This window comes from Mauremys mutica, chromosome 9 (genome assembly GCF_020497125.1).
Source record: "Mauremys mutica isolate MM-2020 ecotype Southern chromosome 9, ASM2049712v1, whole genome shotgun sequence".
NCBI lineage: Eukaryota > Metazoa > Chordata > Testudines > Geoemydidae > Mauremys > Mauremys mutica.
Genome location: NC_059080.1, coordinates 87,463,343 through 87,535,431, shown reverse-complemented (window position 1 = coordinate 87,535,431; position 72,089 = coordinate 87,463,343). Strand labels below are relative to the sequence as shown.

The 72,089-nt window shown below is 40.7% G+C and overlaps 1 long non-coding RNA gene across 1 annotated transcript; it reads left to right on the top strand.

The window, feature by feature from the left end:
• Positions 1-40,478: 40,478 nt before the first annotated feature.
• Positions 40,479-60,116, top strand: LOC123377172. The gene is made up of 3 exons (XR_006582117.1): positions 40,479-40,639; positions 43,265-43,391; positions 59,983-60,116. It is a non-coding gene; the product is annotated as an uncharacterized LOC123377172 (long non-coding RNA).
• Positions 60,117-72,089: the final 11,973 nt, after the last annotated feature.

Here is a 72,089-nt window from a genome sequence, read left to right as displayed (position 1 = left end):
AGAGGCTGGCGCAGATTAGGCGGCGAAAGAAAAAGACTAGGGACGACATGTTCTCGGAACTGATGGCTTGCTACAGAGCCGAGGCGGCCGAGCAGAGACAGTGGAGGGAGACCCTATGTCAGCACCAGTGCTCACACAGCGAACGGGAGGACAGGTGGCGGCAGGAAGACCAGCAGGTGACTCAAACGCTGCTTGGGCTAATGAGGGAGCAAACAGACACGCTCCGGCGCCTTGTAGATGTTCTGCAGGACCGCAGGCAGGAGCAGAGAGCCCCCCTGAACTGTATCTGCAACCGCCTTCCCCCGCCACAAAGTCCTGTCCCCCCCCTCACCCAAAATCACAAGAAGGAGGGGCGCTAGGGGCCGTGAAAACTGTCACTCCACCCCAGCAGAGCGCTCATGTACCAAACAGCTCTCATTCCCTAAAGTATGAGAATTGCTTCCCTTCCTGGATCACCCAGTCCCAAATCCAAGTTTCATCCCCCCACTGTGTAGTTGAGTATTAAGAGTAGTTTGTTGTTATTCACTGTTTCCGTCACATTTTCCTTGTCAGAAGACTTTGTGTGAAGGGGGGGGAGGGGTTTTTTAATTGCATAGGACAGCCTACATTACCAAGGTACAGACTTGGGGGCAGGATCAACAGCAGGACACACACAGACTGCAGTCACTAGGCACCAGGGTCAGTCTGTGAGGTGTATGCTGCCCCGGGTCAGTCTGTTAGGTGTATGCTGCCCCAGGGTCCTAGCGCCTGCCATCCAAAAATGGCAAGGCAGGCTGCCCTTACCATGCCCTTCCACCCTAGCCACGAGCCTCTCCGATGCCCTGAGCCCCAGCAAGAGCCCTCATCCACGGACACATACTCACACTTCCCACACACCCCTCACCCCTTCCTACGCCCCAACCCCCAGCCCAGAGCCTGCATCCAAACTCCGTCCCAAAGACGGCACCCCTCACCCCTTCCTGCAAACCCCCCCCTTCCTGCACACCCACCTGCAACCGTCCTCCCCCCAGAGACCGCTGTAGGAGCAGGAGCCTGTCATTCCTCTAGTGTAGAAGCGGTCTGTACATCAGTGCACACCGTACCCACCACAGTCCGCGTCCATGTTTCAACCCTTGAACAGGAATTCATAATAAAAGAAAACTTTGTTAATAATCAGTGTTCCATTAAATTTATTTTAAAACGTGTGTTGGAAGGGGGGAAACCTGGAGAACGGGGTATGTAACCGCAGATCGAAGTCAACAGTCACTGAAACAGGCTCAGGTTCAGCTTCTCTGTAAATCAACTGGAGAGTCATAGGTTACCCTGCTCTCCGAGGAACCTAACTTTCAAAGCCTCCCGGATGCACAGCGCTTCCCGCTGGGATCTTCTATCGGCACGGCTGTCTGGCTGAGCGTAATCAGCAGCCAGGCGATTTGCCTCAACCTCCCATCCCACCATAAAGGTCTCCCCCTTGCTCTCACAGAGATTGTGGAGCACACAGCAAGCAGCAATAACAACGGGGATATTTTTTTTGCTGAGGTCCGAGCGAGTCAGTAAGCTCCGCCATCTCCCCTTGAGACGTCCGAAAGCACACTCCACCACCATTCTGCACTTGATCAGCCGGTAGTTGAAGAGTTCCTTCTCACTGTCCAAGGCGCCTGTATAGGGCTTCATGAGCCAGGGCATTAGCGGGTAGGCTGGGTCCCCGAGGATCACTGTAGGCATCTGCACATCCCCAACCGTTATTTTGTGGTCCAGGAAGAAAGTTCCTGCCTGGAGGCGTCTAAACAGACCAGAGTTCCTGAACACACGCGCGTCATGAACCTTGCCCGCCCACCCAACGAAGATGTTGGTAAAACGTCCCCTATGGTCCACCAGTGCTTGCAGCACCATAGAAAAGTAGCCCTTTCGGTTAATGTACTCGCTGGCCTGGTGGGCCGGTCCCAGGATAGGGATGTGAGTCCCATCTATAGCCCCACCGCAGTTTGGGAATCCCATCACGCCGAAGCCATCTATGACGACCTGGACGTTTCCCAGGGTCACTACCTTTGAGAGCAGTTGCTCAATGATTGCGTGGGCTACTTGAATCACAGCAAGCCCTACGGTAGATTTGCCCACGCCAAAGTGGTTCGCTACTGACCGGTAGCTGTCTGGCATTGCAAGTTTCCAGAGGGCTATGGCCACTCACTTCTGCACAGTCAGGGCTGCTCGCATCCGGGTGTCCTGGCACTTCAGGGCAGGGGACAGCAAGTCACAGAGTTCAAGGAAAGTGCCCTTACGCATCCTGAAGTTTCGCAGCCACTGTGATTCATCCCAGACCTGCAGCACTATGCGGTCCCACCAGTCCGTGCTTGTTTCCCGGGCCCAGAATCGCCGTTCCACACCATGAACTTGACCCATTGCCACCATGATCTCCACTGCGCGGCGTACCCTGCTTTGTGAGAGGTCTGCGCCAGTCTGTGACTTCCTGTCCTCACCGCGCTGACGGAGCCTCCTCGCCCGATTTCTCAGCAGCTGACTGTGGAAGAGGTGGACGATAAGGTGCGAGGAGTTGACAACGGCCATAGGTGCAGCGATGATCGCAGCGGGCTCCATGCTCGCAGTGCTGTGGCGTCCGAGCTGTAACCGACCAGAGAAGGGCGCGAACAGATTTCCCGCTGGCGCTTTCAAGGAGAGAGGGCGGGAGTGACGGTTGAATGATGACAGTTACCCAAAACCACCCTCGACACATTTCTCCCCCCAGCAGGCATTGGGGGCTCTACCCAGCATTCCAATGGGCAGCGGGGACTGCGGGAACTGTGGGATAGCTTCCCACAGTGCACCGCTTCCAAAGTCGACGCTGGCCCCGTTACTGTGGACTCAGACAGTCGAATTAGTGTATTTAGTGTGGATACACAAATTCGACTTCATAAGGTCGAATCCACAAATTCGAATTAAGTAGATTCGAAATAGTCTTGTAGTGTAGACGTACCCTATGATTTTACTCAATGCAATCTTAATAGGATGACATTTTAATATCTCAATAGTGCCTTATTAATGCTACATTTACAAGATCCATCTGGACTGTGTTTAATATTGAAACTTTATAAATCTTCTAAGTCTCCTTGTGGCATTACTGGTCATGAATAGGTATCAAAATACATAGTTACTCCAGGTTGATGTCTTTCCACTTTTATCATAACAACTAACCATCTAGATATCACCAGGTGCAATTGTTTGTTAATGTGAGATGTTTCCCACAAATAGGAAAAAAGACTTCTATTACTTCTATCACCAATGGATCTAGTTTTCTGTTGCATAACTTCTCTGTTCATTTATCACTGATGGGTCAATGCCCCTGTGACAGAGAGACCTCCTTGGGCAAAGGGTCCCCTATTCTTTGCAAACAACTCTCACCTCAGACCTAAAAACTCATTACACCAAATGCATGTCTTACAGGTAACATGTAATGTATCTACAGGAAGCTCGTAACTTGTCAAGATTCATAATCATTCCAAGATGTATATACTGATAATATTTAAAGAATAATATATTTATATTGACAGTATGCTTTTTGGAATTGGAGTAAAAATTAGTCACCAGGGGATAATGTGTCTCGGTGATGGCCCATTTGGCCAGTGATGCAATGCAAAGATCCATTGTTTAACCTTGAGCAATACTAAGACTTCCAATGGAAAACCACCAGAGGCAACTGCAAACAACTGAAACCACTTGAAGGTTAAAAAAAAGGAACTTTATAAGAAGACAGGAATTTGCCCTATCTGTGAATAGAAACAAAAGGCTGTTTTCAGTATAATACAGAGGAGGGAGAAGCAGCCTATATCCATTCACTGAGGGAAACCACTGGTGAAGCAGAGGTGTTTCATGAACGTTTGGCTCCTCCTGTTTTTTCTGATACCAGCCAGTTCTGCAATGGACTGAATTTAGGGGGGTGTAAACCTACTTTTTGAGACAGGAAAGGTAACTATTAATAAATTTAGCCCTAAGTTCACATTTTATGATTTTGTTGTATACTATAATCATTTGTTTCCATCACTTTCTGGTTCAATCTCAGCCTTTCTTATATCAATCTATTTTTCTTTCATTACAAGTGCTCACAACTGCTGTGTGGTTTACAGGAATGGTGCTTTATGATAAAACTGAGGTACATTTCTCCTTTGGGTTCAGAGTATTTGGAATTTCTGGGAGTAGCCAGTGTTAGGGGCTGGATATCCCAGGGGAATTCTTCAAAGAGACTGGGGTACACCTATTGTTAGCCTGCAATGCAGAGACAGGGCTGGCATAGCCTAGAGGAGAATGCTTGAGTGGCTGAAAGGCTGGTGGTGCTGACGAGCTGACATCCAGCCAGGCACAGCCAAAACTCCTACAATGCATATATGGGGGTAACAAGGTGGCTCACAGTTTTGAGTGCCTCAAGCACCCATGGAATTAGGAGGCAGTCCAATCTCATTAGTGGGGGCTCCAGGACTAAACCCTGCCCTTCCACTGTGGCCACCAGATTTTTCTGCCTCTGGCTTTGGTGGAAGTATGCACTTGAGTTTCTCCTGACCATTTCATTTCATAACTTTATTTGTTGTTGTTCTTGTTGTGTAACAGAGATTTATAATCTGTTCTCCTCTTCTCCTAGATTGGATATTTGTCAGCATGGTTAATGATGTCCCAATTGTATAGGGACAGTCCTGATATTCAGAGCTTTATCTTATAAAGATTCCTATTACTATCTGTATTGATATTTCACATTTGCTATCTGATCACCCTAAGCAGGGTGGTTTCAACCACTTGGATCCATCGCTGCAGTGTACTTCCCCCCTCAGAAATGACAGCGCTGTCCCACAAGGCATGGGCTAAATCTAAGCGTGAGGCAGCATTTCCAGGCCCTACAGAGGAGGAATTATGCCCGGCATTTTCAGAGCCAGTAACCCTTTCTCTGCCAGGGCAAGGGGCCCAGAATTAAAGTGGTATGTTGGGTCTCCTGCCCTCTCTTCCAATGCCAAAAATGCCTGATTAGGATCTTCTGAGCATTTCAGGGAGAAAGTCTAAGGACGAAGAAGACTCCATCTGGCCACTGAAGGGAGTATGGCCCATAACAGACCCAGACTGGAGTGGGGGGAACCAAACCCTGAAAGGCTGCCCCTAGGTGTTGAAATGGTTCTAAGGTTCCTGGGGAAAAGAATCAGGCTCCAACACAGCTCACCGTCCTCCCACTGTGAATCAGGGGACTCCCGTGATACTCAGGGGTAAGTCTTGTAAACCTTAGAGACTCTAAGTCCCAAAAAGGCAAAAGCAAATATCTTCTTTACAAGGCAGCAATTATTATTGTTCACAACAACTTGACAATGGCTGGTCTTCTGGAGTGCTGAGACCACTGCTGTTCAAATTGTCTTATGGTTTCCTTGTGTCTCCCTGTCTCTCTCCAGCTGTTGTGTCTCCTATTATACACAAATTGGAAGCTGCTGAGGACAGAGAATGTCTTTCTGTTCCGTGTTTGTACAGAACCTAGCTCACTGGAGTCCTGGTCCGTGAATGGGGCTCCTAGGTCGTAAGATAATATAAATAATAAAGGGGTGAATATCAAGAGTTAACCTCCTTTTCTTTTGCCTCTCCCCTTCCTCCCCCCCCCACAGTACTGTTTTGCTGGGGCTTTTCTCCTACACAAAAGCTCTGCATCTTCTCCCACCTCACAGCACGTCTGGGCATGGAGAGAAGCCAGTTCTACAAGTGCAGCCCTGCCTCCATTTGCAGTATAATGGAAATTGTGTCTGTGTGGCTTTGAGCCCATGGCTCCTTGTTCTATCAGGGAAAGGGGCTCGTATTTCAGGCAGCAGCAGAATGGGAATTGTGCCTTCTGATCATCAGCCACAAACTCTGCTCGGTCAGGGAAAAGGGCTCAGCATGCTCCACAGGCTGGCTACATGTTAAAGCATAAGGCACACGTCACCCCCTTCCCCCAACTAGAAAAAACATCAACCAAAAAAATCTGAAGGATTTTCCAGGACAGAATGCCAGTGACTTGCACGGTATTCATTAATATTAATAACATATTTTCCCATTCAAGCAATAATATAGAGGTTTTGAATTAAAGCCAACTGCTAACTAAAATGTTATAGAAAAACAAAAGAAATCTCACATGTTTTGGGAGCCTCAGGTTGGTGCAGCAGTAGCTCCACCAGTAAAAGACAGTCAGACCTTCAGAAGGTGATTTCCTTCCTAAAGACCACATAGAACAGAGTGAATAGCAACTTCAAAGTCTCAGCTACAGCCATTCAGACCCAAGGTTTTCTCAAAAACGCAGGAAAGTCCATGTGGTGGCAAACAAGTAGCTCGTTGTCTATGGGTATGATACTTGCTTGGAGTGATATATCTCAGATTCTCTTATCTCCTGGTCAGGTCCTTGATGTGATTTGTGATGAGCAACAGCTTCTAACTTGGTGACTACCAGGAATCCATGTTACACCCCATGAACAGCAATCAATTGTCCTAAACAGATACCTAGGGCATCCACGTTTACAGGTAAGAAGCAGTGGAAATATTAGAGAAATTGGTATCAGAGAGGCCTCAACCCTCACTATCAAAGCCAGCATAGCAATCCATTGGTTACTATTAACAACAAATTCCTTTGTTCTAACTCTTCGCACTCTTCTGCATTCCTGTGGCTCTAAAAATTTATTTCAAGTATATGGAGTACACACGGCAGTTGTACCCTGTTCATCTCATTCCATCTAAAATGCAAGGTGTTGGAGTTTAAAATCCTGCACCAGTTGGCATGCAAGGCATCTGGGAAGCCATTCACAAAAGTCCTTAGGGACACTGGGAAAAATGTGTCTGAGACTTATCTGAGGATAATTTGCAAAAGTGAGTTTGCAATCCTCTGCAAAAAACAAAAATAGTCCTTGGTAGAAACGTGTTAATGCGTTGGTTCCTGCATAATCCGTTAGTTTACAAAGCTCTTGCTTTATATGTGGAAGAACGTCTATTCCTGCCTATTATTCCACAATAGTAATAATTAAAACTCTCCTTATCCTTTCCCCCCCCTACTTCTGTGATGCACTGCTCACTACTTCCCATGACTAATGAATGAGGAGAGAAGCTGTGCAATAGAATGAGAAATTTCTTGCCTGATGATTTGCTTTCTGTTAGCAGCTTCTCTCCTTATTCAACCCACCCTGGTTGTCTGGCAAATTACCAGAATACAAATTGAAATTTTTCTCAAAAGGGAGACTTGGCTATATAATTGTTGTAAGGTTAATTAATATATTACATCAAGTGGTTGTCTTAATGCTACTAATCAGTTGCTGGAGAGTTTCTACAGCTTTGGAAGACCTCTTCTGGTGGCCTGAGCTCAGGGGGCTTAGTCCAGGAGCCTTCAGCAACAACATTGGACTACTTCCAAACACTGTAGGTAGGAGGCACTGATCTATTAGTGATGGAAGCTGCTAAAAGAAAGAAAAATTACCAGGTAAGAGTTTTCTCATTCCTCTAGCTCAAGCCTTTTTTAAGCTGAAGAACCAGGCTTCTAGTCCTGACTCTCCATGTGCATGGGAGAAGGGAAGGGTTGGGGACGTGTATATCTTGTGTGCAAGCACATAGATTAATTACACAGTTACCTTCCTAATTGACAGATCTATATTGGGAAGTGCTACTAGCCTTGGGAACGCAGTATATTTAGGCAAAGCAATAAGACCTTTGACTTGGCAAACATAAAACTTTACACAGCATAAGGCTGTGGCCAGAAAGGTTTCTACAGGGTATGTAATACTGTTAGATGTAGTTGTTCTGTAAAGTCTGTATATTACAAATAACATTTAAAAAGAGAACCCTTATACTGGACTAGCTTATGTTTTCAAGTGGAAACCATACAAAGCTGAGATTTTGGCTGAATTTTGCATTGAGTCTTTCGAGACACAATCCTAAAAGAACTGGAATGGCAAAAAATGTTTTCACTCAAACCTTCTGAACCACAGGCCAGATCCTCAGCTGATATAAATTGGTATAGCATCAGCTAAGCTAAGAGACATTTATGCCAGCTGAAGATCCTGAATGTCACACGGCTCGCATCTAAAGGAAAGGATTCAGTTCTAAACAGTTCTGCCATTTCATAAGAAGTTGTTTGCATGTCTTTTTGATTCCTGAGCCCAGAGTTGAGATAGTCAAGATGAAACTACCAGTAATGATAAATGGGCCGCGTTTTAACCTGCATCAAAAAAGTGTGAGAAACTAGCAAAACTGGCAAAAATGTGGCAAACACTCTTAATGTACCTTACTCCTGATTTGGAACACTCCTGTGCTTGCAGTCTTTAGCATCCTGTTCTTGCTTAGGGACTGAACATAACTAAACCCACCAGATATAACTCCCCTCCCCTCATCCTTCTTTCCAGACTTTGGGGAAGTTAAGGCCCAGAACCAGATTTGAACTCTACTTTTGAGCAGAGATAGCAAATTGAGTCCAACTGCAATAATGATACTTCCTCCCAATAACCCTGTCTGGTAGATTGGTGTCATCTCCATTTTACAGATGAATACATAGAGGCACAGGAAGGTTAAAGCCAACATGTTCTGAAGTGTCCACTAATTTGGAGTGTCTCAGGTTTTGGATGCCCCATTTGAGAGGCATTATCTAAAATTTGGCATCCAAAAATTGAAGTGACAGTCCACTTTTAAAATTTTTAAAAAGTCCTATGTCACTCACTCAAGACCTCATAAGAAGCTTTTGGCAAACCTGAAACCCAAATCTCTTCCCTCCTTGCTCTTCCATGCCCTGGTGAGTCTTGAGCAGAGTGGATTATGCAGTGGTTTTGTGCTGGTGGAAATAACAAGGACTACACAGAGACCATCAAATACAGTGCCACATGCCATTGAAAGATGACTGAACTCTGGGCATCCAGCGGATGTCAGAACACCGGCCTACTGCACTAATTATCCCACAACGCTAATGTGCATTTGCATTTGCAAAAGTTACACAGCTCACGTGGTGTTTATATCATTATTGTTTTATGTAGCACCCAAAGCATACTAGGCATTCTACAGACAAGGTCACTGCCCTGAAAAGCTTCTAAGCAAATGTAATGTTTATAGCTAAACAAAAGCTACAGGCTCCAGCTATCCTTCATTTAGAGGAATACTGGGAGAGAAGTAAGTTAAGAGTTTTATCACTTGCAAATAACTCTTGCATAGACAGCTGTACCCTCAGCATGTTGTCGAAATAAAATCTTGTCTCAGAAGCCAAAGCAACCCAGGAGGCTAATCAACTTAAAACACATGACACAAGTTATAGGCAACTCAAAAGCTCTAACAGTGTTAACTAGTCTGCCAAGGCATAGGCTATTGCTGCCAGAATAATGCAGTATTTCCCTCTGCTTGGCATTAGGGGTCCATCATTTCTTTCTGCTGTGCATAATGGAAAAGGATAGAAGAATTAAAGCTTGGAAAACTTTGTAATAGTACATCTAGTGAGGAAGGATCGCATAGGGCCAGATGTTCTTCTGTCATGGAAAAATCTATGGGAGGAGAAAAAACTCTCCTGGAAACCTTGTGAACTTCTTCTAATGGAAATTCCTCTGCATTCTTCTCTCTCTATGGAGAGGGTGGGATCTGCAAAACCTAAGGATCCCCAAGATCTATGAGGAGCATTAATAGTAACTGTAAGGATGTGCATGCTGGGAGTCTCCTACCTCCAGTGTCATTGGCATTGGCTTTCTGTGCCACCTCCGTGTGCTCCTTCTTTTCCACAAAAGCTAGTGGAAATGGAAGTTAAATTAATGATGGCTCTGTTAATGGTACACAACATGTTAAAATCTCCTCAACCTGTTTAATATGGATGTTGAATAAGAACTAAGAATGGGACTAAGCCTTGTGAGATTCCATATGAGCTGTTTTTTAGAGCAGAACCACCTTTCTGGAATCTGTCTCAAAGGAAGGACACCACAGGGATGCATGCATGTAATGGAGAGCAGATAACTGGGCCAAATTCTGTCTCCTGCAGATGATGCTTTTTTGCATCCTTTATTGATGGAACTTCATGTTCACAAGTTATCTGCAGGCCTTTATTGTGATGTTAAATCTGTCACATATCACAACTATAAATTGTATAGTTTGGTGCTCACTTCCCTGATTTGCAAATGTGGGTGTCCATACATGCTAGGTCCACAAAATTTGCAGGTGCTTTAACAGACGCTTGCTGAAAAATTGGACCTAAATTTCTTGGCAAAATCAACAGACTCGCTTTTAATTCCAGATACTGTCTTCTTGTTCCTTTCTTAATTAAAAAAAAATGGTCTGAACAACATGACCTATTTTATTGGAAAATATATATGTTCTTCCCTTATTTTGGGTCAAATTCTGTAGTCTTTTTTTATCATGCAAAAATGCCATTGAAGTCCTTCCTCCTCCACCCTCCTGCTTTTGAATTTCACAAATAAATGCCAAAGCAGTGAAATATTCATGTAGGAATAACAATGAAATATCTCATGTACACAAGGATCTGTGGTACATGGCACTTTAAAGACCTACACACACAGCATTTTAAGGAATATAGCTGCAAAGAACTAACCAACTGATTTATAAAAATAAACAGAAAAATGTTCTGAATTTGTATGACTTTTTTTCACTTAAAAAACATCAACCAAATATGGCAAACATCCCATTAGTAGGTGAATTTTTAATAAAAATAACAGAGGGGTAGCCGTGTTAGTCTGGATCTGTAAAAAGCCACAAAGAGTCCTGTGGCACCTTATAGACTAACAGAAATATTGGAGCATAAGCTTTCATGAATGAAATATTGTGGTTGTTTCTATTTTTAATTGTAAATGCTTCATTACTTATCGAAAGTGATATATTTTAACTCCATAACAAATCAACATTTGAAAATAACATATTTGATTTTTAAATGTCCTTCATCCAGCGGCTCCCATTTAGACACCTAAACAAAGTGGCCAAATTTTTAAAACTGTTCAGCACCCAGTAGCTCCTCTGGAAAATATGGGCCCAGTTGTGGTGATGCGCACTTTTGAAAATCTGCTTCAAAGTGTTTTTGTCGACCGTCCCTCTTTTCTCTCTCTACCAATAGAGACAGCAAAGATGCCACCTACTGGGAAGCAAAGCAAAGAATATTTCAATCAAGTCCTATATAGAAGGCCCCAGCTGACTCACTTCTCTCCAGATTTTCTTTGTATCCTGCTCTGGGAAGAATGGAGCCTGTGTGTCTGGCCTAGCTGCTTGTTTCTAATTTCTCCTCTTCCATCCCTCCTTAGCTCAGAATTGAAGAAAAGGAAGAGAAAAGAACAGAGGGAGAGATTGGGCAGCAGAGGTGCTTGCTGCTAGTGAGTCTTCTGTTTTCAGAATAGAATCAGGGCTTGTCTACACAGTGGGGTAATGCTTGCTACGGGGTGTGCTTTTTAAAGCATGCTAGCGGGTTTTGCATTAATTGGTCCGTGTAGACCCTGCTGGTGGGACTAAAGGTTCCCTAGTGCATAAAATGTGTATGCCAGCAGGGTCGACAATATATTTACAACATATTTAGTGTGCTTTAGAAATCACACCCCAAAGCATTACCCCACCGTGTAGACAAGTCCTTGGAGTGTGTGTCTGCAACGTTTGGAAGCACTCCCATCTCTCAGGACTCTGAGGCTGGATTACTCAGCACTCATCTTCCTTTGCTCAGAGGAAGATCTTGCTTTGCTGGAGATTCCCTGCCAGTAGTTGCCTTAACCTTTGTTCCTCTAGCAGGCTCTTCAGCCCTTGCTCTGTTCTCCATCATGCATCCCTGTCAGGCAGTCTGTTCCCAGAGGCTCTGCTAGCACCTCCCAAATTCTTTGCAGAGACCGTGATTCAAGTAACTGGTTGCCATTAGTTTGACACATTTTTTGTGTGTGCACAACGAAGGAGAACCAAAAATTGCTAGCACATCACAGAGACATTAAATTCCTTCATCACAAAGTGCCAGCCTATACAAGAATGGTACATTTTTAATAATCAAAAATTGAGCAAAATAATCAATAGCTAACCAACCATCAGCATCTCTGGAAGAACAGTATATTTACATCCCTCAATGCAACATATGCGCATCCTTTCAGAGTATGTTCTCATTGAATGTATATATACAGTGGCAGAACGTGTTGTCTAATGATTAAAGCAAATTATCTTCCAGCAGGATCCTGGAATTTAAAGCCATTGACTCACTGCGTGACCTTGGTCAAATCACTTGACTGTCTCGAGCATCAGTCAACCCAGCTGGGAAAATGGGTAAAGAGCCAGAACTGATAAAAAACAGATGCTGCATCCGAACTGAATTTTTCTGGGAAAATTACATTTCAATATGTTGGGCCTAATGTAGTTTGTACAGCTAATTTGACCTTTGTAGTAACACAGGTCTGCCCTTCTTAGCAGATAAGGTGACCATTTATATGTGACGGTGAAAGTGAATAAATTGCTGAAAAAATAATTCTGTTTCTAAAGTATTTGTTGCTATTCAGGAAAGAGATCTACCTTGTAGATAGCTCAGGAAAAATCTACTTAATATTAATGGTCAGCAGTGGTAAGCAAACAAAGAAAAAACTTGCCTGTATTATAGCAAGGATAGAGAGTAATATTGAAAATATCACAATGCCAATATATAAATGAATGAGTGCTGTGTTCAGGTTGGGTCACTGTCTCAAAACTGCCATAGCATAAATGTAAAAGATGCTGAGAAAGACACCAACAATAATAATAAGGCATGGAAAGACCTCCACATGGGGGACAGATTTAGAAAATGAGAATTATTTAGGATAGAGAGAAGACAAATAAGAGATGGAAACTGCTGGATTCTCTTTTGTCTTCCTATTTAGCATTGTTTATTGGCACCCTTCCTGGTTATATCTTAGGGCAAGATTTTAAAAGCTATTTAGGTGCCTAAAGATGCCAAGCTCCCATGGGAATTAGGCACTTTAGAAAATATCACTAGGCACCTATTTATATTTTTAGATGCCTAGAAACCTTTGTTACTATCAGGCCCCTGAGTGCCTGATAGTATCTAAGGATCTTTCCCATTAAAGCAGAATTGATGAAAATATCAGTGCTGATTACACGCTTCTTTGAATTCCTGATAGCTACTATTTTAGCTATGCTGCAAGATTTTGTATGAAATCTAGCTATTGACCTAAAACTCTGTAAATAGGATAAAGATAAAGTTCTTGACTTCTATCTACTCGCGATGAAAATCAGCTTGTGACATTGCACTCTCTAGGATTTTATGAAAGTATGCTGAGTATGAATATAATATAACTGGAATATGCTTCATGCAAAAGGTCTCTTGTAAGGTTTCATTACAAAGCTTATAATCTACTGAGTGTGGTCATCCTATCTGTATAAATGTATCACTCTTGTATCTGAAACTAGAAATATATAACTCTGAGGGCCTATTGTAATTATGCAAAGTGTGGGCCATTAATGGTGGTTTGGAATCTTGATGGCTCCCATCAACCAGGACAATTGTCTGTAGATGGTTCTGTTTTACTTGTGACATATACGTGGGTGCTGGCAAGTGGGTAATGAAGTCTTACAGTGACATGTGACTATGTCACCTGAACTGGAATCCATCCTTAACCTGGTGCTTTTCCATTGAGAAGGGGGGTAAGGGGTGGGAACCCAGAGAGACAAAGGATTCCCGCCTTATGCAAAAAATATATAAGTGGATGGAACAGAGAAAAGAGGATGAGCCATCATGAGAAATCCCCTAGCTACCACCTGAGCAGGAACAAGGACTGTACCAGGGGAAAGGATTGTGCCCAGACTAGGAAGGCATCCAGTCTGTGAAAGACACTTATTGAAACATCTCTGAGGGTGAGATTTCATCTGTATTCAATTTTATTACTGTATTAGACTGAGATTTGCGTGTTTTATTTTATTTTACTTGGTAATTCACTTTTTTCTGTCTGTTACTACTTAGAACCACTTAAATCCTACTTTCTGTATTTAATACAATCACTTTTTACATATTAATTAACCTAGAGTATGCATTAATACCTTGGGGGGGGTAGCTGTATATATCTCTCTATCAACGTTATAGAGGGCCAACAATTTATGAGTTTACCCTGTATAAGCTTTATACAGGGTAAAACGGATTTATTTGGGGTTTGGACCCCATTGGGGGTTGGGCATCCGAGTGTTAAAGACAGGAACACTTCTGTTAGTTGCTTTCAGCTAAGTTTGCAGCTTTGGAGCACATGCTTCAGACCCTGGGTCTGTCTTGGAGCAGACTGGCATGTCTGGCTCAACAAGACAGGGTGCTGGAGTCCCAGGCTGGCAGGGAAAGCAGGGGCAGAATTAGTCTTGGCACATCAGTTGGCAGTTCCCAAGGGGTTTCTGTGATCCAACCCATCACACAGCTGAAGGAGTGATCATAATTAATGTACTTAATTCCATTAAAATGGGTAAGTTTCCCCTACTATCTACAACTGCTTCACCATGTACTGAATTACAGCTATGTTCAGTCTAAAGGTATGCTAGATGATTAACTTATGAATGTGCATATTGTTGAGATATGAAATGTTTATTAGAGTTTTCAATATGCTTTGCACATAGCAGAGAATGACATTTAAGTCTGTCTGTGAAGATGCCTGTCTATGAAGATCAAGTATATAATGCTCATTATAAAATCTCTCATCTGTTGTATAGCTAAGAAATCTGAAAGTTGGCAGAGTTAGAAGGAAAAACAAACATTTGGATGCTTTTGATCAAAGATGCTTATGGAGGATTATTACATAGCAAAGTATCAAGTAGGTAATGAGCATATGAAATACCAAGTTTGAGAGACAGCAAAACTGTCATTATTAGAAGCTGGAAAATTCTTTGGACATTTTTACTTTATAGTTTAGGGGTCTCCCCCACCCATGAAATTGGACACTTTTGCACAGCATTTTAGCGCTGTGTGAATGAGGGCTTTTTAACACTCTAAAAAACTGATGTGATATAACCCAGATTAATTTAAAATTAAGAAAATTAGCTATAGAGAAATGTTATTTTGATTCTGGGGAGAGATATGATTAAATTATCATGGCTCCTAATGTTGGCAGTTTCTGAAAACAAGCATCATTCAAGGCTTGAGGAATATTGATTGCTCATAGGACCATATTTTCATTTATCTCCTAACCTGGTGCTCTCACTAAATTTGCATGTGCAGCTCCCATATTTCCATCACAAATTGGATACTTAGGTATCTACAATAAAATGGAAGCCTGATTTTTAAAAAATGGCACCCAAAGTAATGCACTTTGTCCTCTCGGGGTAAATACATAAATAGCTCAAACTCTCCCTAGAGATCACTTAAGTCCCATGTAATGCTCCCTCGCTCTCCTGGTCGGAGGGAGGCCACTCAGGCTATCCCATGACCATATGGAAGCTGAATTATTTCTCCCCCAGCTAGTGTCCATTGCTTCCTAACATTGTATACGAGCAACTGAATTCCTTCCTGTAATTAATTTGTTGGAAAAGGCAAATGAGAAGATTGAAAAGTGGCTTACTGTCGACATGGCCTCCCCAGGCTGTATTGCATTTGACAATGTGATGCATACAATAAAAATGAGGATTTTATTTATCTTTCAGAAATTTGCCTTTCTGTGATTTTATAAGCAAACACAGAGAGAGAACCTGCTGCTCCCAGTGTACGGAAAGCATTTAATCATTCATCAGAGTGGATTCATTGTTTATGTGAAAGGCCTATGTAGAGAATGGCTGCTTTGGACTGTCTCAGGATCTCATGCTCAATGTGAGAACGATGGAACTATCTCAGGCTTCACACGGTTCTGGTTTACTCTGAATCTTGTCTTTGGTGATATGTGAATGAAGATTACTCTTTTCATGGAATGACCATTGTCTCTTTCAATCTGAGGTCATCACTCACCCGTTCCTTTCAGGTGGAGGACCTATTTCATTAGGTCTGACATGGGGACAGGGATGATCTGATTGATTATCTTCTCCTGGTGATGAGTGAAGGCCAAGTGCCAAAGCTGAATTCCTTTAGATGTGTCAGTAGTCTTTGGTAGTGCTAATCATGAGGTTTTATTGACATGCTGATATATGGGCTCTTCTTGTGTAGGGATCACATATTTCTGTCCCTCTGTTTAATGGATGTGTGAATCCATTAGAAGCTGGCAGATAATTTGGGCTGTGATGCCCTTAGTATGCAGGTGTCAAACAGCTCTGTTTCCCATTTCCATCAGATTCAGGTTGTTCAGTGACTTCGTTCAGGTTGTTCACACTCAGTTCCTGGCGGAAGTAGGGACTTGGATAACAGAAAGCTGGCTGAAACTTGGTCCAGATAAAAGAGGTAATGGCAGTGGATTGGGGGATGATCTTTAAGGTATTATAGAGATTTCTTCTCTCCTCACCCACCCCATTGATGAGGATTGCTCAGTCTTTGTTCAAGAAGATTGTAATGAAGGGATTTTTATTGGTCTCCATATGCTCTCAGGTGGCATCAGTGGCCATACAAGCATTCTGTCTCTGTGTCTGGGCTAAGCACTTTTGATGTTTTTGTTCAGACTCAGACCTCGCTGCATGCATGTGATCTTATGGCTTCTAGAGTAGACTATTGCAATATATTGTATGTGGGGCTGCCTTTGAAGACTATGCAGAAGGTACCCTTGCTCACAGTGCATGAGCCATAAGGTATATATTGCACTAATTCTTTGTGAATTTCACTTGATGCCTATTTGCTTCCAGATGCAATCCAAAGGGTTGATTTTGGAGTATTGAGGGTGGGATTTTCAAAAGCACCTCAGGGAGTTTGGAGAACCAATCCCATTGAGGGTCAGTGTCTGGGTTCAGTTACCTATGAACACATACTGATCCCGATATTCCAATATGATAGTTGAGAAGAGCTGAGGTGCTTAAGTGATTTATTAGTTTTAAATGCATGGGTCTGATGACAGGGTATTCTCAGAGCAGAACCCTCAGCTCTGGAACTCAGTTCCCCATTGTTTTGACAGAGCTGAGTTTGCTGCTAATATGACTGGGATTCTTATTTAATGCTTATATTATGGTCAGGCCAAGAGGTTAGTCTGTGACAGACTAACAGGATCCTGTAATATACTGAACAAACTATATTGAATTAAGATAAGCTGTACTCAATTAAGTTAAACCTTACTGAATTAGGGTTGTACCTTTGGGGTACCTTGTATTCAAAATTCAATTGTGTATGTGTTACTGTGGAATGTAATGTACCTTTTCTAGTAGAGAGGAGCAATGCTAATGACCTTTCTCAGTTATCAGCCTTAGAAGCTCTTCATGGGGAGATAGGCATATACTATTTCAAACTGGACTCTCCAGAGACCCAAAGACAAAGAGAAGACTTCTGGATGAAAATCCCAAGTGTAGACTAACTCAGGGCCTTCTTCCTGATCTGGCAAATGGACAGGACCCCTGGTCCAGGAAGAGTCCCAATCCTTAGGGTAGGGATTGGCAACCTTTGGCCCTCAGCCCACCAACGTAAGCCCCTGGTGGGCCAGGCCAGTTTGTTTACCTGCTGTGTCCACAGGTTCAGCAGATTGCAGCTCCCACTGGCTGCGGTTCACCCCTCCAGGCCAATGGGGGCTGCGGGAAGTGGCGTGGGCCGAGGGATGTGCTGGCCGACACTTCCTGCTTACCCTACTGAACCATTGGGGGAAATACAGGTGCAGTTGCCCTGAACTGGGAAAACTACCTTTATTTAGACTTCCTCTGGAAGCTGGTTTGGGGGGGGAAGATTGTATCTTTTTCCCCCAAACTAAGTTATGTATTTTATTTGAAAATTAAATGTTCTATATTGAGCCTTGAGACACTTAATTTTTTTTAAAGCATATAAGTAAAACAAATTATAATTTTCATGTACAAGCTCCTGTAGGACATAGGAATTGCAGTTCCAACCTGCCCCTCTGGGTCAAACAGAAGGTGGGGACCAGATGAAATTCCATTCTCACATAAAAAATAAAGAGGACCCAGAGTGGAGGGAGAAGTTGAAATGTGAGTTCCTGATTCTGATCATAGTTGCATCACTGTAGATCAGCAGCAAATCCACTGAAGTCGATGCAGTTGCCCCAATGAAAATGTCCTACTTCATGTTTTCATATAAAAGGACTTAAAAAAACACCACCACCAAACCCAAAGGGAGTGAAAGATTCTTCCTCAGGACTTGAAGCAGACTGAGCACTGATGGTGATGTACTGTAACTTATTGCTTACCTTGTAATGCAGCAGGAAGCAAGAATTTGCCATAAGCAAAACCCCAGGTGAGATCAATTTATGAGGAGCAGCTAGAACACTTGGTAGGAGGTCTGGAAACAAGTGTCTTTCCTCTCGTTCTGTGTCGCCTCTCGTTTTATCACTGCTGCATAATATTACTTTAAAATACTAAAAAATCATGGAAGTTGCTTCTGCTGGACACAGGAGAGGATTAGGAGAGGAGCCCCTTGTGGAAACCTAATAACTTATTGTTCACCACCATGAAGTGTACAGAACAAAATTAAAGCAGTGAGGAAGGACAGCAGAAACTAAAGTTGCAATAACTTTTATGAGGGAAGAACTATACAGTAGCAGCCAGGGGCCAAATGGTGTCTTTTGATCTTCTAACATCACATACCCCTTTGTAGATACAGAAGTAAATTAAAAATACTTCTGTAGTGACAAAGAGACCAAATGCTGACTGACATGTGATTGTCACGTAGGTTGGCACCCCCTGCCAACAGTGTTTAAAACCCTCAATAAGTGCACACTAAGAAAGCATTTGTTTCCAAAAGCAAGTGCAAAGGTAACCAGAACAATGAAGCCAACTGGCAGCTGTCACTTTCAGTGTTCTGAGCTATGGGGATGTCACAAAAAAACAAGTTTCTGTGAACTTTTTTTTTAATGTTTTGCTTTCAACATCTAAGTGAATCACTAAAACGAACTGTGCAGAACAACAAACTAGAAGATGCCTAGGGCAGCATACAGTTTTTTAATATTTTAGCTTCCATCTCCCTAGTGTCTGTAATGATTTGGAAAAGGAATCTTTCCCTTCTAAACTCTGAATGTTTTATACGCTTACTAATATCAGAAATACCTCTGCTTTCCCAACACTGCTGCTATAGGTGCTGATATTTAGCTTTCTCCTACACTAGCTCCCCCTCTGTGGTATTGCTTAGGGGGTTGCAAGAGATGATTACTTAAGTCAGGGACCAATTTAACTCAGGTAAGATATGACGGGCTTTGGAAGAATGAGATAATGAACTTGCCTATATTGATTGCTATGTACCGCATGTGTGTAGTGGGAGGCAGTGCAAATTCCCACTTGCTTTTTCCTGTTTCTTTGATATGAGAGTCTGGGCCTGATCTACAAGGTGCTGAGCACCTCTTCGGTGCTGATGGTACTCAACCCCCACTGATATCCTAGGGATCTCCCAGCACTTCCCAGGATCTGGCTCTTACTAATAAGGGGCTCTTTCATCTCGGCTCCCCTTGTCATTGTTTGTTCCTTGTTCTCCATTGCATGTTGTGGGGTTATTGTGCCTTTGTACATGTACAGGACCCATTGTACCATTTCTTTTTTATTGTTGCCCCCTTTTTTCTTTACAAATGTAAGAGAAAAACCATGCATGAGTTTGCATACACAGACAACTGCTATGAATAACAACCAGGCAGACACTCTGGTTTAGGATGACAACTATCCGGTAACACTTCCATAATATTATGTATATAGACCCTCACAAAGGCACTCAGCTAACAGACAAGGAGAGAAGATATAACTCCAGCCTAATCTAAGGGACCAATCCTGCAAGGTACTAAGCATTCTTAGCTCCCACTGAAATTAAAGGGAGCTGAGGGTGCTTTGTCACTGGCAAGGTCAGACTGTGGGATTACTTATGAAGTTCTAATGGTGCGTATGGTGCACTGAAGATATAAAAATAAGACAAGAACAGGTCTGAGCAGCTTGCTGTCAAGTTTATACTAATATCACATGTTTGTGCAGTGAGTTGTGTGCTGAATATACCCATGGTGGTGAATGGGGGGGCTTTGAGATAGCAACCCCCCACTCGGGCTGTGGAGCTGCTTAAAGTGGAATACTTCCAACCACAAGGAGAAACAGCCCTTCACAACCCAAATGCACCTCTACTGGGGGGAGATCTGGGGAGCGGTAGATTCTCTGTTCCCACACCTCCTCTAGCATATCCCTACAATGCTGCACCCCCTCCCCTTCTCTCCCCCCAGTCTTCCTCCCCCACCATTGGTTTAGCTATGAGGAAGATCTCCAAAGTTGTAGAGGGTAGGGTTGGATTTACTCCTTAACTGCTTTCCTCACTCCTCCCTGTATTCACATTCCTCTGACCTTTCCCACTTAGTGCAGCTGAGAACCTGCTTCTAAACTGGTTAGAGAAGCTGTGGCAGCCCATGCAAATAATGCCTCAGCTACTGCCTCAGGAGGACTGTCTCCCTCCATGAATGAGGAAATATGGCTCAGTGGTTAGTGTGCTAGCCTGGGACTCAGGAGAGCAGGATTCAAGTCTGTGCTCCCCCCCAGCCTGAAACTTTCTGTGTCTCAATTTCCCATCTGTAAAATGGGGATAACACCTCCAGACCTCACAGGGATGTTTTGAGAATGAACACGTTAATGACTGTGAGTTGCTCAGATACTACAATAAGGAGGGCCATACAGGAGAGGCTTGTATGAACTTCTCTCCCATTCAGGCTATCTGAGTGGCTAGGTCTGTCACAGCTCCAGGGTGGAGGGTCTTGTAAGTGAGGGCAGGAAAATATTTAAGGGCTCTGTGTGAAAGGGCTTTTACAAGAGGTACAACTAAGGGCGTTATTTATTTAGACTGTCTGGTCAAGAGACAAACAGAGCTGAGATTCCTATATGTATTACAAATTAGGCACTCTAGTTAAATATACATTTCTTTGTTTTAAGGTTTTAGTAAGTAAAAGACAGAATCTTGTATTGTGTCTATGTTAAGGAGATTAGAGGAACATTGACGGCCTGAAGCCCCAATGTGAATTGTTTTAGTTATAAGATTTAGCAAGGCTTGATTTACAATGTATTCTGCTGAATATAAAACACTGTCTGTAAACCTTTAAAGGTTTCTGTAAGAGATTGTGCATGAGGAATGCATGCATCAGGAAAAAATAAAGTGTGAAAGCCATCACAAATGTGCAGATGGTCAAGAAAAAAAACTTAAAAAGACCAGAAGACAATCAAAAAATATCCATTGTATCCAATGCTAAACATGTTAGCAGCATTGACAACCTCACAGGTGAGGCAGGCACCCCCAAAGGTGAAACAACAAATAAAAAATAACAATGGGAAGCCTGACAATAACCATCAAATGATAACACCACTTAAGGCCTAATAATTACAAAATGACATTGCAAAATGCAAGGACTCAAATGGAAATTTACAACTATAAAGCTGGGGTGTTATGCCATGGAACTCTGGGTTCAGTCCTGCAAAGCCTCGGAGCATCATATCGCAACCAACAAGAGCCCAGCTTCTCATTCTTGCTTAATCTAACTGGCCATTAGATTGACTCGAGCTACAACAGACTGGTAACTATAAACATCAACTGGCAGGACGTGTGTGTGTGTGTGTGTGTGTGTGACTAAAAAGCATATGCTAACTGTTGTATTTTCAATAAATACAGTGTTTTTGCCTTCTCCTATAAAAGATCCCATGTGCTTTGTATAAGCATAACACCAGAGTTACTAAAATACTCTAGCAAAGCCCTTCCTCCCCACCAAATAGGTATATGAGAGGAGTAAATCCCAAGAGATAAGTGCCTTCACTTCACTCAGGGGTTTTCACTGAAGTCTTTGAAGCAGGATTCCTCTTCAATGATGTGAAGTCTTTGATGTACTGATATTTAACTTCCCATTAATTTAGAAGTAGGTGAAGGTGTGGTGTCCAGTGGAGATAGCAGACAAAAGAAAAGGGATGTGTTTCAAGGGGTATTGACTGAGCAGGTTTCTAGGTTCCTGGAGCATAAGGCCTGGAAAAAAAATCTAGTTTTAACATTCCTCAAATTGTTTATTTAAAAATAAATGAAAATGAGAACATAGCTTCAGATATTTATGCCTTTAAACACATTTACCCCTCTGAGTCCAGGAATGTGACTATTAAGGTGAATTTAAGAGAGTTTTGACCTGGGTCAGATAAGGTATTACTTCCTAAGATATTTCATTTTTATTTGTTTGGAAGAATGGGGTTAGGGTAAAAACAAGGAGCACTTCCCCCCCCCCAAAAGGGTAAAAACAAGAATTCATTTTCACAGAAGCTCACACAATGCACCAGCACTACAATAATACAGAGTCAATGAGGAGCTTCTGGAAGATGTGCCTTTTGTGAATTCAACAGCAGCACAAGAAAAAAATGCTGATCCTTTAAAAACTATAATGTTTAGTGCCTCTGAAATAGTGTTAAAGTAGATTCAGCAATTATAATAACTAACTTTGCTTGGAAATTTGCTATTAGCAAGATTTTCAGACATGGTAACTGTGAAAAATCTTATAAATTAGGCCCCAGGGGATCTGTGGAGTATTTAAAAGTTTCCTTATTAGAGACATTTAAAACAACACATGTTGCATATGTACAGTAGCATGGTTTGGCAACATTTAAGAATGACTTCAAATGCAGTCTCTTTCCCCTGTGAGCCCCATCTTTAACTTTTTTTTTCTGTAGGTGTCACTATAACATAGAAGATTGAAAATGTAGAATACTCAACCCTCATGCAAATGGGAAACAAGCGGTGATCTGATTTACTTGGCCATGGTTGTCATATCAACAATAAGGTTTCCAAGCAACAAAGAGAATAAATTATTTTATAGATTTATTTATGTATCCTTTCTAAAAGGTGGACCTATATATAAGAGATTTTTTCCATTATGATTATGTAGCAATTAAAAAAAGGCTTCCCAAGTCATATGCTCTGTGTTCATACTAACAGTTCAAAATGAATCTTGTTAATATAATTGAAGCTGATTCAATTAATAAAGATTTGCCACTTACTCAAAAGTGTTGACATTTTATATTGCAACAATTTACATATTTCTACTTAGCTGATTGCTGAGAGAGAAATAAATTATTAGTGTATATTAATTTGGTGGGACAGGCTTTCAGAACCATACATGGTGGATTATACATGCAACTCCGTTTGCATGTGCCACTTAAAATATTCCCCGTGTTACTCAGCATGCTCACTAGAAGCACTCAGGGTGAAATTCACAGCAGTGCAGAGGAGCTATAGAAGTCCTACACAGCCCCAGTGCAATGTGTGGGACAGTACTGAGAGGACAAGATGAGCTGTTTCACACTTGCACTAAAACGGTCCAAATTGAACTCTTTAGCATTAAGCAGTTACTCAACCTGCTAGAAGTCTGTCAAACAGGTTAGGTGCCTAACTTCTGTGACTTTCCATGGGAGTTAGGTGCCTCATGGGATTTACATAGGCACCTAAACAGATTAGGCAACTATCTCCATCTTTAGACACCTAAATACTTTATAGATCTGGCCCCAGGTGTCTAAATGTGCATTTAGAAACACAAAGTTATGCACTCAACTTTGAAATTTGCCCCTCCCCACCTTGGGTAGTTAGCCTCCTAAGCAAGAGACATGTTAAAGAACATTGTGTGTAATTTCACATAAGCTCTTTCTCATTTTCACTCTATTCACATTACTATCTAATGTGCAGCACACCTCCTAATAAAATCCTCCCTTTACCTCCTTGGAGAATACAGCACTTGAAGTTAATTAAATAGAGAAACTATGCAAAGATCAAAAGAAAATAGAACACCCTTGATTATCTGACTCTCTTTGGGAGCTCTTCTCACGTAGGCATTTGGGCACTGATTAGCAAACTGGGGAAAGCGATGTAAGGAGCCAAGAGGCTGTGCATGTGCCACAAAATCTGAGGAAAGACAGAAAGCTATATCTGTTTTCTAATGAGGTGTTCACAGAGAAATCAACAGGAAATTTAATCCTAGAGGAAAATGGATTCACTAAGCCATTGGTCTGGGCATGATCTGTATGGGCTTGATATATAGCAGGTCACATACCTAATGCAGCAGCTGGGAGATGAAATTGGTGCTCGGGTCTATAAGAAGTTAAGAGGGTAAACCTATTAGTCAATGTATCTTTGGTATGGCTTGCACTGTCGAAAGTGGGATAGCTTCAGGATACCATGTGGCATAGTCTGTCATTACTCTACTCTGGTGAATGTATGTCCTTGAGGACTTCTCTCTAATGACCCAAGAGATCTTTTCCAATCCTTTAAAAAGGTCCCATGTCTTGGGGCAGTTCTTTAGGAGTCACTATGTGGCATACTGAATAAGAGGCACAGAAGCCTTCTTACACTGAGCAATCTTCCTAGGGTTTTATCCATTTCTATGGTGGACATTGGAAGGTATGGTATAGGCAGGCTGTATAATTTGCTTCCAAGTCACTTTAGGGAGTAACACTTGATAAATGACATCATTATTCTTATCTCATCTTAATCTCAAAATGAGGAAACCATATGGCCAGTCTTTCATTATTTGAGCATCCAGATGTTGGCACCCTATAAGTCTCATCCAATGGGATCAGATTGCTGGTCTCATGGATCCTTAGTGTGATTTTACTGAGCCTTCATTTGCTTGAGTTCTGGGATTCTCTTATTTTTACTTGCCCCTGGGGCATATCCGGGAGTAGTCCATGCTTTCCTGCCTTTTGTCTCTGGTTTAGGCACTTATGGGTCTTGAAGACCTTTCAAAGTGTTTGGAATGTACTGTGGGGACAATTTCCATGGTTCCTCACAGTACCTACCCTCAACCTCTCTTGGTGTCTTCATGGAAGAGTTGTTTCTGCCTGGAGAAGGGGTCATAAATACTTCCACTGTCTTCCAACAATAATATGCCATAGTAATCCTCATGCTGGGTGAGACGTGTAGGTGTCAAAACTGGAGGCAAAGTACTAAGATTCTTTGCCCATGAAACATTACCTGGAGGCACCTTCTGATAATTTCAGGGAACCTATATATGTTTCTAAATTAATTCAGCTCAGCATCCACTTTTATGGGAGCTGTGCAATCTCTCTCATGTAAAGTGAAGCTTCTAAAATATGTATTTGATGGATAGGAACATTTTTGAAAGACTAATAATTGGCATTAATATTTACAGAAATTGTTCAACTGCTTATTCTGTACCCAAACTGAGCCATCTCTGAATGACTCTATAACAAATAGGATATGAAAAAGACATGTTTTTGAGAGTCTGCTCTATTTAGCCAAAAGTAACAGATCTGTTAATTGTTGGGTAGGACTACTTCATCTCTATTTGTCCCAATAAGATGCTAAATAATGGCTGGGGTAAATTCATTCATCATGAATATAAGAACAGAGTCTGCTTGTTCACTAGCTAAGATAAACTATTAGACCTCAGGCTTCAGGACATAAACAGGTCATTAGACAGACTGAGTATTCACACAATACTCAAATGCTGTATGTTTTATGGGGGTGTTGCACTTTTTTTCTCTGTAGCATCTGGCATTGGTCACTACTGGAGACAAGCTTACAGGATCTCTAGAAATCTGCAAGTTCTCTCCATCATCTCCTTGCCCCCTCCAAAAAAAATGAAAGAGAGGAGAGAGGACCAGAGATGGCATTTTATAGAATACAATTCAAATGGCAGAAAGGATACTAAGAAGCCCTTTAATATATTTATTTAATGGGACAGTAGAATATGGTAGATTTGAATGAAGGATTTTGGAATATAAGACATAGGGTATTAATATAATATACCAAGGAGGGAAGAAACTAGAAAATAGGAGAGAGAGGGGATGAATAATTTATAAGAAAACACTTTTTTTACTCATTAAAATGGCCTGACAGTCACAGAAACTACATATTTTTCTTGTTCAAGATGAAACTAGAACACATGCAAATTAACTATTTTTAAACTAATCAAATGTAACTTTTGTTCCCCGTTAAACCTTTGGGAAGAGAAAAGTGTTACACAGTTAGATGGTGCAGGTTAAAAAGTTCTCTTTATAGTCCCCTACACTGATATTTAAATTTCCATGAACAGATCATTATCAGTAGCTAAAACTGAAGTTATAAAAGAAAGTGACCTTACTCTTTTCAATCTCAAGTGATAGATAAGTAAGTAATAATCAGGAAAGTAGTAACTGGGACACAAGAGCTTTCTTCCACTTCTGAAAGAAGATGAGAGCACAAACCTGCACATGCACATCAGGGAGGCATTAAAAAGAGAGGACTGATTCTGTCATATTCTCACCCTTTCTTTGGAAGACCCTCTGTAGGCGGTCTACGGGATTCAAGTTCCATGGATCTGCAAGCATATATCAGGCTAGCTGCTCTACATAGCACTGTTCCCTCAAAACCCATGGGCCAACCTGGCACTCTTTCATGCCTCTCCCCATCCCCAACAAGAGTTTAGTTCCCGGCAGCAGCAGCTGGTTGGTGAGTCCCTTTCATAATGTTTTCTGCAGCAGGAAACATTGCAGAGGTACAGCACTTTTGCACAGATGGCTCTTGCCTCCACTGGTGTTCCAGTCATCTGTGCAGATCTCAGGGGTCCGCAAGTCTTGGGACTTAAAACCCATATCATTTCCAAGGGGTGTTTGCTAGGACTCATTGAAAATTTTCTGTTGAATCTTTTTTTGACGGAAAATTGGGTTTTTGATTAAATAATAATTTTTTACAGAAACGGTCTGCTTTTACTAACAACTTTCAAATTTTCACCAGAAAACTAAAATTCTGAAAACCCAAATTTTTCATCTGAAAACAATTTTTTTCCCATTTCTGGCAGTTTTCAGCCATAATTATTTCGGTGTTTGGTTTGAGGATTTTTGACAAAAAGTCAAAATTTTCCATCAGGTTCCTGTGGTTCAAACATATAGAACTGCAGCTCTGAATTTAATGTGGGGTGGGAAAATAAATAATACTCGAAGGTAAGAAATTCTGGAAATGCAGCGCTAATATTCAATCTCTGAGAAAAGGCACCAGGACTGCCTTTTCTCTGCCCTGGGATAATCAGAAATTAATATAACGTTGTCCATCCTAGCAAAAGAGTGTCATTCTACCAGTGACCACTAATTAGAGAGCTCAAGAGCCCCAGCTGGAACAATTTGGGTGAACTAGTATGAATGCCATACACAAATTTCATATATTTATATCATTAAATTATAATTTTTCCATGAACCGAACAAATGGTTGTATGGTAAGTAACAAATGGTAAAACTGATATTCTGTGATGCATCTTTTCAATATTCCACATGCCAAGCTAGGAAGATGATAGGCTTCTTACTGGATTGACACCAAAATAGTGACCTCTAAAGGACAGTGTTTAAGTAGTTAGAGGAACCTTGCTTGAGAAGAATTTCCCCTAGGTTTCTTAGTTTGTAGATTCTTTTAATTTTTTTAATACTAACATTTTTGAAAGGTAACATGTAATCAAACCACTGATATGTGTCTGCACCTTAACTTCATCTTAACAAAGTTCTTTCTTATGCTGGAATAGAGAATATATTGATCAGATAACACATGACTAGTAATCAGCTTTATGTCTGACCTCCTGCAGAACACAGACCATAGAACTTTTCCCAGTAATTCCTGCGCTGAGCCCTAGCTTGTGGTGGAACAAATGTGTATAGCTAAAAAAGACATTCCTTCTCCATATACAGACTCCAAGTGATTAAGAATTTACCACATCTCTTGGCAAGCTGCTTCCTTTGTTAATTATTTTCAGTGATAAAAATTGGATCCTGTTTCCAGTATGAATTTTTCTAAATTCAACTTCAAGCCATTGAACTTGCCATGCCCTCGCATGCTAGATTAAAAAGCCTTCTGAAATCAGATATCTTCTCCCAGTGGAGGGACTTGTAGACAGGCTATAAGTGCCCAAGGTGAGGAGCAGTCTTGAAAAAGCATATAGTCTAAATAGACAATTTAATAGAAATGTCTGGAAAAAGATACATGAGGTAAATGCCAACAAATGTTGAAGTATGGTATCAATTTTGTTGAGACTTTTCCATAGCTTTAGATCCCAATTCTATAATCAGATCCATGCAGGGGACTCTTATGGACAAAATTCCTTTGAAATTAATGGGACTGTGCTTCAGTGCAAGGGTCTGCTCACATGGTTGCAGTGTCAGACTCATACAGATGTAATTGCCCTTCTGATGTCTTTCTTGATTGTTACTGTTTGGAAGATACACAATAAGATTCCTACTCCTTTGGGTTCCTGCCCAACCTATTAAAGTCCATAGGAGGCCTTCTATTGACATCAGTGGGCTTGGAAGGCCTACAATGAGCTCTGTTGTGACTCAGAGATGCAGGGAATGGGTGTGAGACCCAGCCCAAGTTGCAATGTCAAAACAATGTCTACACAGCTATTTTTGTGCACTAGCACAAGCCCCACTAGCAGAAATCTGGGCTGCAAGGCTCACTCCTGGATGCAGTGTAGGCATACCCATTGGGGCTCTGCGAGGGGGCAGGGATCTACCTGTACAGAACAGGTTGCAGGATTGGGGCCTCAAAGAATGAGATAAGCTAGATCTATTATTAACCTCTTCTAGGGCTTCTCATTTGTTGATGCCTGTAGTGCTGATTTTTTTTCTTCAGCTTTTGCTTCCTTTTGCTTACATGACATTTCTCTGGCTCTGTTGGTCTACACTACAGCCTAAGTTGATATAAGGTACGTCACTCAAAGGTGTGAAAAAGCCCCCCTCCTCCCTCCAAGCGACTCAAGTTTTGTGCTGTCCACACCGACATAGCTTCCAGGTCTCGCTGAGGTGGAGTAATTATGCCAATAGGAGAACACTCTCCCGTTGGCATAGCGCATCTTCACCAAATGTGCTACAGCACTGCAGCTGCATTGGTGCAGCTGTGCTGACATAGCACTGTAGTGCAGCCTCGCTCTCAGTCTGCGCAACAACTTTTAATAAAAGTGAACATTTTAAAACATGCAAATGCATTCTGGCCTTATGTCAAAGTAATTTATTGATGCAACATAATTTTTCTTATTTTGTAGGAGATGAAAATGAACATGGTTTGACACTTCTCACTGTAATATAACAACTGGCGAACCAAGAAAAACAATCCACCCTGGTACTTCTGCTGTGTATACTTTCAAGAAGTGATGATGATGCAAAATTCAAACAAACTTTTCTTATAAGCGAAAAAAAAGGTGTCTTGTGAATTTTTGACCCCCTAGTGCCTCTACAAATGTAAATGAAAAAGATCACTGTGGTATCAGTTTAAATAAGGTAAGATTTTTATATAACAAACTATTCGTGAAGACAAAACAAGTGAGATGGAACTAATTATTTGTGCAGTTAGAAAGGTATGCACAGTTTGGCCCTATCTATTGTTTCCAGAATTAAAAAGTGGCATTTTCATGAAGATGAAGAAATGTGTTCTAACATTATTATTATTATTAATAATTACTAGTTTATTTTATTTATTTAATTATTTGTTCAAAGCGAGCTCAGTGTGGGTGGAATGCTTAATTCCCGTAGGCCCCCTTTGTAAGTCCCAGCTTTTTTAGCATGCTCAGATTTGTATGAGACACAACGATAAAAGACATGCTCTGGCCCAAAGACACCAGTCCAAAAACCACTCTGATCTTTGTACATTTCATTGCACCATTACTCTGTCTGTCTGTCTAATCTTTACTTCTGTCATAACACATAGAACAACCCAGGCATGGCATGTTGATTTCACACATTTCATACAAGACACAACATTATCCTTCACTTTTGCTTCTTCCTTCCTTTCTATTTTTTTTTAAGCACACTTTGAGCTGGGGAAAATACTCCTTTATGATCAAACATTTCACTAACTGGTGTAAAAGGAAATGATAATTAATCAAAAACTAAATCCAGCACTGCAGTTGCTACACAGTAAGCTAAAAAAAAACCCAATGTGCTCTCTGTTTGTTTACCAGTTGTTAAGAGCAATATTCATCTTTAGCAAAAGTTGCTGATGTTCCTCTTTTCCCCCGTCTGAAGTCATTCGGGGGATGCTCATGCTACTGTAAGTATTCAAATGATCTTATGAGGTTTTTTGAGGATAGTGGGCCAGATGAAAAAGTATTTAGGTGGCTACAGATTCATATAGGTATCTAGAGGGAATTTAAAAAATGTTTTAGTAAGAAACACTTCAAGGGCCTGATCCAGGGAAAGACTCCCATCAACTGCAATGGACTTTGCATCAGGCCTACATTTGTAATTGTGTGTGGAGTGCATAGGATTTGTGCTGCTCTTAAAAATGTATATTTTCATGGTGTAGCACATGGGAATACTCAGACAAATTATCTTTCAATTATATCATTGATTATATTGTTATGGTTATGAGTATGTCTAAGCTTTGCCAATATGCTCTAATCCTTTACTTAGGTGAACCTATCACCATCTAGAATTGAGTTAATATATGGCAGGAAAAAATCAAATCAAATGCACAATTTTGACCAAAGAACCCGCATTTTCATCACAGGGGCTTCCGAGGGTGTAAGGGTTTCTCCATGCAGCGCAGATTGCAGGAGTGGGACGTTAGCAGAGGAGTACTGCTGGACAGTAAAAGAACTGTAGAGGGTGATATGGAAGTTACACCAGATAAGTTGAATGAATCAATAATGCTGTTACAAAAGGGGAAAAATGGTAAATTCTGTATGGGAGTATCATCTGAAAAAAGAACAGGAGTACTTGTGGCACCTTAAAGACTAACAAATTTATTTGAGCATAAGCTTTCAGGTCCCTAGGATAAAGTTCAGTCTTTGAACACCATTTGAAGGTCATAGTTGGTCTTTATACTCAAGTGTGGTTAAAAAGCATGGTTCGCTTTATTACCTGGCTGTGTTGTTTCTGCGACAGTTTGTTACTTTTTTGGCTATGGTTGCAGCATTGGTCTTAATACTCCTCTTTAATGCTTGCTGGTTCAACAGCCATAGGAGAGACTTCTTCGTGAATTTGGATGCAGACAGAAATGATTTAATGTTGCATTTTTGAGCTCCGCCCAAGTTAGGTTACATAGCCAATAGTTTGTCCTCTTTTTCCAGCTCACTCATGTTTCTTGTGAGCAATAATGAGTGAATGTTGTTATTATCCAGTCGGGCTGTTATAGCTTCTCAGCTTACTTTCAGTTTTCTTGGCTAGAGCTCAAAGAACGTCCGACACAGTGTTATACCATGTTGGATTTACTTCAGGATAAATCACACAGGGCATCAGCTTTTTTAGAAAATCAGGAACAGGCTTTATATTAACTGAATAAACTGGCTCAAACAGAGCAGGTTGGGAAGAAGATGGTTTACTTTTTTACCCTAATTATTGTCCTCTTTAAAATGTTTGTCACTTGGGCAAGGAGCAGAAACAATGCAATGTAACTTGAATGAACACCACCACCGCAGGAGTAATGAATAACTAATACCGAATAGTCAAAGCAAACAGTTTGCAATCCATTCATAGCCTGAAAATTATTGGTCTGAACTATTTTGCAAATACAAATAATGAATTCAACTTGAAGAAAGTCAAGACAGGTTTGTAAACAATTTACTAACCAAAAGAAGGGGCTCACTTCATAATAAATATTGTTCCAAGGTCTACATTTTGCCACCCCATTCATGCCAAGTGGTACTTTATCCCATGAGCAGTGCTCTTGACATGGGGAGCAGCGAACAACAGTATGGGCTAGCTGTGCCAAGTACATATCCACAGTGTTCAGACTGGTTTGTCTAATGAATAGTCTGACCAGCTCTGATAGAGAATAGCAATCGTTTAAAATGTGTTGACACCAGAACTCCCATTGGCTGTATTACATAAGATGGAAGAAGGTCTATAAGTTTGGGGGTGAGATTCTGTGCTGCATCTCTTGCAGGACTTACAGCTCACATGGAGATGGGGTTAAGGAAGCTTTAAATCATCTTTGTGCCTGCCAAATCTGGGGCTACTATAGGGGCTCAGAAGTCCCACAACATAACTTAGATAGCCCTGCTTTGTGGTAGGCATTCCGCAGCTCCTTCACTTTGATCCTGCACTGCAGTGTGTCCCAGTCATGGCCCCTTTCCATCATGTTCCTTGATATCTGCCCGAAGGTATCGTAATTCCTACGGCTGGAGCACAGCTGGGACTGGACAGCTTCCTCCTCCCGAACACTGATGAGGTCCAGCAACTCGCCATTGCTCCATACTGGGGCTCGCCTGGCGCGTGGAGGCATGGTCACCTGGAAAGATTCGCTGACAGCACTCCACGCCTGGCTGAGGAAACAGGAAGGGATTTTTCAAAATTCCCAGAGAATTTAAAGGGCGGGTCTTACAGTTGGTCACCTGAGGGCAGAGCAGTAGAGTTCAAAGTGATGACCAGAGTGGCTAGCACAGGCATTGCAGGACACTTCTGGAGGCCGATCAGAGGGCACTATAGGACCAGGGCATCCACACTGGTGCCACAGCGTTCCAGCGAGGGTGCATCAAACGTTATTCCACTCGCCGAGGTGGAGTAGCAGCAGCACTGTAGCCATGGAGTCAGAGCGCTCTACGTGCCTTGCCAGTGTGGATGGGTAGTGAGCTAGTGTGCCTGGGGCTGCTTCATTGCACTGTAACTCGCAAGTGTAGCCAAGGCCTAAATTTCCAAGTTTGTAGGAGCCTTCCTGTTAATAGACATCACTAACAGAGGTTTAAAATGTATGTGCTGTCGTGCCATCTTTTCTGGAAAGCTAGAGGACATCAGAACAGAAATCAAAGCACTAACAACATTGGGTTTGATAATATGTGGCTCAGCACCTCTGAAGGAATTGAGATGAAACAGCCTCTGCCTGCTGAGTTACCTAATTTTGATCCAAATTATCTGTATTTGGTGAATATACAGTAAAACTGCGGCCTGAATTTAGTGGATATTTACTGTGATATTTTTGATACACTGAAATGCACATCTAACATTAAGATATTCCTTGCACAGCAGAATTAAATTAATTTAATGCAGCTTAATTTTCTGAGGAGGCATGAATGTAATAAGGACAATTATGATCTGCTACTTTTTTTTTCTTGTTTTGTATCTAGGGGACAGATCCTCAGCTGGTGTAACTGCTTACGTCTCATAGTCATAAGCATCTGCCCCGTAGCATTTGAAACATGGAACTGACCCCAGGCTGTAATTACTTAGTTTCCAGGGAAAGACTTTGGTTTATAAATATAAATAATTGGGGTGAGGAAAAAAAAATGAAAAAGTGAGAGAGCCTGAAAAATAAAGGCAGAAAAAGATGGAATGAGAATAATAATAATACTAATTAAAGATTGCAATCAACTGTGAAAAAAGAGCATAAAAAACACAGAGAAACCATGCAACCCCCACAACCTCAAGGGAGGAGTGCTCTGTCTGGACTGGTGGGAGAAAAAAGTAGTGGCTCCTTAAGTAGTGGCCCCTTCCCTTTAGAGTTGGGAGGGAGTGGCTGAAGGGGGAGGCATCACCTGAGCTGGTGGGACTCAGGTAAACCACTGGCTCTGCACACCTGGAGGAGGGCATGTAAACCCTACCCCTCCAGTCTAGCCCCCATCACATCCATGCTAGAAGAGAATACACAAACTAAAGAGAAGAAAAGGGCAGCGGATTACAAAGTCAAGGTGCAGATCTGTGTATGACTGAGAGCACCTGTAACCCCTGAGGAAGTGGGAGGTCAGGGTGCTCAGCATCTTGCAGCATGAGACTGTCACGGGGATGACATATTAAGCAGCGAATATTAAGTAGTTATCAAAATGGAAGGTTTTATTTATAAACACCATTAACATTATATGTGAGCCCACTGTTATGGGAAAACAGAATATGCAGAAGAAAGATAAGGCTAGTTTTGTTCTCTCCAGTACAACACAGTGTTTTATACCATCATTTTTCTCCTTATTATTTTTATTTGCCCTTTATTTTAATATAATGAACTAGATATAAAAATGAGAATTTGTAATAACCATTTCTCTCTCATTTGAAACCTAATACTGTATTTTTAGGTAAACTGAACAAAAGTAAAAGATGTTAACATTTGTTTTCTTAGCACATATAATTGTACTTCCCACTCCTCCTTTGAGTTGAGCATAGTTTTAAATCTTGCATGCAAGGAGCAATCACAGTTAAGAAAAAAATGCAATTTTAGAATTCCAGCAGTAGTGCCGACACATAACTAGAGTTTCTTGTTTCTATTCTTTATCTGCTTGCTAACAGAAAATTGATGGTATCTCAGTTGGAACTTGATAATTAGAATCATGCGGACCATGATGAGTTTGATAGCTTTGCCTCATATCCTTCTGTAACAAACCTAAGTAATATTCCTTTTATTGCTGTAAATAGCTGACATGAGAAATGCTGAAATTCTGAGTTCACAAGGGTTATAGAGGTGTCACTTATCTAAAATACATGAATCCCAAATCACATTTTTCCTGCATTGTTTTTTTCCCCTCATTCTCTCTCGTATGGGTCTTTGTTCCATGCTGAGTCCTGGGCCTTAAGAGGTTGAGGTGTACAGTCAAGCAACATGTGCTAAAGTAGCTAGTCCTGTTAGTACACTCTCTTTATTTCTAAGGCACCCATCACCATGATATCTAGGGGCATTAGGACGTGTATACATGCCTATTTGTAACAGTTTAACTTAAGCTGCAATTTAAAATCAATGTAGTTAAACCAGTGCAGAAGGGTTGTGTTTACACTCTTATTTCATGTTGTTATGGTTTAGTTAAAATTGATTATGAACATGTTTAAACTAAATAAGCCACTTTTAAATGGAGTAAGAATGTCCTCACAGGCATTTGAAATAGTTTAATTTAAACTAGTTTCAATAAGCAGAAACAAATTTATATGTAGACAGGGCCTTAAATATACCATATCACATCAGATCTTGCAAATTAAGTAGTCTGGGCATGGTCAGTACTGGGACGAAAAGCCTCCAAGGAAAAACAGTGTGCAGCAGGAAGTGGGTTTAGGGATTACATACTAGCACTTTTATCTCTAACTGACCAAATACCTTAGCACAGGGTATGCACACTTGTTAGCACATTAAGCCTGATTTTCATTTACACTAGGTCACCATTACATCAGTTATCTTTATGCTCACTTTAGGTCCATTACCATTACTAGAGCAGTGATAATAGTCCTTAGGGGATGGATCACTTAATTATTGCCCTGTTCTGTTCATTTGAAGCATCTGGCATCTGTCAGAAGACATGATACTGAGCTAGATGGACCATTGGTATGACCATTGGTATTATTTTCTTAGGGTAAATGAGAATTGGGCACATGAAGTCTGATTCTTCACTGTCTTGGCCCTTGTATAGCCAATGAAACCCATCAATGTGGGTGTAAAATGCTGCCAGAGCAGAATTTCCTCATTCACTTGCACTGGTGATGTCATTTTACAATCACTTTGCCCAGGCGTGAATATCTATACAAGCTGAAGGAGAATGAGGTTCATTAACTTTAGTCTCAGAGATAAATATGAGTTCCTAACGGGATGTGGTGATTTTATTTTTATTTATTTACTAGTACTCAGAAATGTTCTGTGTCCCTCTATAAAGACATGGGATGTGATTTTTCAAAAGCTCCAAGGTGATTTAGGAGCACAAATCCTGCTGACTTTCAATGGGTCTTGTACTTCTACAAGACCTACACAAAAATGAGGAAGTTAGTGAAACAAAAATTAAAAGGTACAGACCAAAAGTAAAATCCCTGCAAGCTCCGTGGAAACTTTATAAAGACACTATAATAGAGGCTCAACTTAAATGTATACCCCAATTTAAAAAATATAGTAAGAGAACCAAAAAAGAGCCACCATGGTTAAACAACAAAGTAAAAGAAGCAGTGAGAGGCAAAAAGGCATCCTTTAAAAAGTGGAAGTTAAATCCTAGTGAGGAAAAGAAAAAAGAGCATAAACTCTGGCAAATGACGTGTAAAAATATAATTAGAAAGACCAAAAAAGAATATGAAGAACAGCTAGACAAAGACTCCAAAAGTAATAGCAATTTTTTTTTAAATACAGCAGAAGCAGAAAGCCTGCTAAACAACCAGTGGGGCCACTGGATGATCAAGATGCTAAAGGAGCATTCAAAGACATTAAGGCCGTTGCGGAGAAACTAAATGAATTCTTTGCATCAGTCTTCACTGTTGAGGAAGTGAGGGAGATTCCCAAACCTGAGCCATTCTTTTTGAGTGACAGATCTGAGGAACTGTCCCAAACTGAGGTGTCATTAGAGGAGGTTTTGAAACAAATTGACACACTAAACAGTAATGTCTCCAGGACCTGATGGTATTCACCCAAGAGTTCTGAAGGAACTCAAATGTGAAATTGTACGACTACTAACTATCATCTGTAACCTATTATTTAAATCCACTTCTGTACCAAATGACTGGAGAATAGCTAATGTGACACCAATTTTTAAAAAGGGCTCCAGAGGTGACCCTGGCAACTACAGGCCAATAAGCCTCACTTCAGTACCAGGAAAATTGGTTGAAACTATCGTAAAAAACAAAATGGTCAGACACATAGATGTACATAATCGGGTGGGAAAGAGTTAACATGGTTTTTGTAAAGGGAAATCATGCCTCACCAATCTACTAGAATTCTTTGAGGGGGTCAACAAGCATGCGGACAAAGGAGATCCAGTGGATATAGTGTATTTAGATTTTTCAGAAAGCTTTTGACAGGGTCCATCACCAAAGGCTGTTAGGCAAAATAAGCAGTCATGAGGTAAGAGGGAAGGTTCTCTCATGGAATGGTAACTGATTAAAAGGTTTCAGAGCAGCAGCCGTGTTAGTCTGTATCTGCAAAAAGAACAGGAGTACTTGTGGCACCTTAGAGACTAACAAATTTATTTGAGCATAAGAAACAAAGGGTAGGAATAAATGGTCAGTTTTCAAAATGGAGAGAGGTAAATAGTGGTGTCCTCCAAGGAACTGTATTGGGCCCAGTCCTATTTAACATATTCATAAACAATCTGGAAAAAGGGATAAACAGTGAGGTGGCAAAATTTGCAGATGATACAAAACTACTCAAGATAGTTAAGTTCCAGGCAGACTGCAAAGAGCTACGAAAGGATCTCGCAAAACTAGATGACTTGACAACAAAATGGCAGATGAAAGTTAATGTTGATAAATGCAAAGTAATGCACATTGGAAAATATAATCCTAACTATACATATACAATGATGGGGTTTAAATTATCTGTTACCACTCAAGAAAGAGATCTTGGAGTCATTGTGGATAGTTCTCTGAAATCATCCAATCAATGTGCAACAGCAGTCAAAAAAGCGCACAGAATGTTGGGAATCGTAAAGAAAGGGATAGATAATAAGACAGAAAATATCATATTGCCTCTATATAACTCCATGGTATGCCCACACCTTGAATACTGTGTGCAGATGTGGTTGCCCCATCTCAAAAAAGATATATTGGAATTGGAAAAGGTTCAGAAAAGGGCAACAAAAATTATTAGGGGTATAGAATGGCTTCCATATGAGGAGAGATTAATAAGACTGGGATTTTTCAGCTCGGAAAAGAGGTGACTAAGGGGGGATATGATAGAGGTCTATAAAAGCATGTGTGGTATAGAGAAAGTAAATAAGTAAAGTAAATACTCTGTCTCATAATACAAGAATAAGGAGCCACCAAATGAAATTAATAAGTAGCAGGTTTAAAACAAACACAAGAAAATATTTTTTCACGCAACACACTGTCAATCTCTGAAACTTCTTGCCAATACTATAATGGGGTTCAAAAAAGAGCTGGATAGTTTCATGGAAGATAGGTCCATCAGTGGCTATTAGCCAGGATGGGCAGGAATGGTGTCCCTAGCCTCTGTTTGCCAGAAGCTGGGATTGGGTGACAGGGCATGGATCACTTGATGATAACCTGCCTGTTCATTCCCTTTGCAGCATCTGCCATTGACCATTATCAGAGGTCAGGATACTGGGCTTGATGGACCTTTAGTCTGGCCGTTCTTATGTTCCTAAATTACTTAGGTGCCTTTGAAATTCCTGCCTGTAGTTCCTGCACTGCAGATCAGGCTGTTCAAAATCAGCTGGATATGACATGTGAGAGTCACCAACAGATAGGGGTAGGAGGTGAAGATGTACACAGCTGATTGCAATAAAATCACACATTTTCTTAGTGAGCCATAGAGATATCTTGAGGGTTCCGTCCTGGGCAGGATCCAGGCAGCCTGGGGCCATAGGCAGCCTGGGGCCATAGCCACCCAGGAAATGTAGGACTGCAAACTTGCAGCTCTGCAGAGCCCACTTCTAAGCTGCACCCAGAATCCAAATCTCTAGCCCAATGCTCAAGAAAGCCTCTCAGGCCTTGGGATCTTAATGACCTTACCTTGCCATTAAGATCCCAGGTATGTCCAGACAACTGTTTAGGGACATCCCATAGCCACTGACCCTACAGCCCTCGACTTTTTGCTAAAAGACCCCATCCAGCCTAGTACTTGGTACAGGGATTTGCAGGGCACTGCCCTCATCTATCTGTTCTCCCCCAGACAGTGGAACTGCACAGTCCAGCCGAGCCTCTCTCCTCCTAGTCCACTAAAATGCTGGAGTGGGTGCATGGTTCCCCCAGCTTAAGAGCCAGAGCAACAGGAGAGGACTGGAGTAGCAGTCTGAAGCCTCTCTTCTCTTAGGCAGGCCTGAAAATGTCCTATAATAGGATTTATTTTTTTACTATTGTCAATAATTATGGTCAAGGGAACGGGCAAGTCGATTTTGTGCCTGGGCTGGTAAATTTTCATGGCATATTTTCAGGGCTGACTCCATATCGCTTTCTGATCTAAAAATGCAACACTGGAGAAAAGCAATTAGCTCTAGGTGTTTTTATTTATTGATTTGTTTATTTATTGATTTTGTTGCTGTTCTCAGGATTCCCAAGAGTGAAACATGCAAATGCCAAATTCTGTGAATTTATATCTTGAAAACATACAGTGCCATCTGTGGTTTGGTACAGCTCCCATCAGCAAACAAATGTTGGAGTAGTTCAGTACAACAAATACTTCCTTTTACCTGGGTCCCATGTTTCTGATATCTTGCTGTGTTTACTAATATTTATTTATTTATTTAGCATGAAGAATGGCTGGGAATGATATCAAAAGACTGCGACTCTGTGGTGGGTAACAGCCTTGCCAGAATTCAACTTTCAATAGGAACTTTAAGAACCCGAATCCCTCCAGGTGTAAAGAAAAAATTCTCTTTGCATACAGAATCTAATTCTCAGGATCTCACAGACTGCGGCCAGACCTTATGCCTTCTGTCCATTAGCGGTCTTGCCTGGCCTAATGAATCTGTTTTTCCTTCATCACATGAAGCCATGGTAGCTATCAAGTGCATTACTCTGGATCATATCTCAGCCATGCTGCCATTACAAACCATTGTTACTGGACCTCAGAGTATGGACTATCCAGCTTAAATATATTAATGAAGTTTATTTGGTTAAAACCAATGCCACTTGAAAGAGAAACTTTGGGCCAATATTTTAGGCCTGGCTTGACATGAGTAATTGGACATGGGTGAGGCTTTATTTTTTGGGAGACCGGATTAGGGAGGTAAATAAATTAGCAGTCTTGAAACAGAATGTCCAAACTAGCTAAGATAAAGGGGAACACTCAGGGAACTATTTATAATGGACAACGGATAAGATAAGTCAGAAATGTAAAGAGCAAGCTGTACATAGCCAGTGCGTGGACAGAGGATTGATTCCTACAAAGAAACTAAGCCAAGCCCAAAACATGTGATGTGATGTATAGTAAATGCAATGTCTTGTGTAAATGTACACAAAGGAAGAGGTTTGCTGTGTAACTTTGGATGTGTGGTACACCCTATACCCACCTACCATGCTTGAATCTGATCAACTCAGTGTAGCTTTGTTGTATGCCAAATAAAGGGACCTGAGGGATAAAACTGGAGTTGAACTGAGTTCTTGAGGAACAGAGCGGAAGAGGTCTCAGAGGAACCCCAACAAATATCATTCCTGCACCTGAGCTGAGCTCAGAATAGGGACTGAGGGAGAGGTGTAAAGGTAGCTTAGGCCATCTTTCTGCCTACCCTATGCTGGGACTGCCAGTAGCTGGTTTGGCCGGGGACACAGAGTAGAGCAGCTGCCACTAACTTGTCTTCAGCTACCAACATCTCCTATGGCAATGCCCCAGCCATGCAGCCCTCCCTCCCAGAAATGCCCCTTGCAAGCTTCTGGAACTCCAGCAGGGGATGGCATGCAGCCATTTACGCTGCCTCTGTGTCTGCTAGGGAGGTCCCTACATTGGGGAATTCCTCAAAGAGGCCTTTATGGCAGCTTTATGGCTACTTTATATCAGCAGAGCTGATGGGCAAATGTGAATTGGTCTCCTTTAAGAGTAGTGATAGAACCCAGCATAGCAGTAGTGTGAGACAACTGTTATTGCATCACAACATCTGGGCTTGTGACTAGGGCAGCTGCTCATGCCGACTGTTGGGAGTCATGGCAATACAGAACAACCAGGTGGCAGTTGGGGTAGCAACGTGACACTTTGAGAGTTACTAAATCAAATATTAAACAATGGCTTTTACGTTGAAATGTTTCAGAATTCCAGGACAAAAACCAGGGCAGATGTGAAGAGAACAGTTTCCTGTATCATGGTGCTGGAAGAACTATTACAAGTTGACTTTCTCCTGGTGCTCATGTGCTATATTTGCTTTGCATAAGAGTAGGTATTTTCTTTCTTTCTTCCATTTATATCATGCTTATCCCTATGGTAAGTTGAGGTCTGAGCTGTATAGGCACAGGCCAAAGTGTGAGCGGAGTGTGAGTGCATGGAAAGATAATGAAATCAAGACGCGAGAATTTCTAGCTTGTTGATGATTTTACTCAGGTGTCAGCTATGTCAAAACACAGTGGACTAACTAGTTTCCTTTATGTTTGGACTCATTTAGTTAATTTCACTGTCAGTTCCTTTTGTATTTAGCCATGTCTGCACTTAAAGCTTGCAGCGGCACAGCTGTAAGATCGCTCGCGTAGCCCCATTATGCTGATGGGAGAAAGCTGCCCTGTTGACATAATAAAACCAACTCAATGAGCCACAGTAGCTGTGTTGGTGGGAGAACGTCTCCCACCGACATAGTGTCGTGCAAACAAGTGCTTATGCTGGCAAAGCTTATGTCTCTCAGGAGTGTGTTCTTTCAGACCACCGAGTGACAAAAGTTTTGCCAACATGAATGCTAGTGTAGACATAGAATCATAGAATCATAGAATCTCAGGGTTGGAAGGGACCTCAGGAGGTCATCTAGTCCAACCCCCTGCTCAAAGCAGGACCAAACCCAACTAAATCATCCCTGCCAGGGCTTTGTCAAGCCTAACCTTAAAAACCTCTAAGGAAGGAGATTCTACTACCTCCCTAGGTAACCCATTCCAGTTCTTCACCACCCTACTAGTGAAAAAGTTTTTCCTAATGTCCAACCTAAACCTCCCCCTCTGCAACTTGAGACCATTACTCCTTGTTCTGTCATCTTCTACCACTGAGAACAGTCTAGATTCATCCTCTTTGGAACCCCCTTTCAGGTAGTTGAAAGCAGCTATCAAATCCCCCCTCATTCTTCTCTTCTGCAGACTAAACAATCCCAGTTCCCTCAGCCTCTTCTCATAAGTCATGTACTCCAGCCCCCTAATCATTTTTGTTGCCCTCCGCTGGACTCTCTCCAATTTATCCACATCCTTCTTGTAGTGTGGGGCCCAAAACTGGACACAGTACTCCAAATGAGGCCTCACCAGTGCTGAGTAGAGGGGAATGATCACATCCCTCAAACTGCTGGAAATGCCCCTTCTTATACAACCCAAAATGCCATTAGCCTTCTTGGCAACAAGGGCACACTGTTGACTCATATTCAGCATAGTAACCCCTAGGTCCTTTTCTGCAGAACTGCTGCCCAGCCATTCGGTCCCTAGTCTGTAGCAGTCCTTAGAGACCTTATTCTGCTCCAGTCTTGGTCAGTGGGAGTTCTGCCATTAACTTAGATGGAACGAGATCAGGGCCGAGCACAGTGTTGCAATGTTTGGGTTGCAAGAACTACAAGAGAATACTTATTTCTTAATAAAACAAAATAAAGCCCTAGAGATGGGCCCCAACTAAAACCTGAAGTCACAAACTCCCTAACTTTGGGAATGTTCCAGTGTGGATCCAGATCTCCTATTTCCCTCATGAAAAAAGGAAAAATTGTCTCATTGGAAGTTAAAAATACTGTTCACAGAAATATTTTCATTGGTCTTAAGTTTCATAAAGGCTTTTATAAAGCTAAGGCCATAAAACCAAACCCACATGTAGGGGCTGTCAGGGTCCAGATCAGCTAGGACCAGCGGCTGGCCTGCTCCCCGTGTAACTTCACTGCTTGGCAGCCTATGAGTGCAGCTGCACTGCCTGGGAACTGATGGCGTAGCCACAGCCCCTGACTTGCTGCTCGGCCTGGCTTATAGGCCTGGCTGCCACAGTAGATCAGTGGCTGCCCAACGCGTCCCATGCCTGTAGCTGCACTTGCCCTTGTTTCAGTCCCTGCTCCCGTCCTGCTACTGGCTTCAGTTCCTGGCTCTGCCTCTGGCTGACCCTCTGGCTCTGGCATTTGGCTTCTGTGCCTCCAGTACTGACCCTTGGTTTGCTCCTGGATTCTTAGTTCAACCACTAGGTCTGACTGCCCATGGGTAAAGACTCCTGTACCTATGTAGATTCTATTAAGATTAATGGAGCTCTGTGTGCGCATGTGAATCTGTCTATGTGGATCCATGTGAAGGATCACGGATTAAATTTGGGCCGAGTTTGACCTGACAATGTCGTTCATGCTGTTCAGCTTCTCTGGTGCTCTTTACTCAGAGCACTTATTATCAGCAACTTCAGTGAGCACACTCTGGCGGCTTTAGAGTTGCTAACATATAAAACGGAAAGCTCTCTAAACTTTCTAATAAAAGAAATACTTTTGTGCTTAGCCTTTAATGTATCTAAAGAAAACTGATTTGTTTAGGTAAATTTGGGATCTTTTGTAAACTTTGAATATGGTCTAGCTGGTGCCGTGTGTATTTTTCATCTTAAGAGACAGCAGGAGTTCATTGCCAAATTGGCTGCCTGCCTTCTGTTTCATTGACCTCTTTGCTTTCTTTTTAGAAAATGTAAGTAGCTCTAAAATGTTTATAATTCCTTAAGGAAAATGTGCTTTGGTGTTATATATTGTAAGAAGCGTTCACTAATTTAAGAAAGGAGACTTATTCAGCTAAATTATCTCTTCACAGTTCAACTTTTTATTTTTATTATCATTTCTGTAGCAACTTAAATGTATATGGAACTTTACAGGAATAAAAGAAGACCTGGCCCATATCCTCAGAAGCTTCCAATCTCAGGCCCTGATCGTACGAACACTTAAGCATATGTTTTTGCTTAATTCCCAGTAGGATTAATGGATCTGCTCACATGGGAAAAGGTAAGCACATGTTTGCTTAAATGTTTGCCCACACAGGTCTTAAGTTAGGTTATATACAGATGAAGGACTGAATGCATCATAAAATAATTGTAAAATGTCACTTTAATATGGAATGCTATTGGTTTTAAAATTTAACAATATAATAGCTGGGGCATAGATTCTTGTGAACATTGAATACAACCTTCTATCTTCTTCCCAGGGCAGAATTTGGTGGTAATTATATGAGTTATTATTGAGGTTAATTGTATTACTGTGGAAAATATGGGGTTATTAGTGTGCAAGTGGTTTCAGCAGGGATTCTGAATCTATAAGGAAAGCAGGATTGGCTCTCTTGATATTGCATCCCACTATCCCCGCCCTTTCCTTTTATTGTACTTTTTAAGAGATTCTCTAACTGCTTGTATATGTGTGTGTGTTTTCGATTTGGTTCATCTGCAGGGTTGCTGAAGGCAGCAGGGAAACACAACAGATACATTGTGATGACACTCAGAACAGTTTTCACAATCATTATTTATTTATTCATTTCCAGTAGTGCCACAACATGTCAAGTGCTGTAAAAATTCCCCCAAAACACAAAAGTGCCATCTCTTTCCCCCAAAATGCATTGACAAAGGGAATGAAACTAGTATTGAAAGAAGGCAGCGAAACTGCAAGTGGTGATTCACTCTTTGATTACCGCTATAAGGCCTGATTCTGCACTCCTTACTCAGGAAAATGCACATTGACTTCAATGCCTATTTTTAGAGTACTACTGCTTGCAGCTGTGTCCCTGAATTCAGTTCATTGAATTGCCACATAATATAGCAGGAGAAACCCTGCGGATAGGAACTGGAGGAGTAGGTAAGAATCCTGGGTTAGTACTGGAATCAGTGACACGGTTTGGTACGTTGCTGAAATTAGTGAGTGTTGACACGGTCACCTGACTGCATTTTCAAACCTCTGAGGTTTCAGAACCATTTTATAATACACTGCAGTGCATGCCCTCTCATCTCTTATTGCTAAATTATTAAATACTGAATTAATTTTAGAGCAAAGCTACATGTAACTTGACTGTGCATGACTTATGCAACCTACTTAGACAATTCAATTTTTTTGTAACAATGTTGCTTATCCATATTTTACATGTTATCACTGGAAATGTCTCTTTGTTTTTCTCCTTCTGTGGGAAGTGCTTAGACCTTATAGGCTTAACAGAGCCCTCGGATAAATTATTTAACTGGAAAATCATATTTTATGTAGGTAAAAGTGTGGATTTCCACCTTCCATTCCAAGCCTTCTACACAAGTAATACGAGAATTATGTAGAAGTGAACAGGATTTCTTTGTAAAACTAAACTGCTCTAATGTGTTACAAAATCATGTTAGTTACACATACGCAGCATTGATTAGTGTACTTCTGTATTGACTGAAATTGTGCATATGTTTGAAATAAGTTAACTTTAGGAACAGAACACTTTGCATTCATGGTCTATAAGTTAAGATTTCTAAAACTAGCTCGTGGATTTAGCCCCACAAATTCCACTGATTTTTATTTATCGGGAGCTGTGTGGTTAAATCCTCAGGTTGACTTTTAAAAGCTCAACCTTTGTGCTTTTCCTCTGAATATTTCAAAGTATTTGGACAGACAGGTGAGTATTTTTACTACTATGTTGCAGGGGGGTAAACTGGGGCACAGCAAACTGACTTCTCCAAAAAGGGAGAGAAAAGCTTCTCAGAGCTGCTGCATTTGGCCCTGATTCTGGTGTCATTGAAACCAGTTCCTGAGTCAGGAATAGAATCTAGGTCCTCTAACTCCCAGTCCTAGCCTCTAACTACTAGAGAATCTGCACCTCTGAATCAGTTTGTCAAAAACTTCAGAGGAAGGTGAACTTTTAAAAATATTGGAATGGCTGACAGAGCCAAAGTTAGTATTTTTTTATGAAATGTTTAAAGCCAGACATAAATATGTGAGAGAGCTGAGCTGCTCAGTCACCTGGAGTTTATGACTTGACTCTGAACCATTCATCTCATCAGGAGCCAGTCTTTGATTATAGTTTCATATTTCAGTTAGACAGTATTGTTGTTTGATGACAATACAAGTGGGTTTTAGTAGAGCAGAACAGAGTCTTTGGCTCAGAATTAGTCAGAATCAAAACTGCTTCCACAAACTGGGCTGGTTTTTTAGAAATGTGGAGTGTGCTCCCCCACCACTCCATGATACTTTCATTGAAGCAAGACAGTACGACAGATTCTGCCACTCCTACTCACATTGAGAAGTCCCTTGCACCATGCATAGCCTCACTGAAATCAACGTGAGAGAGGATGGCAGAAGATGGCCTAACATTTTCTGCACTACTTGGATGTCAGGGAAATTTTAAGACAGTTCTTGGTGATTAGTTTTAAGCTGAGTTGTCACTTCATGGTAGTTGTATGGATTGTCTCACATGGTATTTCTTCTGGTTTCCTGAAGGACTGAGACAAGTATTCTAAAGGTTAGAAGCTCCATTTTCACCCAGTTTTTCAGTGGGTGAGGCTGCCTTGATTGAGTTCTCTTTGAGCCAAGTTCAGGAATCAAAGCAAACCTCAAACTCTCTATTTCACTAGGCTCTGGAAATAAGGGGCCCTTTGTTACAATTTCTTTACAGTTACCAGAACCTGTCTTGCTCTCATATTATAACCTACCCAGCAAATCAGAGCCTTGCAATACCATCTTCTGGAATTCTTAGTAGTTATTTCCAGCAAACTGCTTTGCTTTACAATACTTGAGATTCCAGGGACTCAATGCCTACTGTGTGGGATAGGCATGTTTATGTATATAAATCGAAAGAAATAAGAGTGTATACAGTCAATAAAACTGTAATGTTCTATTATCATTATTTTACACAAATCAGAAAGCTGTCTGCTGTAGTTCATGAGTTCTCTCAAACCTTCCATAGCATGCACCACATATTCGTAGACATTGTTTTTAAGCTTTCTGGGTTGTTTGCACAGACAATCCTCAGCTATTCCAGAATACTGTGGCCTTAGTTTTAAGGAAAGCTTCACCTTTAGAATTCCATTGTGATTTCCACAACTGCATCTGAATTTTGATAACCCATTCCTCTTGATCAACTTAAAAATATACTATGCATTTTAAGTGAGACATATTAGTTACATTTTCCATTCAGTATTGCTTTGCTGACTCAACTGTAAACTTTAATATTGTTTTTATATTCTGGATATTTTCATTTAAAAGCCACTGCCCCCTAGTAATCACTCATGACCAGACAGGACTTCATAGAAGCCATACTAGTTTAATACTACCTATTAACCATCAGCCTCCCTATTTCCATTTACCATGCAAGCCACAGGGTAAAGTAATTACATTCGAGAGACACTTGTTTTTGATGCCACTCTTGATTTAAAGCCCCAAGTAATTACATTTAATAAAATCCACAACTCATAAACAAGCTATTTTGTTGTTCATTTTGCATAGTTCAGCAGTTATCTTCATACTCTGCTGTCCATGCTATGTTTTCCTGTACCAGCTACACATCTTAGAAGATCTTTACCAATCAAATTCTGTGTTCATTGCTTTGTTGACCTACATGTATATTCTTTTTGTAAGAGCTGAATATATTGATAGCTGATTTCTTGGATACACTCAGATCAGAACAACTTGTTCAATTAATTCTGATGCCTAATAGCACTCCTTACTATAACTGGTCCTGCAAGGTCAAAATGTGGGAAGGAAATTCACAGGACTGGGCATGTCCATATCAGTGTCTGGATGTGTGAAAGTTGAAGATGTGCCTTTGCAGCCTAAAGGGTGGTGTCCATACAACTTGACCGAGTCCACAGTATGCCAGTTCTAGAAATCCTATGGCACAACAAAGATATGAAAAGTCAGTTCAGGGAAACAATAAGCAAGGATTTGACAAGAATGTATTCCCCTTCATAGAAAGCAGCAAAGAATAAGCTTTGTGTAAGACTTGCAAAAGGAGCTTAGCTGAACTCCAGTCCAGTAATATCCTGCAGAGCAATACACAGAACCTTATGCTAGATGTACTGAACTGGAGCAGTTTATTGCTAGAGTCGCACCCCAGGAGGATTTAAGTACTAACCCCAGTCTTGTTATGCTGAGCTGGGAACTCACGAGTAATGCATGCTAGTAAGGATGTAGTTAACCTTTCTATTGCACAAACGGAAATAGTTGAACATGTAACGCAAAATGCTAATTGGGCACTGCAGTATTATAGCCAGGGTTCTTCATAGTCATCATTAAAATATGCCCAAACCTAGTCAATTATATATCTCAATTATGAGACTCCACAATTCAATTTTCAAAGCAAACAACCATTTTATCTGAAAATTTGGCTGGATCAACAAACCAGACAGTTCAGTCAACAAATTATGTAACTCAATCCCCAAAGTATATGGGGAAAAGTAACTACTGCCATAATGTATGCAGTCTGATCATTACAGTTTGGACACATTTATTGAACTAGTAGAATATGTGCTTGGGAATGGAATGACATGGCATCTCATAACACAAGGATCAATAGAGCACTTATGCCATATGAATCCTTAAGATGATGGTTTATCTTTGAGCTGTTTTCTAGCTGGTATATTATCTCAAACCACTCAGACAAGTATCCTGAAAAAATAAAGAACCCTGAAGATTATGATTCAAGAAAGTTTAGTTTCATCTCTGAATAATAAATAAAATCCTTTTGAAGATATTATGCATGCATTTGAACAGGCATAAAGATTTTATCTGCTAATTTAGAAGAATGTGAAAATAAGAGTTTGATTTCCTTTCACTTATGTTTAAGCGAACACTATTAACTGTGCAGTTAACTGTCCAGGAAGGGAGAAAAAAACCCTGACATACCATTTGAGTCTCAGATGTAGCTTTTGTTGTCTCAGGAGGCTAACCAGGAAGGCAGAGCAAAGGAACTGTGTAACCACAAAAATATGAAAGAGAAACTTTTGGACTGTACATATATGAATTTCCATTGCATATGTTAGACATGTTACTGATCTCTTAACTGATCATTAATAATTAGAATCACTTGTAGATGACTTTATTCATTTCCAATTCCAAAAGATAAACTGGAATATTAAAAGAAAAGCTTAAATGTTCTTAACCAGCTACTTGCTGACCAATATACTAAATAGTTTGATTCAGCTCAGTTGCACATCTCTGCTATACTCTTTCCAGAAACCTACTGGACTTTGAAAACCTGGATATAAATGAATTCTCATAGTTATCTAGTACTAGGCTTCTTAAAATCAACATAATGTTTTTTCTAAGGTGCACATTATTTCTCAATCATTGTGCAATGACTTTGCTGGCACTCAGTTTTGGGACCAAACTTAGCAAGTAAGTGGACACAACTCTCATTTAAACAAGCGAGTCGTTGTTGTGCCTAATTATACCAGGGTACATTTAGTCTCTCCTCCATAAGGATGACCTGCAAGAAGATCAGTTTCTTTGCCAGTAGAAATTATTTGTTCGGATTAAGGAAGGGGAACCATGCTGAGTGAGTTTTCAGTATTTTAAATAATAGGAAACATATCCATGCTACTGTTAATTCCCAAAAATGGGCACTAGCAATATACATTTTATTTAACCAAATTATATTTTAATAATTCTCTATAGAAGATTTACCTCAATGTACTAATGTGTTGATATCAATATACATACATAGTAGAACTATTTATATATTCATCACTGTATTCCCTCTGATATATTACTTCCCTTCCCTAAACAGCACTTTGTTGCAAAACTGTTCTGTCTTCAGATTTTTCACTCTTCTCTACTGGTTTCCATTTCTCTTGGTCTTTTTGCATTTCTAAATCCTAGTAATCTTTCGACATCCAGTATGATGACCATCTCCTGAACATTTTTTCTTCTATGGGTTTGTATCTTTACAAACCTGCTCGCTACAGTATGATTAAGAGTTTTTCCATCTTCCATTCTCATTCTCATCAGTCCTCTCAGCTTTCCATTTCTTCCCCCTACTTTGCTCTTAGCAGTAAATATCCTTATGATATTTACAAGACAAATAATATTTGAATATTTCTTTTGGTTGATATTTCCATTGGAAATATCACAAGCAGTCATGTTTCCATGATATTTCCATTGACATTAACATCAGCAGAACTACATCCAACAGGGTTTGGAGGGCAAAAATGAGAGTTCACTGAAAACGTAGTGTGTTCACCTTGACCCTTTTTATTTAAGAGCTTGACAAATGAAAGCAGTAAAACAAACACAATTAATTTATTTGTTTTTATTCTGATGGAGAACTAAAGCAAGTTTACCTCTTGCAGACCAAAATTTATATGTGTCTTTAGCAAGACAACAGTCTAGATCATTGAGATTTGGATTTTATTTTGAATTAAGGCAGGCGTTCTCAAACTGGGGATTGGGACCCCTTGGGGGTCATGATATTATTATGTGGGGGGTCACGAGCTGTCATGTTCCATCCCAAACCCCGCTTTGCCTCCAGCATTTATAACGGTGTTAAATATATAAAAAAGTCTTTTTAATTCATAAGGGAGGTCGCACTCAGAGGCTTGCTATGTGAAAGGGGTCACCAGTACAAAAGTTTGAGAATCACTGAATTAAGGTAACAGATGACCTTTTTTAAAGGGTGGTTTTTATTACAGGATTTATCAAAATGTGAGGAAGATTTGAAAGTTTGATCCAGTTGGCTCTCAAGCTTCTTACTGATGTCAGAGATGATCTGTACCTGCTGATAGTGGGCAGGGGGACAGAGTGAGGGTAGTGGCTTCAGCAGATGTTACTGAACATGCTCAGTCCATGTGAGCATGCTCAGTAAAAGCAAAAGCAGCAAATCTGGGGGGGGGAAGGGGGAGCACATGACCCCACATGCTCCCTCCCCACATGCTGTCTCTGGTGGTGATTACTGTATTTATTTTAGTTTGAGGGTCAAGATTTTCAAAAGGTAGCTATTGATTTTGGGTGCCTCAAGTTTTGGGTTCCTAACTTGAAACACCTTATAGGGACCTGATGTTAGAACGTGCTGAGTACCTACCCTTTGAACATGTTTTTATGACTGCTGTTATTATGGAGATGACATCCTTTGTGTGTCAATCTACAATGAATGTGCCATTTGGAGTCTCATGAAGCTGACCAGGTAGGTAGAGAAACTGTGTAACCAAAAATATATGCGAGATAAATCTTGGACTCATGCCTGTGATTTTCCAGTGCATATTTTGACACACCTCTTATTGTGAGGTTCTTTGGTCTGTGATGTGCAGGCAGTCAGATTAGATGATCAGGATGGTCTCTTCTGGCCTTAAAGTCTGAGTCTACGATCTTAACTATTAGAATCATTATATGCTGATTCTACGATCATTAATTATTAGAATCACTCTCAGATTGTTCAATATTAATGTAATAGTGCTAAAGATAACATGGACCATTAAATGAAAAGCTAAATGTTCTTAACCAGCTACTTGATCATTAAACTGAAAAGATTTTCAGATGCAGCTCCATTGCACACCGCTTCTATCCTCCTTCCAGAAGAGAAGCCTACTGGGTTTTGAAGGCCTGGATATGAAAGAAGTCTTGATAATTATCTAGTACATCAGGTCCTTTAAAGTGCCTCAGGATGGACATCTACAACTACTAGTCACTTTTTAAAATCTTGGCCTGGATTGTCTACAGTTTAAATCCTGTTCTCTATTTTTTCAACATTTGGGCACCATCTGCTGTGAAGGGAGAATGTCATGAGCATTAGCTAGAATAGTGAGTACCCAGATTGGCAGTTGCTATTGAAAAGAGAGTATCTCCTCTACAGTTACTACACCTTGGTATCTGAGAAAATCAGAGTTATTTGTACAGCTCCCTCAAAAAAAGTTGTTTCCATTTTGTAGGGGTTGAAATGAACAATTAAAAATGAAATAAGTCATGATCTTTTAGTTCCCCCTTCTGTTGATTTTTCTGTTTTCCCCTTCCCCCTGTCTTGTCACTTAATAGTGCTCAGACTTGGATTTCCCCACCCCCACACATTTCCCCACCCCCTGTTTTCCCCCTTCTTCCACTCTGTACCTTTTCAAAATGTCTCCAACTTTAGAACAGACACAGAGTGGTAGAGTGACCAGCCTGTAAGAAGACTTTAAAATGTTTTGTGTTTTGAGAAATAAAACAAGAAACATTTGAAATGAAATGAAACATTTTTTATTTCATTTCAAAATTTCCCATCAAGAAGAATTTTTCAGCCAAAGTCATTTTCAATTACACCCTTTGATTTTAGCAGGAAAAATTGTTGGTTGAAAATTTTCAAAAGCTTTTGTAGTTTGGGTGGTTTTTTCAAACTTAGATATGGTAACCACAGAGAAATCTCAACTTTGTTTTTTTAATAATTTTCATAAAGAAAAATTAAAAAGATAAATGACGTATAGGTTGTCTGTTACTAAATACTGCACATTTCGCAGGATATCCAATAAAATTGTGCAATTACACAATTTTAAATCTTATCAGTGTTGCAAAAGAAGATAATACAAAATCAAATAAAATTACAGAGACATAACATGGTAGGATGGGGGTGACAATAATGATTAAAAAAATACACAAATAGGGAAGGAGGGAATGGAGGGCAGAAAGAGGGAGGGGAGAGGTCAGATGGAACAGAAATCTGGCATTATTTAAGCTATCTCAGCATTCGTTATCCAAATATATTGAGATATAGGATCCAGATTTCTTCTCTTTCATATAATTGCTGTCTATGTCGATAAGCTATTCTTTCTTTCACTGCTCCCTCAGACACGTCTGAATATCGCTGCTCTTTCCTGGACATAAGCTTACTCCTCCATTTGTGTAAAATCATCCACTTGGTAATCCTTGCAGCCACCAAAACACAAAATCTTTGTGGTGGAATTAAACCACGTCAAGGTTTCTATGCTGGATGGCAATAATTTGTGGCAATGTATTATTTTTGAAAAATTGATCCAAAGCATCTATGGAGGAGGTGTCTAATTTGTGCAGATCTTTATACACATTAAATAAGTCCTCTTCAATATCTTTAGTGATGTACATAATTTACCATGTTTATCATGTATGACCGTGATTTTGCATGCAGAGGTCCCTTGTCTGAGGCGGTTTTCCAGCTTTTTCACACAATTCCCAGAAGTCCTACCTGAGTTGAAACAGGGCAAATTCAGCCCGCACTGAGTGCAGCTTATTGAGTTCATATCTACAATTAATCAGAGGTTGCAGCAAATCTGCAAATGGATCTGTGGCATAAGACAAATTGAGCTCTTTTACTTTTATCTGTAGGACTATCATTTTTTCCATGTTCCCTCTTCTTGACAGATGCAAAATGTATAATTCTATCCCTCAAATAGGTTTTGAGTGGCTCCCACAGTAACCTGTTAGAAGATGTTGAGGGTTCATTTGTCTCCAGGCACAGGCTAATTTCTTGTTCAAGAAAAGTTTTGAAATGGGGATCTAATAAGTGAAGAATTAAATCTCCATCTACATGGCTGTTTCTGACCCGGTCTGTTGCTATTTGAAGAGTTATAGGCACATGATCAGAGATGGCAGTTAGTTAATTCTGTAATTGACTCCTCCATTAATACAAGTCCCTGGGAATCAAAAAGAATTCTCTAGAGGAACAGGGGCTACCCTATAGAATAGTCCTTACCCATTGGATGTATAAAATGACAGTTATCGCATAGTCCCTGATCTTCAATGTACAGCTCCAGAGCCATTCTAGTTTGGTTGGCTTATGAGCCTGAGGCCAAGATTTGTCCACAGAAGGATCAAGCACCTCATTTAAAACCAAGTAGGGATATGGTGTTCTCTCTCTCTCTATAACTTAGTAAAAACCTATGAAAGGTTTCAGGATCATCAAGGTCAGGCTCATACATATTAGCAATGATTTGTTCAGATCAATGTCTGGTGACTTTAAGGATTAAAAATCTGCCTTGATCATCTGAAAGTGACTCAGACTGTTACTGCCAGTGCTTTATGGAAGAGGATGGCTACGCCTCTGGATTTGGATCAGAAACAGCAAGACCCTGCTTTTCCTATTGAGTCACGTTCTAATTTAGCAGCCTCATTTGCGGTCAAGTGTGTCTCTTGCAAAAGCACTACATCTGCCTTTGGTTTCATTAATAATAAGTATACTTTTTTTTCTTTTAATTGGAGTGTTGAGACCCTTTTACATTCCAGGGAATAAAATTAAGATTCAGGATCCCTTTGGATTATTTTTGTACGTGTAGTCTTACAAATGAAGGTGTTTGTACAATTTGTTCTATTACATATTGTCCTGCTTCCCACATAGAAACCAATGTGGGGAGGGGGGAGTCTATAGACGAAGTGTCTTAGACATTTATTCCACAGATTTTGGATTACACTGCAAGATGCTTTCCACTTGTCAGACTTCCAGGGAATAGGGAGGAGAGGGCTCTGGAGAGGAGGAAGGGAAGAACACAAAAAGCCAAGTTACAGCAAAAATATAAAAACATACAACTTATTTTACCAACCATAGTAGATCACAAAGAAAAGGAAACAATTATCAAACACTTCACGCTTTAAACAAAACTAAACCAACTAAACCAAATCCCAATGGTTGGGCTAGGGAGACATACTATCCAGGTCAGGAGCTCCACCATGATCCATGATTGAAATGATTATTTAACCTTTTTTTTTGCCATACTGCAAGGGATTAACTACATTGCAGGAGACAGAAAGGATGCATACACTCCACAATCATATTTCTTAACTTGGGATGTCAAAGATATGCCTGTATACTATCCCCTAATAGGTAAGCTTTTTCAGTGTGCCAAAGCAAACCCTAGAGAGTTGGTAATACAGCTTGGTGCACTGAGTGAGACGTGTGTTTATGGGAACTATTCTCCCAGGGCCACATGTTCCTCCTATTTTTAGTTTGCAACCAAACATTCAGTTTCCCCTTCCCCATATTAAATAAAAATAAAGCTTTTACAGGAGCAATCTAACAGTTTCCACAAATTGTAAATTATGGCACCAAAGAACACAACAAATAATTCAACTGAACAAGTGATGCTTCTATATTAACTTAATGTTCGTGTACTCGGGGTTTGAGCTTTTACAAGGTGTTAGGGTGGGGGAAAGGACTGCAGAGATTGAGGCGGGGATTCAGAGTGAGAGGGGTTGGGGAAACAAGGGGAAAGATATTAGGGAAGTAGCAGGTGGAGGAGGAAGGCATTAGGAGAGAGGTGCAGGAGACATGGAGGGAAATGGAGAAGCGGGGCAGGGTGAGAAGGAGCAAGCAGGAGGTGATAGGGAGAGCAGAAATCACTGTCTTTGTAGCTCAGCAACTCACATTGGTCTTCTTTTCTGCTCCATTGGTCATAGTGGGTACGGCTACATTGTTCAGCTCCCATGAAGCTTTCTGTGATGTCTTGCAGGGAGGAGAGCTGTCTCACACTTCCAGCACATGGGATGTTAAGCTGCTGGGCATTGAGAACCCCCAGGAATAAGGTATTTCCTACTGGTACCAAAAAGTGGAGCCCTCACATTTCTACAGAGCAACAGGGAGCTATGCTGCCCCCTACTGTTCTCTTTGGTGTACATAGGCGCTGAGCTCACAGTACTTGAATAATCACAAAGAAATGGTTCATGCTGATCTGTTCCTTTAGGGATGCTGTCAAATGTTTCATTAATTCCCGAGCAAAAACACAGGAGCAGGGATACTTAGTATTGCTAATACACAATTTAAATAAATCCTGTCCACAGTCACATGAGATCAGCTTGGAGTGAGGTCCTCTGCTGGGATGTTTCCCATTCAGCCATTTGATATACATGCCCCAAAAGTTAAATAATAATAATAATAATAAATAAAGGGATAAGCCTGGAGCAGAAGAGGTAACCCAAATAAGTATGTTAGTTAGTCACAGTAACTTGGTAAGTTCATAAATGCAGGTAGGGCAGACATGACAAGTGGGAAGTAAACTTGTCATAAAATAGAACAGGTACTCAATCAATGTAGGCTATTTAAAAATATTCTGCTTTTTATGGCTTTAGGAACAGATGCACTTCCTGACCAACCTTGACATGAAACTTAGCTGGGAGCTTTATTAAATATCTGAGCCCTTGCTCCTTGGCAAATTCCCTTGCTCTGCTAAAGCCTGATCTCTGTTCAACCACATCTTTTGCAAAATCTTGAAAAATTGTTATCTTATTTTGTGGCATCTCTCAAAACATTTTTCCCATGAGCTAGCTTCATTATTTATTCTTCTACAGTAAATCTGAGAAATTTGACAATCGGTGCATGAAGTTTGGCATTTGAGACTGGCTTAGGCACTAGGGACCTATTTGCTCTCTCTAAATCAAATTTAGAATCATCCAGCAGGCTGAGCAGTTCTGAAAGGAGCTGGGGAACAAATTCTAGTGGGCTGCCTTTCTCTGCTCCTTTAGGAACTCTCTAATTCTCAGTTTATTGTGCAGAGACCATCCCTCAGAAGAGGTCTGCCAATTTAGATTTAAGACAAGCAGGCCAGTGAGGCTTCTCTGCACCTGGGCAGAGAGCCCTTGTATCTGACATTCCACCAATGATATTCTCCCTTTGGCTTCATTTACCCACCCTGTCAGTGCTTGCAGAGAAGAGTTAATTGAGGAAGCAGCGGTCAGTTGCATTGTGGTCTTGATAGCGACTGTGCAGCAACTTTCTCCAGCAAGTCCATCATAGACACAGTGCGCTCAGTTGCAGCTATCTTTTTCAGGAGGTAGAGGACCTCCTTTCTCTTTGGTTTTTCAGCTACTTGTAGAGCTTCCAGTAGACAAATCTTTGTCTGAAGACTCTCCAGAGATTTGGAGGTATCTGTTCCTTGATTGGGAAGTGTCAATCAGGGGTCCTGGACTTGGAATGGAAATGGATATTAGCTGATGGCTCTGGAGCTCAGTGGATCTGTCCCTCCATGCCACACAACACCCACTGGCATTTGATAACCTGAAAGCTTGATTTTTTAATGGCAAATACTGTAATTTTAAGAAAAGTTTTTTTGTGAGATGGATCCCTTTGAATTACAAGATATAAGTAAGAGAAATAAAACCAAATAGGTTTACATCTCTGATTGAAGCAGCAGAAGTATAAGTGAATGCAAATATTTCATTTTATTCTTTAAAAGTTACTAAAGTTAAATCAGCAAAAAAGTCAAAACCACAGGTGCTCTAAATGACAAGCAAGTAATTAGGGACATGGGTTAGAACATGGGCCTTATCAAGTATAGTTAGGAATGTAGGATATGCAGTGCCAGATATGATCTGTATCTTGCCTCTACCAATGGTCAAAATCTTCTTTCAAAGAAAGACAAATCCCTTTCCCTACACTGAAATAATACATATAGGGTGAAATGCTTCCCCACTGGAGGCAATGGGAGTTTTGCCACTGACTTCTATGGGTTCGAGGTGTCGTCCATAGCCAATTGTACACAGCATGCTTTGGGTGTGGGATGGACACTTCCTTCCTGATACAAACAACATATAACTCTTAAACCCTGAAGCATGAGATTTGATTTCCTTATGTTAACATGCATAGCTATAGCTATTCCGGGAGAGGGAGAAGGAGATAACTCATTCCCTCCCAGAGGAAAAATCTGCAGGAGAAAGCCATGGAAGGTGAACATGTTCCTATTGCACAGATTCCTCTGAATTCTTCTGTTGTGTGGATGGGTTTATACCATGTGGCAGAATCAGAGAATCCAGCACCCAAATCCCATGATTGCATAGGATGTCCCTGTTCCTCTGCACTAGCTTCAAGGCCCTGGCCTGACTTCTCTGCAAGGATCTCAAGCCCAACAGAAAGGTCTTTTCAGAGTTTCAAGAAGGAGTCAAGGGGACCCTGTGGAATAAACACTATCCTTGGGAAAGTTCAGCGTCAGGGTCTGAATTTTGAGGTTCAGTTCAATGAATCCTTATTAGTACAAAAATAAAGCAGGAGTGGGTTTGCTAAATATGATTCTAATTGCTAATTGATTCTAATTGATTCATTTTTTCTCAGATTATATCTAATTTACCTTACATTAACAGAGACTAAACACAATTTTGTTTTAATATGTCATGTATTTTGTGCTCTAGACATCTATAAAACCTTGTGCAATTAAGCCCTTGACAATGTTGTTCATTATCAAACATATTATGCTCATTTTCTATCCACTTTTTATTGTTCAAATTATAAAACTTTAAACAGGAGAATTAGAGAGAACAGCAGAAAACAATCCTGAGGAAAAAATAAGCTTTCTATCTTGCTTTTGGGAAAGAAGAATGTCAGCTGCATGACCCTTGAAGATAATAAGGGGGATGGTGAACCTCAAAGTTCAAGAGGTTCACTTTGGAAGAGCACTGAAATAACATTGTCTGGGGCTTAATTGCATAAGGTTGAGAGATGAATCAGATCAGATCTTCTCCTGGGATGAAGGATGCCAGTAGAATATTGAAGCTAGGTCTGAGACTCATATCATGTGATGTGATCTTGGGGAAGCACCATGGGAAAGCAGGGGAGAAGAAATGGATGGGTCTTTTCTGGGAAAGAGTAGCCAGGAGAGGGTCCAGGGAAGGTTGAGCTAAGCTGTAACTTGATTTATGCTGCTTTTGATAAATATAGTAATTTTTTTTTAAAGTAGTCACTGTAACATGGAAAGGCTTGAGGAAAAGCTACAGGCCAAGGTTTTCCAAAGTGACAAGCGGTTTTGGAAGCCTCCATTCTTGGTTGTCAAACTTAAGATGCCTTTTAAAGAGCCTAATTTGCACAGCGTGGTGCTCAGCTCTTTCTGAAAATCAGGTCCCTTCGAGGTGTTTTAAGTTGGAGATGCAAAATGTAAGGCACTCAGAATCACTAGTCCTATTTGAACACCTGGGCCATAGATTTGAATGCAGCAGGAGAACCATGCACTGCTACAGACTAGGGACTGAATGGCTGGGCAGCAATTCTGCAGAAAAGGACCTAGGGGTTACAGTGGACGAAAAGCGGAATATGAGTCAACAGTGTGCCCTTGTTGCCAAGAAGGCTAATGGCATTTTGGGTTGTATAAGTAGGGGCATTTCCAGCAGATCAAGGGATGTGATCATTCCCCTCTACTCAGCACTGGTGAGGCCTCATTTGGAGTACTGTGTCCAGTTTTGGGCCCCACACTACAAGAAGGATGTGGATAAATTGGAGAGAGTCCAGCGGAGGCAACAAAAATGATTAGGGGGCTGGAGCACATGACTTATGAGGAGAGGCTGAGGGAACTGGGATTGTTTAGTCTGCAGAAGAGAAGAACGAGGGGGGATTTGATAGCTGCTTTCAACTACCTGAAAGGGGGTTCCAAAGAGGATGGATCTAGACTGTTCTCAGTGGTAGAAGATGACAGAACAAGGAGTAATGGTCTCAAGTTGCAGAGGGAGAAGTTTAGGTTGGATATTAGGAAAAACTTTTTCACTAGTAGGGTGGTGAAGAACTGGAATGGGTTACCTAGAGGTCAGGCTTGACAAAGCCCTGGCTGGGATGATTTAGTTGGGTTTGGTCCTGCTTTGAGCAGGGGGTTGGACTAGATGACCTCCTGATGTCCCTTCCAACCCTGAGATTCTATGATTCTATGATTCTATTTTTCAGTATGGAGGGAGTGTAGCCTTTAAGGCTTCAAGAAGACTAAGTGCAGATGGAAGGGATGCAGTTTAGGATTTGTAATGTAACAGCCAATTTAATAGCATGTCATTTGTTGTTCAGATGCAGGAAAATTGCTGGTTGTATAGTGCTGTAAACTATAGAACATGGCTCTCTGAAAAGCACTTACTACAGGTCTCCTTGAACATGTAGCTCCCAATTCCTGTAGTCTCACTATTAGTGGTTCCCCTTCCCTTGCTCCTTTCCCTCGGGGTCCTAACTCCCAATCATTTGAATCTAGAAACACAATAATAATGACTTTCCTATTACTGAGCCCTCCAGACTAGAGGAATGCTGAGACATTCAGTGAAAGGAAACCTCGGGCCCCAGGGCCTTTTGTTAATTAATGTTTGTGTGGTGCTTTGAAAAAAGAATGTTAAGCACCAATGAGAAGGAGGATAGCTCTACTGGGTTGCTTGTTGATTTGGCTGGTTTGTGTCAGCACAAACGTGTAATAAAATCACTGAACTCAAAAAAAGTTTCTGCCTGAAATGCCATCTCCTGGAGGACCCAAAAGGACTAGCCTGGAATATTAGGATGTTTCCTGACAATATGTAATGGTAAGTGTAGGGATGAGAAATGTCCAGAAAGAAAAATGGTTGGTGGCAATTTTGTTCACATGCATAGAAGAAATTCTACCAGTAACCATATCATGGTGCATGAATCATGTTAATGTTGCTTTTATAATTGTATAACACTATTAACCTACTTTATCCAGGCTGCAAGGTACTATTTGTAGTGTCAACAATGATTCATGGCATTTCATTTCATCACATGATCTCATGGGAAATGGCACAAGATTTAGTAGTGGGAATGGAAATCGTGTTTGTGCTATATATATGCAAATATTTTGAATGACTGTCCCATGAAAATTCAAAGAAGGATGTTACGGTTAAGGAATTATGATGTGGTGTTAAATTACACTCCAGGAAAGTGGAAATACTATACCCAGCCAATCTGTTTTCACAGGCTGACATAGAGAAAAAGACCAACAGTTACCCTTGGAGAAGAGACCTGTAGATGGAATTACAACTGTTGCTGTGCTCCCAATATTTCAACAAAGACAGCATAAAATCTAGAGGGGCAAAGATGTGCCTGAGGTAATGCATAAAACTCTTAGGGAGATTATTTGGCCATTCTTTAAAGTGAGTGCCTGAAATATGATTGTAATTTCAATTTTATAGAGTCATATCATTCCCATTACAAGCTGCTAAACATCAATAAGTACAGTCTTAATAGTCAACTGGCACATAAATATAACTCTTCTGCTTTCTTTTAGGTATTACAAGTTTCTGTGACAGTGAATTAACTTGTGACATAATAACTTCTTTAAAAAAGAACTTTAATTGGAATTCACTCGACAAAAGGTATTTACAGATTTAAGCATGTGAAGGTATGGCATACTACAAGCACATAGTTATTACTGGAGAACTCATATAATTATGTAGTTAAAACTGTACCATCCCCAGTATCATTCCTGTTTGTGCTTCTGGCTTCGAAGTCATCCAGCAAAATTCAGTCTTGATAATTATGGAATCCATTCTCTCTTAGTACTCAGAACAATAAAGGAGAGAAAATCTGACCTGAGATAATTTAGTATTCTTGTTTAACAAAAAGAGTTAAAGTTATATTTGATTATCTACATTAAAGAGATTAAATTATTTTGGGCAGGAATCAGGAAAATGTAGTTCTTAGGGAGAAAAAATAAATACATTTTAAAGACCACAACATTTTAATATCTGAAACAAACCTTGCCCTGAGGAAGGGTCTTGTGGTTAAGTACCCGGCTATGAGTCAAGAGAAACTGGATTTAGTTCTTGGTACTGCCACAGAGTTCCTGAGTTTTCTATGGCAAAGTCACTTAATCGTTACGTGCTTCTATAAAATGGGGTAATATTTCACTATTTTACAGGGCTGTGTGAGGATAAATTCATGAATGATTGTGGGCTGCTTACATACCACTTAATGTTGGCCATAGAAGTATTTGAATAGCTCAACATCTCAGGCCATATATTTGTGTGTGTGTGTGCATATATCTATATAAAAGTAACTCATCTAGCTTGCAAGTCTTTATTGCACCATTAAGGCGAATTAAAAACCGGAGAGTTGCTCCTGGAGATATATTATGGGGTATTTGACGTGGTTTACCAATTTAATTTCTGTTTGTTCTTCTTCTGGTTCTTTCACGCTGCCACTAGCTAACATGTTGACTGGTGAGACGGGACAAATGCTGTGGATTCATTTTCAGGTAATCTCTTCTTTAGCATTTTATTGACAGCATAATAAGATGATTTTACCGCAGAAAAAGCCTGTGGAAATCTTAGATGTCAGGGACTGAATTTATTCAGCATGAATATAAATGCCAGCAACAGGATGGATATTATGACCCTCTTGTGACAGAGTTGTGACAGCCATGCCAAGCTCATGAATGTCTGAACTACAGGACAGCTTAATTAAAGTCAGAGGAAAAATTTGTAGTTGAGAAAAAAAATTAAGGTGACAGTCTTCCACTTGAAAACACAGAAAAGGGAATTAACTAAAAGTGCAAAGAATACCCACTTCTGCTTGGGCTGTGGACTTAGTCCATGATCTAAGCACTTGAGTAGTCCTATTGATGGGATTTGCTGGACTGGGGCTTTATTCCTCACTATGCTCCTGCATAGCATTTCCCTTACCAGGAACCCAATGTGCTTTATATAGACAGTTTATTTTCTCAAGCTGGGCACTAGGGACTCAAAAATAATGGGTACCTATGAAAATGTTCGCCTAAAGTAGAAACTAGGGGGGGGTCTTTTAAATGTAAATGCAAAGTCATCTTCAGTTTTGCAATCAATAAGACTACTCAAGGAAGTAAAATTAAGCTCAGTCCACAGGCGCTGACGTTTGCTTTTGCCGGTGTGTGCTCCTCTCCACTTCCTCCCCCGAGCACTGGGAGGGGCCTCAAAGAGAAGAGGCTGAGTGGGGGCAGTGCCTCAGGGCAGAGCCCAGGTGGAGCCTTGGGGAGAAGAAGCCAAGTGGGGGCAGGGCTGAGCGGAGGGAAAGGCTGAGTGAGGGCGGAGCCTCAGGGGGGAGCATAAGCGGAGCAGGGGGCAGGGCCACGGTCCAGATACTGGGGCCCACAAAAGATTAATCTGGTCCTGCACGTGCTGAGCACACCCTATTTTTTTCAGTGAGTGACTGAGCCCCAAAGCACCCACAGCGTCGGCACCTATGGCTCAGTCTATATTTTTAATAATCTTTTTTTCCATTTCTCAGTCATGCTGATCTTTAGCTTATCATGTGCAGGCAAGAGTAGGATCGCAAAGCTGTAATTCTGCACTGAACATCTCCTTTTGCTACCGCAACTCTTCCCTTTCCATTATCTTATGAAATCTTATGAAGACTGAGCCCTTCTTCAGAATCCTTCTTCTGGGATTGCTCTGGTTACACTTAAGTGTGGAATTTTCAAAGACATCTAAGAGATTTAGATTCAGATCCAATGCAGAGCTAGGTGACTAAATATATTTTAGGACCTTGGTCTTAGGCTCTTAATTCCTTTAACACATTTGAAAATTCCACTGTAAATTGTTATCATGAATTTTAGTCTTCTGAACTGAATGGGGCCCTTGACAGAGCTCTCCTGAGTGATCAAATTAATTCAGTATACATTAGATTTTCCTTTTCCCAAAGAACTGCTGAAAGCCACCTCTCATGCATTTGTTTAAGCACAAGAGCATTTCAGTAAAAAAATCAATTTGTCAGAAAATCAAGAAACAGCACAAATAAAATCATATACGATGTAATTTAAGAAAGAAACTAGCACAGCATTATAACAGGATTTCCTTATCAACCACTTTCCAGATACCGTTACTGTCATTTAGGCCATGCCAATGACTGGTATCATGCCAGCCTATAACAAGCTGGTTCCACTTGTCACCCTTTCATTTTCCCAGCTGGCCTCAATTTTAAAGGGCATATTAGCATTATCAAAGTAATTTTTGAGATGTGTCTTAGTTTGCTTTTAAGCCAGTTTTGTTTCTAAGTCACATTTGTGGGGAAAAAAATAAAGAAATGCCACTGAGATTAAAAGGATATTATTATCTTTGTATGACATCAGATTTTATGCACTCAGACTAAACAAATTCTATATTTTCTTCAAAGGGAATGTGAAATGTCTCATCATCCAATCCAAGATTTTAGAGAGTACAAGCTTAGAGAGTGCTAAAGATTTGCTCTTCTATAGTCACAAATAACTGGGGATATACATTAGTAAAATTTACTTAATATTCATTCAATTAACTGAAGAATGGTATTGATTCTTACCTTCTTTTGCAAAGTTCTTTGAGTTCCTTGAATGGAAAGTGCTATATGAAAGCTAATTACTATTATTCATTCATATAATCATGTATGTTCTGTAATTCAATGAAAGGATATGAAATACTGCAATTCATTGTCAGTTAAATTAACATGCAAATATAGGTTGTATCTTGTGGCCTTTAAATCAATGGCAAATTTCCATTGCCATTAGAATTGGGAGAAATTTTTCAGACAAATAGTTTATTTTCCCCAAAAATGCAATTTTAGGTTGACTGAAACTGTTAATGAATTTGGGTTGAATTTGGTTAATTTTGGGCCAAAAAAATGGGGGAAAAGAAAGTGAAATCCTTTTGTCCCGATATTCTCAAAACAGCATTTCAATTTTTCATTTTGAAGCAGTTTTTTTTGTTTAGAAATTTATGTAGTTTTATTGAAAAGAAAACCGAAACCAAACAAAACCCAATTCCCAAAAACATTCTTTTTGGGTTGAGCAAAATGTTTTGTTTCAGACCACAACATTTTCAGTTGATGCAAAACAAAACATTTTTACTTTTTCATTTTGGTGAGAGAAAACTGAAAAATTTCCATTTTGGAGCTAACCCAAATTTTTATTTTTATTTTTTAATTTTTCAGGACAGTCACTAATCCAAAAAGTCAATTATTTCCTCTTCTCTAAATACCCTTGACTGCAATAGGAGCAGGATCCAGCCTCTTGGTATTACTTTATTTGCTCTGTCAACTATATCTGCCATATAGTTTATAGTTAATAGACCCTGATCCAAGGAAACACTTCCACATATGCTTAAATGATTTCCTGAATACAGATCAACTTAAATACATGCTTACGTGTTTTCCTGAATCAGGGCCATAATTATGTGTGTAGGACCAAAGCCTCCCCTGATGTAAATCAGCATAGCACCAGAGGTGTCAGTGGAGCAATGCCAATTAAACATACAGAGGATCTTCCCCATAGTTTTTATTTTTTTAAATTGTGCCATTCTATACTAAGTAAAATTATAGCTATGGAATTGATTCAAAACATTTGTGACTCTTCACTGAGTTATATACAAAAGCTCAATAAAACAAGGCTACTGAAGAATAATTTCATAGTAGTAAATAATAAAAGCTTAGCAGAAGAGCAGAGAGAATCATTGATCTCTTCACACACTGTCATATTAGAACAAACTATTTTTAAATTGGAAAAATATCTACATAGTGAAAGGTATTATCCATCCATCCTACCTACTTCGCTCTCTGTAATCTATGTAATTTATTTCCCTAGATACTTTTAAGGCCATTGTAACCATAGTACATGTAATCCTTTCTATGATACGTGGATGTGTTCAGAAAGAACACATCTTCCAGATTAATAAAAGAGAGAAAGAAACAGCAAGCACTGCTGGGGTATAATTTGAGCAAACCTCCACTTCTTATGCAGAAATTATAGGCATCATTAATAAAAATCAAGGATCGAGGACTAAAATCAGGAACTGAAAATAGATGCTAAAGGCAGGAAGCAGCATTTGAAGAGGAAAGAAGTGATGAACAAATTAGACTCCATACAGTTACCACCGAGCAAGACTCTGTGGGCTGCCAAAACCAAAACATTTCAGTGAAATTAATGGTAGGCAACAAGAAAGGAGAAAATCCTGCAATTGTTCTTTCGGGTGGGGTGAATTAATGGCTGCTCAAGCTATAGAGGAGAGGTGTAGTTTCAGTGAAATGGAAGTAATAGTGGCATGAGAAATGTACCATTTAATTCCAGTAAAGTAGCCACATAAAATTAATTATCTAATAAAAGGCAGAAGATAAGGAAGCACTAATCTCCACTAAAATAAACACTTACCGATAAAGATAAAAATAAACTTCCTTTTCACTTGAATCAATGTTCTGTGCATTATTGCAAAGCACTGGCATGCAATAGAAGAGACATTACTCTCTTGCGTAGCAACTTTTTCTTCCAGACCCAAATGTCAGATAAGCTCCACTGCCATTCAGCCAGGTGATCTGAGGATGAGGGACTTTAAAAAGTTTCTCTCCCAAGTCTTTCTCAACTTTAAGGAAACACCATCTCAGATTTAATGGGGAGGAAGTCACTAGGGTTCTACTCCAATTACTTTGAAGACCTATATTCTATGTTTTTTGAGAATCACTTTACAAGATTCTATAACTGGGATCTAACTCATTTTTAATACTAAGGTTAAAAAACCTATAGAAAGATTATCATTTTCTATTAATTAATTTCTCTAGGTCTTTTCCATAAAGGAGTTTTGGAGACCATCTTCTTCCTTGGTGAGCTTCCTGCTCAAGGCTAGGAAAATCAGAGAGCTTTAACAGTGACGCTCTTTCATTTTCCAGAGAAGGATCTTGTTAATATTTCTGATGTATTTATTGCTGTACAGTTTATTTGTGATCACTGTATACTCTTTGGTTGTAGCTTGTCCTCCCCCCCCCTCCCTTCCAGGCAGTCTTTAATGTTATGAGAAGAGAGTGGGTGGATAAATTGACAATTTTTGGCTGAAAAGTCACTCTTCCTCCCACCAGCAAGAGGAGAGAGTTGAATCGGAGTTGGCAGTCATTTTTCAAAGACTGGGATTTTTTTTCAAAACCCGCTCCATAACGATCTGAAAAATGGGGCAAGGAATCAGGAAATTTGATTTCAGCTGAGGATCTGATCTATGCTATTTAAATTATGTATGCTTTTTATTTATGCATTCATACTAAGTTAAGATATTAGTATTTATAATTTATTATTCAATCTCCAAGACTTTTCATTGTGGAGAAGTTTAGAAGTCACAGGGATAATATTTTGGTTATTTTTTGCAACAATTTATTCTTGTTTTGTACAATCAAACAATTCAAGAATATGCTTAGACTGTAAAACCTCTGGGACAAGAAACATGTCTGACCTATGCAGGGCCAAATTAGCTCTCTTGTGGGCCCGGGGCTATTAGATTTTGTGGGGCCCTTGTATACAAGTCTTTTTCCTAATGTAAAACAAAATGGCATTGAGGCTATTAACGCTATACTAAACTTGCCTTTTAATTAACATAAAGCCGTTCTGTGGTTACATGGCAGTCTTAAAACATGTAGAATGTAGTTAAGTTAATTCAAAATAGCTGACTTCTTACCTTAGAACAGCTGCTATATGAGTTTCTTTCTGGGAGGGCATGGGGTGCAGGAGGGGGCTCCAGGCTGGAGCAGAGTGTTGGGGTGCAGGAGAGGTTGAGGGGTGTGGGCTCTGGGAGGGAGTTTGGGTACAGGAGGGGATTCTGATCTGGGGCAGGGGGTTGAGGTGCAGGATGGAGTGTGGAGTGCAGGCTCTGGCTGGGAGGTGCTGACCACTGGCGGCTCCTGGCCGGTGGCACAGCAGGGCTCAGGCAGGCTGCCTGCCTGCCACAGCCCTATGCCGGTCCCAGAAGCGGCCGGCTGCTGGCATGTCTCTGCACGCCCCCGGGGGGAGGGGGACAGCATGTCTCTGTGTGCTGCCCATGCCCGCAAGTGCCACCCCCTCAGCTCCCATTGGCTGGTTCCCAGCCAATGGGAGCTGCAGGGATGGTGGTGGGGGTGGGGGCAGCATGCAGAGCCTCCTTCCTCCCTACCCCCACAACCAGGGACTGCAGAGACGTGCCAGCAGACGGCTGGTTCTGGGAGTGGCATGGGGCCATGGCATGCAGGCAGCCTGCCTGAGCCGTACTGCGCGCTGGGCTTTTAGCAGCCTGGAGATCGTGATCGACTGGGATTGACCAGTCAATAGCGATCGATGAGTTGGTGACCACTGAATTGTATATAAGCATGGATTTATTTTTGCAGGGTCCCCTTTAGCCCGAGGCCCGGGGCTGGAGCCCCTAAAGCCCCTGCGTTAATCCAGCCCTGGACCTATGTTCTGTAAAGTACTGTGTACATTTACGGTCTTACATACATATTTTATAATAATAAAGTCAGATAATCAGTAGTCCATGGAGTTACATTAGAAGAAGATCTAGTCTAGAATGTTGCATTTTGTGCTGAGTCATAACCTCCATTTTGTTTTTCATGTTTATTTATGTTTGTTTATTTCAAATTTGACTCAGCAGGCTAAGCTAATGAGAGCGATATCTTACTTTCATGAGGATCTTTGTGGAAAGCAATAAACAAGTATTACAACCTGTTATCTGTGTAGTGGTACAGTTTTTGATATTGTGTCTGAAAGCTTTTGAACTTGACAAATGTCTCTGATATACCAGAAATATGCAAATCTATTTGCATGTACCATCCTTCTGTGGAATCACAACAACTGAGGGCTATTACATTTTTGAAAAATGTGTTATCTAAAGAATGAGGCTGGAATTTTATTTCAATGGGAATTGGGTGCCTAACTCTCTTAATCTTCTTTGAAAATCTCAGTTTGAAATATTATTGTTGGTCCTACTTATTTTGTAAGGAGGGGATCATCTTCATTTTGTTTGTACAGTGCTTAGCACAGTGGGCTTTGATCCCTAAAAGGGGCCTCTAAGCACTACCAAAATATAAATATTAATGAGATAAAGTTTGATTTTTAATAGATGGGAAAAGCAGTGGTCTGTAAATATTGGTAATTCTGCATATTCCACAACATACAGTTCAAACATTTTGGGGCAGGCACTTAATGGTGGAACTTCCCCTCAGAGTTGTAAAATTTATGGATATCCTTGTCCCTTTTAAAATTAAATTGAAGCTCATCTATTTAGAATTGTCCCTTCTGGGCTCTAGAACATACATTTGTCATTGGCAATACTTTATAGCTTGTACGTACAGGTCTATTAGAATTCTCTCCCTTCCCATTTTATAGCTTTAAGTTTCACTTGAGCATGCATTAGCTGTCTGCAGGGTTCAAACCAGACTAGCAGAATGAAGGAAGAATCAAACAGGTTGTGGACCAGATAGTACTCCCGCCTATGTATGTAAATAAAATGTCCCCAAGGGTTCAGGTGAATAGACATGAACACTTGAGTCTTTCTGTGGCATAGGAATTTATTTTTGAGAAGTCAAGGTTAGACAGAATCAGCTCTTCCAATTTAAAGTGGGTGAAGACCTATCATACTGCAGCATAAGAACACACATTATATTGTATAGATCAAACTATCCAAAGCCGCCCGAAGAAGAGGCCTGATCCAAAGCTCATTTTAATCCATGGGAATCTGGAATACATCCATGATAATCTAAGGAGTTTCAGCCAGATCTTAGTTTGTATCCCTGCTGCAGTCACCAATTTCCCAAGATCAGGTTAGAGCAGTGGTTCCCAAACTTGTTCCACCACTTGTGCAGGGAAAGCCCCTGGCGGGCTGGGCCAGTTTGTTTACCTTCCGCGTCCGCAGGTTTGGCCGATCGCGGCTTCCACTGGCCACGGTTCGCTGCTCCAGGCCAATGGGAGCTGCTGGAAGTGGCAGCCAGCATATCCCTCAGCCTGCGCCGCTTCCAGCAGCTCCCACTGGCCTGGAGCGGTGAACTGTGGCCATTGGGAGCCGCGATTGGCCGAACCTGTGGACGCGGCAGGTAAACAAACCGGCCCGGCCCGCCAGGGGCTTTCCCTGCACAAGCAGTGAAACAAGTTTGGGAACCACTGGGCTAGAGAATGAAATAAGATGCAAAAGTAGCCTGAGGCAAAGTATTCCAATCCCAGGAGGAACCATTTTCCAGCTCACAACCCTCTAAAGCCCGGGCATGAGTAAGGAAGAGTATTGTTCGTAGATTCAACATTTCATACCCACCAGCTGATTATTTTTCTTTTAAAATTCAGTCTGCCCTCTTTCCCCGCGCTCTTTATATAAAAAGCCTCCTCATGAAAGAATTCTTACAGGTGGTCTGAATGCTTTATTAAAGTGCAAATAATTAAACAACATTAAATTATGATATTCTACCTAGAATGCTGCTAATTAAGGGCACAGTCCTCTATATACATTCAGCATGTGAATAAAGCTAAGTGTAAGATTGCAGGAATTGGCCCTAATTCATTAGCAAATCAAGGATGACATCATTAGAAGTGCTGAGCAGATGCAATTCCTACTGGAAGTCAATGGCTGTAAGTGCTGTAGACTTGTAAGTGCTGTAGACTGCTCAGGATACGACCCAAGACTTATGCACATACCAACTTGTGTTGAGGGCTCCTTCTCCAAACAGAATGACTTGAAATTACTTTTTCCTCATATTCTCTGGGGACAGAAGGAATGTGCTGCTAAAAATGGAATGGTCTCATGACAGATGGAGACATAATTTGGGTCTAAGCATGATTAGAGATTATGCTCTGAAATATTATCTTACCCTGTGTGCTCCATCTGACAGGTACTTACAATAAGGATGGGAAGCTTCAGAAGATTTGGAGGTTCAGTTTGGTTTGGATTCTTATCCGTTATCTCGCTTCTCCTTCCTCTCTTCCTCACTTCCCAGTGTAAATCTTCCTTCTCTTAACCAGCCAGATCCCTTCCATTCCCTTGCCCCCAATTCCATTTCTTCAAATCATTTATCCTGTAACTTGCAGATGCCCTCTGATTTCTTAACTCCATTGTCCTCTCCAGCTTTTGATAGACTCCTGGACTCCCCAACAGGAGAGCTCAGGTATCACATGGAGGGGAGTCAACCACTCTATTTGCTGTCTTTTAGACAGCCGATATCAGATGCTCCAGGGTTTCCATGGGTCAAAGGTGCGAGTTGGCTGACAAACTCTTACAAGAATATATTTAACTTTGACTGCAGTGTATGTCTGTATTTATCTCAAAGGATTTCTTTCCTCTTTCATTTAAACTCTACTTAGATACTTGTGGAATAAGCAGGTTTTATAGCAGGCTTTCAAAACAGTTAAGGCACATAGCTACATTCCCTCAGCTGAGATTTTCCTTAATATAAACATATAGAGGTAGTTTTGAAACTGGGAATCCTCTATAGTGTAGCTAAGCACGTTGCCAGGTGCACATCATATGAACCTACTCATAAAGAGTGTGATAAAAGCCCCCTTCATAACCACACTGCACTGCATTCATTTTAAGGTGTATTTGGGCAATTTTCATACTACATATAGTTTTTTTCTACTATTGCTTTAAAAGATACCAAGTCAAATTTATCCCTAGTGTATATCCACTGAAATAAATGGAATTACTCCAGGACTGAGCTTAGACCATTAAGACAATTATCTATTTGTGTGTGTATATAGTGTAACATTTATTATTGTTATTGTTTATTTTATTTATTGAAAAAATGTCTAAGAGGGAGAGCAGCAACCTTTAAAAAGGTTCTGCTTATACCTTCCTATCCTTTTTGTATCATCCCTGTCCACTTCATATGAACATAAAATTCTGTTTCTTCTTCCCGCAGCCCCCATTGGCCTGGAACGATGAACCGCGGCCAGTGGGAGCTGCGATCGGCCAAACCTGTAGATGCTGCAGGTAAACAAACCGTCTCAGCCCGCCAGCGGATTTCACTGACGGGCCGCGTGCCAAAGGTTGCTGATCCCTGGGCTAGCATTTTTCTCCTCCTCTGCTATTGCTTCTTCCTCCTTGACCTGCTGAGGGGCACTAACCACCCAGAGCAGCAGCCTCAGACCTAGTACTGCAATCCCAATCCTGGACCAGTGCAGAGGGGAGGCCGCACGGTGTGAGTGTGAGAATGAGCCCTTGCACGGGCAGCTGCTGTCCTGCAGTGCTGGGCCTGGATCCCTGCACTCGGCTTTGCAACACAATAGGGGGTGGCTGGGACAAACTCTGTGCACCGGTTGCAATGCCTGGAGCAGGAAGCCAGGCCTACCATTGTGGGACAGGAGCTGCCACTGTGGGGTGAGTGCTGGGCAGGGTCTCCAGCCACTACCCTCTGCCCCAGGTCCTACCCTCTGCACTGGCTCTATGACCCATCTAGACCCTTCCCATGATCCACCGTTAGGGAAACACTGCATTAAATCATGTAAAAATCAATATGACTTAAGCATTAATGGGTTTTTTTTAAGTCAAGTCTATCTCAGAGTACAGAAATGGATGAAATTCAGTACGTTATTAACATTGGTGACTGCAAGAAAGAGTAAACTTCCATTTTCTACAAACAGCATTTTATCCAAGGCAGAACACAACACCATGCAGTGTGCATTTGATCAAAAACATAAAAGCTTTGATTACTGTCACCTTTTAAAAGGATACAATTATTGCAGTTTAAAATCCTCCATACAAAATTAATTTTAATTGGCATGTATAACTTTAGTTTAGTATTTTCCAGAAAGATTAATAGAATTAATTAAAAGAATGGTACATGTCTTTTCTGATAAAGCAATGACCTACAATTATTCGTTATTAAATATATATGTGCAAATTTCAGTCCCATCAAAAATTATGCTTCAACTTAATTAACTTTGATTTATGAACTTGCTGGGGCAATGATTGCTTGAGTGAGCAGATCTGTAGTTAGCTATGCTTCTCCACGTTGCCCTGGAATGGAAATAAGTGAACATTTTCTATCTCATTCATGTACCTTTCTTTCCAACTGAGGGAAAAGTACAATGATAAACTCGAAGTTCTAGTCATATCAATATGGTAAAGTACTGTACAGTATCTTTACAGCAACTATAATATCACATGTCTCAACCCCAATGAAGGGATCAAAATCAGTGACTTTGCTAGCATGAGGGAGTGCATTATGAATAATTGCTGATAATTATCACAGAGACAATTTTATATGGGCCTCCTTGATTTTAAATAATTAAGGTTCTCCAAGAAACTATTTTGAAATCTGCTAGGAACATTATTATGATATTGTTTATATTCAATACATATAAAGGGTGATAT